Source organism: Phragmites australis, chromosome 23 (genome assembly GCF_958298935.1).
Source record: "Phragmites australis chromosome 23, lpPhrAust1.1, whole genome shotgun sequence".
NCBI classification, from domain to species: domain Eukaryota; kingdom Viridiplantae; phylum Streptophyta; class Magnoliopsida; order Poales; family Poaceae; genus Phragmites; species Phragmites australis.
In genome coordinates, this window is record NC_084943.1 from 16,289,926 (window position 1) to 16,361,586 (window position 71,661).

At 50.1% G+C, this 71,661-nt stretch overlaps 2 protein-coding genes across 2 annotated transcripts; both read right to left on the minus strand.

Moving 5' to 3' along the window:
- Positions 1 to 28,761: 28,761 nt before the first annotated feature.
- On the minus strand, positions 28,762 to 29,966 carry LOC133906367 (uncharacterized). The gene is made up of 2 exons (XM_062348245.1): positions 29,360 to 29,966; positions 28,762 to 29,260 (listed from the first exon to the last, which is right to left on the minus strand). Exons 1-2 carry the CDS (start codon positions 29,958 to 29,960, stop codon positions 28,878 to 28,880), a joined length of 984 nt encoding a protein of 327 aa, XP_062204229.1. The 5' UTR covers positions 29,961 to 29,966; the 3' UTR covers positions 28,762 to 28,877.
- A 4,829-nt stretch (positions 29,967 to 34,795) lies between these two features.
- LOC133906012 (uncharacterized) lies at positions 34,796 to 35,245 on the minus strand. The gene has a single exon (XM_062347818.1). It carries the CDS (start codon positions 35,243 to 35,245, stop codon positions 34,796 to 34,798), a length of 450 nt encoding a protein of 149 aa, XP_062203802.1.
- Positions 35,246 to 71,661: the final 36,416 nt, after the last annotated feature.

The window sequence follows — 71,661 nt, forward strand, 5'->3', positions numbered from 1 at the left end:
CGAAGTGACCGGGGAGGTGGAAAACGCGGCGCACGCCCGGTCACTTGTCACCATAAACGCCCTGGCAATGGGCGCGGTTGAGAGGGCCCACCGGGCAGCCACAGAGCTACCCGGCGTGCCCGCCCTGTCTTGTTCTTCTGCCACGGCAGGGCGGCAGGCAGAATGCCTTGATCCTGATGATGTTATCCCGAGACATACCGGATGACACAGGACAGGACCCGTGCAATTAATAGCCCCACGCCTCTCTGCCAAAACGTGGCAGGAACTGACACCGCGGCGGGAGCAGTTGGGAATGTCAGGCCGCGCACGCTCATTAAATGCGGGTTCAGGCCTCTGACTGATTGACACCTCATCGGCGGGCCCCTCGGGGGCCTTTCCGGGTCGTCGGGGCACCGAGCGCTCGGGGGTACTGTTCACCTCCCCGAGCACTCTCTCCCGAGAATGCTTATCCTTGTCCTCGAGGAACCGGGTGCTCGGGGGTACTGTTTACCTCCCCGAGCACTTTCTCCCGAGCACTCTTGTACGAACCTTCGGGGAACCGAGAGCCCAGGGGCTGCCACGCGCAACCCCGAGCACTCTCTCCCGAGCACTTTTGCACAGATCTTTTGGGGAATCGAGAGCCCGGGGGCTGCCACATGCAGCCCCGAACACTCTCTCCCGAGCACTTTCACACTGACCCTCGGGGAACCGTGCACTCGGGGGTTGCCGCACGCAGTCCCCAAGCACTCTCTCCCGGAACTTAGCTCTTCTGGTCGTCGGGGGACTAGGGTGCTCGGGGGTGACCGGGCACTTCCCCGAGCACTTTCTTCCCGGTACTTAGACTCTGCGGGTCATCGGGGAACTGGGGTGCTCGGGGACCAGGGACTGTGGCCCCAAGCACCTTCTCCCGGAACTTAGACTTTCCTCACCTCGCAGGAGGGACCTCGCGGGATGGTGACACGTGGCGGACAGCTGGCCTGGCCTCGGGACTCAGGGACCCCCGGTTCCTGATACACCGACAGTAGCCCCCGGGCCCATTGGCAAGCGAAGGCACAGAGACTGCGGATGGGCCCTTCGTCGCGAACGAGGCCGAGGCTGGCGTGGACGCCACATGGCAAGCTTTCAAGAAGTGGCCCTTTAGATCTGGGCCTCTGGTACAGCCCAACGGGGAGACGAGCGGACGCGCGTCCACACAACTCCTGAAGGGCGTGACAACGGGACGGGCGGCACGCGCGGCTGCCGCGTAGATCGAGGAAAATACGCCTGGCAGCCGCTGACACAGCACGACCAACGAGAGATTTGCCTGGCAGTTGCGTCGACCGAGGAAACCGTCCCGCCGAGTGCACCGTTGGCAGGAGATGTTTGAATTCTCTGAGATATATAAAAAGGGGGAGGGGATCGATCCGCTCCCCCTCTTTACGCTATCTTACGATCTTGCTCTCGTTTCCTTCGTGCTCCAGAGTCCTTAGAACCCCTTTAGGCGATCGGAGCGCTTCTCCTCCTTCCTCTCCACCACCAGACAACCTCCCCTCCCGACAAGATGCCGAGAGCTGAAGGAAGCCACCGCGACAGGACCCTGGACAGCGTGCTGCCGGAGTCTCACCTGAAGAATGAGGAGGCGGCGAAGAAAGTCAGGAAGCTGCTGGTCCCCGAGGGCCAGCAGGGAGCCTCGGTGGTGACACCGGCGAACTTCCCTCCTGCGACGACCATTCCTGGGCGTATTGTCTTGTTCACATCCTTCGTGGCGGCGGGACTGGTGCCGCCGTTCTCAACGTTCTTCCTCCAAGTCCTTGACACCTACGGCGTGCAGTTCGTGCTGGCGGTGTTCGCGCATCTATGCGAGATGTTCGTAGGAGTGGCGCCTTCGATGATGCTTCTTCAACATTTCTTCGTCCTGCGATCGGCCAGAAAGAAGATGGGGTACTCCACGGCGGACGTCGCGGGGTGCTGCAATCTTCAGCTGCGAGACGGCATGGGGGAGCGGTACATCCTCCAGGTGCTGCGAAGCAAATGGGAGGAGTGGCGGCGGGACTGGTTCTTCATCGACGTCGACCCCCATGACCGTCTCGCCCTACCAGAAGTGGCGGCAGAGCCCCGGAAGTTGACATGGGAGGCACCACCACCGGAGGACGCGAGGTTGGAGCCGGTGTTCGAGCGTATCAGATTCCTGCACGACGCCGGGCTGACCTCGGTGATGGTGGTGGCGGACTTCCTGCGCCGCCGCCTGGCGCCCCTGCGGGAGCGGGCCCGGCCATGCTGGCTCTACACCGGGCCCGAAGACATCACCAGGACCCAAATCGGCGCAAGCTGGGACCTAGGCCCGGCGGAGCTGAGGGGCATGATCCGGGTGGTGACCAGTGTGGAGGACACGAGCCAGGCAGAGCTCCCATGGCCGGAAATGGCACTCTGCGCCAAACCCGAGCGCGCGACAATCCTGGCGAAGCTGCCGGAGTTCGACGCCCAGGGGCTCGTCGACCGGCCGAGGAGCCAGAGTCCCGAGGCCCCCGAGCTCCCTGGGTTGGATGAGGTGGCCAGCGAGGGGGCCGCGAGCAGCCCAGTGTGGACCGGTGGCCCGGGCGCTACGGGCAGCGAGCCGCAGGCCAGCGCTGGAGCCGCTGCGGGCAGCAGCCGCCGCACCAGAGAAGAGGGCACCGTCGACAGCGCAGTGGCGGCGGCGCCGAGGGACCGGGGGAAGCGCCCCCGAGTCTACATTCCCGCGCCAGAGTCCCCGCCGTCGCCATCAGCAGCGGCGGCGTTCCCGGTCTTGGAGCCGCGCCTCGTAAGGATGGGGCCTGACCTGGCGCCCGGAGACCGCGCAGCGGCCCCGCAAAGCACCGGGCGGAAGAGGAGACGGGAGGATTCTGGGCCGGCGCTGTCAGGCCCGGAGTTCAGGCTCCCGGCAGCCAAATGGCAGTACCGGGGGACTACAAACGCGTAAGTTTCATTCTTCGTTCTTTCTTGGGCGCGCTCTGCCCGCACTAAGCTTCGGTTTTGACCTTCGTCTGTCTCCTGCAGGCCGCCCACAGGTGCCGCCGAGGTTGAAGGAGCACCGGCGCCGGCGCCAGCATCCGAGCCAAGCCGGCCGGCGGAGCCGAGGCAGGCAGACGCGGTGATGGAGGCGGGGACGGCTGGAGCAGCGACCGAGGCGGGGCCAGCGGACGCGGTGACCGAGGCGGGGACACAGCCGTCGCCTGAGCCCCCGGCGCCGGCCGAACCTACCCCAGGCGTGCCGAGCCTGGGGTGGATGATGGCGGAAGCAGTGGCCTTAACGGGGCCAGCGGACGCGGCGGCCGGGGCGGGGACGCAGCCGTCGCCAGAGCGCCCGGCGCCGGTCGAACCTACCCCGGGCGTGACGAGCCTGGGGTGGATGATGGCGGAAGCAGTGGCCTTGACGGGGCCAGCGAACGTGGCGGCTGGGGCGGGGACGCAGCCGTTGCCCGAGCGCCCGGCGCCGGTCGAACCTACCCCGGGCGTGCCGAGCCCAGGGCGGATGATGGTGTTGCAACCCTCGGGGACCCCGAACCCCCCGAAGGAGGGTCGCGGGGAAACCAGCGCCCAACCGGCGCCCGGCTGACCTGCCGACCCCTTCCTAGCTGCGATCGAGTGCGTCCAGGTGGCAGTCGAGTGGCTGGGTGCGGCGGTGGACGCGAAGGAGGATCAGCTTGCGGCGAAGCGCGCCAGGCTGGACTCAGAGAGGGCGCAGCTTGCGTCCACCCGGTGCACCTTCGAATCCCGCCTCGCCGCGCAGCGTGCTGCCAACGAGGAGGAATGAAGCGCCATGGAAGAGGCCCGCGCGGCGGCCGCGCGGGAGCAGAAGCTTTTGGAAGATACCCGCGTGGAGATCTTGCGGGAGCGGGAGGTTTTGGGAGCGCCCGCGCCGAAGCTGCGCGGGAGCGAGAAGACGCCGCCCGCCTGGCTGAGGCATCGCGGCAGCAGGCTGCCGAGGCCCTTGCCAGGGAGAGGCGGGCGCAGGAGCGGGAGGAGGCGGTCGCGAGCCGCGAGTGGGCGGCGGAGGCCCACGAAGCTGACCTGACCCTTCGGGAGAGCGAGGTCGACCGGGCGTATGCCGACTTCCAGCGCTGGGCAGCGGAGCTCCAGAACACCGAAGGGGACCTCTGACGCTGGGAGGAGGATGTCGCCATTCGGGAGTTCGACCCCGAAATCATGGTGGCGGACCTGGGTGCCTGGGAGGACTTGCTGTCCCACCGGGAGGGGGAGGCTGCCGAGGCGGCGGCGGCCATAGCTACTAGGGAGGAGGAGAACGCTAAGCACGAGGCAGAGCTAACCGCCCGCGAGCAGGCTCTATCCGAACTGGTGGCGCAGGCGAAGCAAGCCGCCGGCCCCGCACCCGGCGCCGGCGCTTCTGGTGCGACCGGGGGCTAGGGTCTCGAGGAGCAGCTACAGGCCGCAAAGGAGAAGCTCGAGGCTGCCTTTGTCTCGCGGGTCAACTTGCAGCAGATGCTGGAGGACGTACTCCGGTGGATGCGGCGGGTCGTGGAGAGGGCTGGCCTTGGGCGACTTGTCACGAACGAGAAGAGCGATGCCCCTGGACGACATGTCCTGGGACTTCAGCAAGTCTGCGAGCGCCTCGAGGCGCTGCCCTGGGCCGTCTAGGAACTTGCCACCCGGGAAGGACGCGGCTTGGCCCAAGCGGTGGCCGAGCACGTTCTGGCCTGCTACCGGAGCAGAGACTCGAACTTCCCGCTGGAACCAGCGCAGGAAGGAGTAGTCGAAGCTGAGGGAGAGGCCACTCGGGAAGTGGTTCGAAGCACCGCTGCCGAGGTGGCGGCCGGCTTCAGGCGGGAAGTGCCGCCGCCGCCATCCCCCGGGGATGGCCAAGACGCCTCTGACGCCGACTCTGCCTCCGATTAGGCTTTTGTAGTAGTTTCTTCTTCTTTTATTTTTGTCTTGATGTAAATACGGGAGTGATCCCTCAGAAATGCTCGTATTCCCCTTGTAAATATAATGGACGCTTTTCCTCGTGCTCGCAACTCCGGTATTCTCGAGTACTTAGCGTTTCTTCTGAGTGTTTGATGTTGTTTCTGATGTTCTGCCTTGATGCCCCGAGGAGTACTTAGTCGGTTTGATTCTGACCTTTCCATCCCCGAGAACGAAGTCATCCCGACCGTCCTTCTCGGTGCGTTGAGCCCCCGAGCCCTCGCGAGTCCGTATCGGCTAAGCCAAAAGACAAAGACATGAACTTCCTTGCTCGGGAGATAGGTCGATCCAGCACGGAACATGCCATGACCGGTGAACACTTTTCCACCTTGCGACCACTCAGTCGGCAGACCGGAGACACGCGCGGGCGGAAATGTGACCAAAGGTCCCCATGGTTCGGTGGTGCCCGGGCTTAAGACGGACCGGACCAAGCACCGACAGCCTGCCCCTGAGGCCTAGGCTCCGGACTACTCGAGTGGCTCGAGCGATAGGATTACCCAGAGCACCCAGGGACTCGGTAGTGCTCGGGGCCCTTAAAAGCGGACCGAACACCACGACCACCACGAAAGACTTTGATCAGACACTACCGCATGCACGGTGCACCTTTCTGCAGGCCGTTCTGTCGTTCTAGGAAAAAGTGGACACACGGTAGGGTTTTGTGCGCGAGGAGACCATCTCACCGGGCATATTAGAATGCGAGGGCCCCCGAGGACGACTCGGGAACAAAATACTATTGAATGTAAATTCGTCTGAATTTAACCACTCACTGGACAGCTGTCGACCTTTCAGCCAACCGATCCAGGAGGGGCGCGCGCTCCGAGCTCGGGGTGGCCGGGGACTTGGTTCCCGCAGCCGGGGCGCCCGAGCATCAAGGGGCACGCGAGGAGCCCGGGGTCGGGTGATCTCGACCACTCGTGCTTAAGCGGTAGGACCTGGGGACCCTTGGGGCCGAGCGGCAACCTAGGCATCAAGGCCCTCACGGTCGAGCCGCCTTTGCTTCGGTTGTCGATCTGCGATTTAATAGAGAGAGGAGAAAATTCTTGTTTGGTGTGCTTCGTGAGTGCGGTACTTGTTATAGACTGCTCTCGTTTTCGACCCGAGACCTCTCGAATACCCAGACCGGCGGACAAGAGCAGGCAGAGGCATAACCCAGAGGTCCTATGGTTCGGTGGCACCTGGGTATGACAAACCAGACCGGGCACCGATAGCTCGCCCCTGGGGCCTGAGCTCCGGACTACTCGAGCGGCTTGAGCGATAGGATTACCCAGGGCACCCAGGGGCTCGGTAGTGCCCGGAGATCCGCCACGACACCGAACACCACAGCCTACCACATCGGACGTAAGTCAGCGGTAGCTACCCGCGCGCATACCGATCGGGATTCTTTTATCAGCGGGGAAAATGAGAGAGCGAACTTTTCTCGCACAATCGAGCATCTCACCAGACAGATTAAACATATGGAATCCAGAAAAAAGAAATTGACACACAATTGTATTTCATATTCATACTGAATTGACATTTTTTTACAAGGTTGGGTGACTTACCCAGCTAGTGGTAGCCCCCAGTCAACTTGGGCGGGGGGGAAGCCCCCGGCCTGGTTGACCTGAGCCGCGAGCATGGCCATCTACGGGTAGAACCTGCGCAGGTGCTTGATGTTCCACGGGTTGGGGAGCGGTTGCCCGTCCTCTGCCGCCATCTTGAAAGAGCCTTCTCGCGGAACTCCGATCACGGTGAAGGGACCCTCCCACATAGGGGACAGCTTATTCTTTCCTTCGCGCGACTGGACGCGTCGGAGAACTAGGTCCCCCACCTCAAAGGATTATGCCCGGACGTGGCGCTGGTGATAGCGCCGCAAACTTTGCTGGTACCGAGCCGCCCGGACGGCGGCACGCCGCCGGCGCTCTTCCAAGTAGTCGACGTCGTTGCGTCTTTGCTGCTCTTTGCTCACCCTCAGAGTATGCATGCACCCGAGGGGAGCCTAGAGTGAGCTCGGAGGGGAGGACCACCTCAGCGCCGTACACGAGGAAGAATGGAGTCTCCCCGGTGGCACGGCTTGGCGTGGTCCGATTAGCCCATAGCACGGCGGGCAGCTCGTCGACCCATCCCTTCCCGTGCTTTGCGAGCACGTTATAGGTCCGGGTCTTGAGGCCCTTCAGTATCTCCGCGTTGGTGCGCTCAACTTGCTCGTTACTCCGAGGATGAGCGATGGAGGCGAAGCAGAGCTTGATGCCGAGGTCTTCGCAGTAGTCCCGGAACAGGGCACTTGTGAACTGGGTGCCGTTGTCGGTGATGATCCGGTTCGGGACACCAAAGCAACTGGTGATGCCGCGGATAAACTGGAGCACCGTGTTCTTGGTCACCTTGATGACTGGGACCGCCTCCGACCACTTGGTGAACTTGTCGATGGCGACGTAGAGGTACTCATAGCCCCCGATTGCTCGGGGGAATGGACCCAGAATGTCCAGCCCCCAGACCGCGAAAGGCCATGACAGGGGGATGGTGTGAAGAGCCTGAGCTGGCTGGTGAATCTGCTTTGCGTGGAACTGGCACATGTTGCAGCGCCGAACCAGCTCTGAAGCATCCTGGAGGGCTGTAGGCCAGTAGAAACCTTGCCGGAAGGCCTTCCCGACCAGCGTGCGGAACGATGAATGGCCACCGCACTTGCCCTCGTGGATCTCAGCGAGGAGCTCGCCGCCTTCTGCCTGGGAGATGCATTTCAGGAGGACACCTCCTTCGCTACGCTGGTAGAGATCCCCATCTACTATGGCATAGCGCTTGGACTGCCGAGCAACTCTTTCGGCAGACGCCTCATCCCCAGGAAGGAACTTTTCCTTCAAGTACCCTCGGATGTCGTCCATCCACGAGACATCTTGAGAACATTCAGCAAGTGCAGCGCACTCACCGGACGGCGGCACCCTGACGGGGCTTCCCACTGAGGGCACCGCCAGGGTCCCCTGAATTGAGTTCGAGGTTTCCCCTTCGTCCTGTTCGGCAGGCAGGACGGAAGGCCGTGTGAGTCTTTCTTCAAAGACTCCGGCAGGGATGCACGCACGGGAGGAGGTCAGGCAGGAGAGCTCGTCGGCCAGAGCGTTGTCACGGCGAGGGATGTACCGCAACTCCAGGCCATCGAACCGCCTCTCCAGCTTCCTGACTGCTACCACGTACGCCGCCATTTGAGGATCCGTGCACTGGTACTCTTTGGACACCTGGTTGATCACCAGCTGGGAGTCCTTTGACCAATAGGCGACGAATCCTGAGGCCCACCGCGGCTCGGAGGCCAGCGACGAGACCTTCATATTCCGCCATGTTGTTGGATGCGCGGAACTGCAGCTGCACGACGTACCGGAGTTCTTCACCCGTTGGGGAGGTGAGAACCACTCCGGCCCCCGCGCCTTTCAGCGAGAGGGAACCGTCGAAGTGCATGATCCAGTACCCAGGCGCATTGTGCCCGGGATATGCAGAAATCTCTTCGGGGACGACCTCGGGGACGGGTGTCCATTCTGCCACGAAGTTAGAGAGCGCCTGGCTTTTGATTGCCTGGCGACTGACAAAGTGTAGGTCGAATTCCGCCAGCTCCACTGCCCACTTGACGACGCTCCCAGTGCCCTCTCAGTTTTGGAGGATGGGTCCTAGTGGATACGTGGTAACCACCGAGACCTTGTGCGCTTGAAAGTAGTGGCGCAGTTTCCGGGATGCGATGAGCACGGCGTAGAGCAGCTTCTGAGCCTGGGGATACCTTGCTTTGGCCTCCCGGAGGACTTCATTGATGAAGTACACCGGTCGCTTGACCCGGCGGGCCCGGACCATAGCCCCACCCGAGGGCCTGTCACAGCCCCCAGGCTCGGCGGCGTGGTCGGGGCTGACCGGGTGCTCGGGCTCTACTCCCTGGTCGGGAGGAGCCGAGCGCTCGGGCTCGACCCCCTGCTCGGGGGGGGGGGCTAAGTGCTCGGGCTCGACCCCCCTGCTCGAGGGGAGCCGCGAGAACTGGGGAGTGCTCGGGGACAGCCGGGAGCTGGGACCCAGCACCTGGCCCCGCACACTCGTCGTGCTCCACCACCAACACCATGCTTACGACCTGAGGAGTGGCCGATACATAAAGTAGTAGTGGCTCACCTTCGGATGGAGCCACCAACACGGGCAGTGAGGTGAGGTACTTCTTCAAATCGCGGAAGGCTTGCTCGGCCTTCGGCGTCTAGTTGAAACGACCGGTCTTCTTCAAGAGCTTGAAAAGGGGGAGCCCCCGCTCTCCAAGTTTGAAGATGAAGCGCCCGAGGGCCGCCATGCAGCCGGCGAGACGCTGGACCTCCTTGAGTCAAGCCGGGGGTCGCATCTGCTCGATGGCCCGGATCTTCTCTGGATTGGCCTCGATTCCTCGGCTGGAAACCAAGAAACCGAGGAGCTTGCCCGCGGGTACCCCGAAGACACACTTCTCGGGGTTGAGCTTTAGGCGGGTAGTGCGGAGACTGTTGAAAGTCTCGGCAAGGTCGTCGAGCAGGGTGGCGCGGTCTCGGGACTTGACCACGAGATCGTCGATGTAGGCCTCGACGTTGCGGCCAACCTGCGAGTCAAGGGTAATGCGAATGGCGCGCTGGAAAGAAGACCCAGCATTGCGCAAACCAAAAGGCATAGACATATAACAATAAGTTCCCACCGGGGTGGTAAAAGAAGTTTTTTCTTCGTCCTCTACGGCCATGCGGATCTGGTGATACCCAGAGTTTGCATCTAAAAAACACAAAAGATCACACCCCGCGGTTGCATCTACAATTTGATCTATGCGGGGCAAGGGAAAAGGATCTTTAGGGCAAGCCTTATTTAGGTCGGTGTAATCCACACACATGCGGAGCTTGCCGTTGGCCTTCGGGACGATAACTGGATTTGCCAGCCAGTCGGGGTGGAGGACTTCTCGGATAAATCCGGCGTCGAGGAGCTTGCTGACCTGCTCCCGGATGAATTCCTGGCGCTCGGGCGCCTGCCGCCGGACTTTCTGCTTCACCGGGCTTGCGTCCGGTCGCACAGCCAAGTGGTGCTCGATCACCTCCCTAGGGATCCCAGGCATGTCAGACGGTTGCCATGCAAACACGTCTACGTTAGCCCGGAGGAAGGTGACGAGCGCGCTTTCCTATTTGCTGCCCAGGTCACCGCCGATTCGGATGACCTGGGAAGCGCCTTCGCCCACCATGACCTCCTTCGTAGGAACAGAGGGGTCGGTGGTGAGTCGGGGTTTGGATGAAGAGGGTCCCGGGCCCCCTGTGCAGCCTTCGGCCTCGGCCTGGGCTGAGACCAAGGCCATGTACGACTGCTCGGCGCAGGAGACGGCGCCGCCGGAGTCGGCAGTCACGGAGATGGGGCCTGTTGGGCCTGACATCTTAACCGTGAGATATGCATAGTACGCGGCCATCATGAATTTGGCGAGCGCCGGACGCCCGAGAATGGCGTTGTAGGGGAGAGGGAGCTCCGCGACGTCGAAGAGGACGTTTTCCGTGCGGAAGTTGTCCCGACTCCCGAAGGTCACGGGTAACTCGACCTGCCCGAGGGGCAGGGAGTGCCCGGACGTCACTCCGTAGAATAGGAGCGACGGCTTTAGGCGCCTGGAGGACACCTGCAGCTTTTCAAAGGCCTCTTTGGAGAGGAGGTTGAGACCTGCACCCCCATCGATCAGCACTCTACCGACCTTGACATTGCAGATGGTGGGGGACACTACCAAAGGCAGTCGCCCCACGCCTGCAGTACTGGAGGGGTGGTCGGCTATACTGAACAGATCGGAGCGTCCAACCACCTCAGGGGCCTGGCGGCCTCTTCGCTCGGGGTTGCCGTGCACACCTCGCGCCGCATGGTCTTGATGCCACGCCGTGAGGAAGGCGTGTAGGCGCCTCCGTCGATGAAGGCGACAGTATGCTCGGGTTCCTGGAAGCCGAGCTCGGCATTGCCGGGGGTGGCCTCGATATCGCCTCCCCCGCGGGACTCGTCGCGCTCCTGCTGGCGCTGCTCGACGAGGCCTTTGACCGTACGACACTCCGTGAGGTCGTGCCATCTGGTCTGGTGGATCGGACACCATTTGCCTGGCTCGGGCCCCGCGGGAGCGGGAGCCCTCGCTAGAGTGGGAGCCCGGGCGGGAGCCGGAGCCCTTGCTGGAGCTGGGGCCCTCGCGGGCGCCGGGGCCCTCGCAGGGGCCGGAGCCCTAGGAGGGGCCCTCGCGGGCGCGGGCCGTCTGTTGGTGGCCGCCCGGCGTTCTTGCCGACGGTCGGGCTCTTGGGCCGGCCTATGGGCGGGGCCCTGGGCCAGCTCGACAGGAGCGGCCTCGCGCTTTCTCTTCTTTTTCTTTTCCCGCCTGTCGGAGCAGGAAGAACTCGGCTGGTCGGTGGCGGGGCGCGGAGCATGCCACGCCCGGGCCTCCGCCGCCTTGGCGCACTTGTCGGCCAGTGCGAAGAGTTCCGCAATGGTCTCGATTTCGTGCGTACCTAGCTTTTCGAGCATCTGCTCGTCGCGGACGCCCTGCCGGAAGACGACGATGACAGCATGGGGGGCTATCCGCAGGATGGTGTTACGGACCTGGCTGAAACGCTAAATGAAGCGCCGCAGCGTCTCCCCCTCCTGTTGCTTGACGGCGTGGAGGTCGCACTCCAAGCTGGGGCGCGTGAACGTGCCCTGAAAATTAGCCACAAACTGGTGGTAGAGGTCGTCCCAGGAGCTAATAGATCCAGGGGGTAAGTTCATGAGCCAAGAGCGGCCAGAGCCCCTCACGGCAACATGGAAATAATTTGCCATCACCTTTTCACTGCCACCGGCCACTTGGATAGCCGTAGTGTAGATCTGGAGGAACTCGACGGGGTCGATGGCCCCGTCGTACTTCTCCGGCAGCTCAGGGTGGAACTTGGAGGGCCATTTGACCCGTCGGAGTTCACTAGAGAAGGCACGGCAGCCGGTGCCGTACCCCGTGACGCGGGCGGCGCCCCTCAGCGGAGAACGCCGACGAGCCGGAGAATCCTCGCGGTCGTGGGCCGGAAAAGAGGAAGCTTGGTCCTCAGCCTCGGCCTCCTGCTGGGTCTCCCGCTGGCGTTCGAGAGTGACGCGCGCATCTTCGTGGCCCCTCCGCTCGTTGAGACGCAAGCGGAGGTCCTGGGCTTCGGACGCGGCCAGGGGGGTGGCGCTCCGCCTGGAGGCCCCCCGGCTTGTGCGAACATTGCCCGTTGATGGGCCGGTTCGGGTGGCGCCACGGTGGGAGGTGGCGCGAGAACTCCCGGCCAGCACCTGGCGACGAGCAGTACCGACCAAGGTAGCGACTTCTTGGATCCAGCGACCCTCCGGGGTGTTCGGCGTCGCCTGGACAGGCGGATGCCTGAGGAGAGCGTGCGTCGCAAGCAGCGCGCTCCCCGGGCCGGCCTCACTGAAAGCGAGTCTACGCCGAAGTGGCACCCGGCGCTGTCCAGAGGCAGACCTGGCGGCCGGAGTTTCGACCACCTGATGGGGGTCGGAAGGTGCACCAACGGCGGCGACGGCTGCCCCGCTGGGCCCAGTGCCTTGGTCCCCTTGGGAGGGGAAAGCCGCACGTGCAGATTGCGGCTGCTGCTGGGACGCAGCAGCGGCTAGGACCTCCTGTGCGAGGGGCTGCATTTCCTCACTGGAAGTGGAGCCGGAACGCTGGAGGCGGTGTCCACCAGCCATTTTTTCCTGCGGAAGAAAACAAACAAACAGATTCAGGGATGTTCCCTCCTACCTGGCGCGCCAGCTGTCGGAGGATTAACTCCTGTCGCAGGGATCCCGAGAGACCCCTTTTTAGAGATTCGGCCGGGGGGATGATCCTGAATAAGTTCGTCGGAGAAATAAATGGAGTGAAAGTAAATGCGACGGCCGGTGGTTGGGGGATGATGATCTAGTGCAAAGAAAAGTAAATGCACCAGAAATTTAGACAGGTTCGGGCCGCGCAGAGGCGTAATACCCTACTCCTGTGTGAATGTAGTAACTGTCCTGAGGAAGTCCCTCAAGGATGTTGCTGGTTACAAGAATATTGTGTCTAACTAAGAGCTTGAGGCTCCTTGTTCTTGGGCAGGGACTACGATTTGATTCTTGGTGCTTCTGTGCTCGATGCTTGCGGTCTCTTGGACGTCTCGGATGTATCTTAGGACGGACTCTCTTTTGGTCTATTCTTCGTTGGTTGGCGGGTGGTTCATTGCCTGTTCTCTTCTGTGTGCCGACTCTTTTATGCATTCGCCGGCTGCGACATGCCCCGAACGGGAAGGAGGGGGCACAAGTTCCAAGGCGCCATGACTGGGAAAGGCGTCATCATTTTCTCTGGGCGAAGTGACCTGGGAGGTGGAGAACGCGGCGCACGCCCGGTCACTTGTCACCATAAACGCCCTGGCAACGGGCGCCGTTGAGAGGGCCCACCGGGCAGCCACAGAGCTACCCGGCGTGCCCACCCTGTCTTGTTCTTCTGCCACGGCAGGGCGGCAGGCGGAATGCCTTGATCCTGGCGATGTTATCCCGAGACATACCAGATGACACGGGACGGGACCCGTGCAATTAATAGCCCCACGCCTCTCTGCCAAAACGTGGCAGGAACTGCCACCGCGGCGGGAGCAGTTGGGAATGTCAGGCCGCGCACACTCATTAAATACGGCCTCAGGCCTCTGACTGATTGACACCTCATTGACGGGCCCCTCGGGGGCCTTTCCGGGTCGTCGGGGCACCGAGCGCTCGGGGGTACTGTTCACCTCCCCGAGCACTCTCTCCCGAGAATGCTTATCCTTGTCCTCGGGGAACCGGGTGCTCGGGGGTACTATTTACCTCCCCGAGCACTTTCTCCCGAGCACTCTTGTACGAACCTTCGGGGAACCGAGAGCCCGGGGGCTGCCACGCGCAACCCCGAGCACTCTCTCCCGAGCACTTTTGCACAGATCTTTCGGGGAACCGAGAGCCCGGGGGCTGCCACATGCAGCCCTGAACACTCTCTCCCGAGCACTTTCACACTGACCCTCGGGGAACCGTGCGCTCGGGGGTTGCCGCACGCAGTCCCCGAGCACTCTCTCCCGGAACTTAGCTCTTCTGGTCGTCGGGGGACTAGGGTGCTCGGGGGTGACCGGGCACTTCCTCGAGCACTTTCTTCCCGGTACTTAGACTCTGCGGGTCATCGGGGAACTGGGGTGCTCGGGGACCAGGGACTGTGGCCCCGAGCACCTTCTCCCGGAACTTAGACTTTTCTCACCTCGCAGGAGGGACCTCGCGGGATGGTGACACGTGGCAGACGGCTGGCCTGGCCTCGGGACTAAAGGACCTCCGGTTCCTGATACACCGACAGGCGTGGTCACTTTTGGTCTGTCCTTATAGGCAAGACCTTGAAACTCAAAAATCCAGTTGAGCCGCCGGCTGAGACCTTGCTCAGTGCATAGCTGGGCTTCGCCCTGGGTGAACTTCCCGAGCAGCATCATGGCCTTAGCCTCCACTTCGGCTACCGTTAGGTCTACCACAAACTCTTCTACGAGATCACGCATTGACAGATACATCGCACACCTGGCGAAGGCCTCAAGTGCCAGCCTATGAGAGGACTTCAGCTGCACATAAGGGGCACGATTCCCCTTCACTTCTTCGCACTTGGATACAAGAAACTCTTCTTGGTCCACTTTGTGGTAGAACCACCACTGCGTCCAGTCCTTCGGCCATTTATTTTTGTACACCATGACTGGCGTGGTCTGGCCAGTGTGATAAGTAAAGTTCAAGCATCCATAGTGGGCTTTGCCTGAACGCTCTGAGCGAAGACCGGCTTCGGCTGATGGTGAAGCCTGTGGGCTGCGGCGAAGACCCTGGCTGACACCTTCGCTCCTTCAGAACGGGCCGCCCAGGCGAACAGGCCAAGCTGAACATTGGCGTTTGGCGTGAGCTGATGCAGGTAGACTTCAAACAATTTCAAAACTTTCAAGACCATCTCATCGAAAGGAAAGCGGAGCTCCACTCGGAAGTAGTCAATGAAGACGATGGCTTCGTCATCTTCGGGCTCCGGGGTCTCGTGGCTCCCCGGGAACCTAACCTTCAAGACATCACTAATGAAGCCCTCCCTTACCAGCCCAACTAGGACCTCATCGTCCACCTTAGATTGTCCAATCTAGTAGGTCTTCAGACGGTTTGCCTTGCCCTTCGGAGCCATTCACGCTGAGCTTCAGAAACAAAAGAGACTACGAGGGACTTCGGAAAGAAAACCTTCATACGAGAGCTGCAGCTTCAGCGAGTTCAAGCGATAAAGATTGACCCACCGCTTGGAGCATATTTATAGCGGTAAAAATAGGGGGTAACGGCGATTAAAACAAGACGCGTCGGAAGTTGAACCGTAGTCGTAAAAGACGTTTCGGCATGAAGCAAAGACATTTAACGTCCTCGATCCGATGGTTGTGTAGGGGCACAATGGTCATACCAACACAAAAATACAAACAAAAAATAATAATAGTAATAGTCAAAATGAACAACATGAGAGGGCAATCTGCTTAAAAGTTAAACTAGCCCCCGGGGGCCTTCGATGGGCCGAAGGGGACAACATTGAGCTATATCATCCGATTTACAGGCTCGGCCCTTCAAAGATGAACCTTACCTATAGAGGGCTATTGTTCGGGGATGATCTCCAGTATCCCTTCGGATGGCGAGTCGAAGTCCGCCGGTGGTTGAGCACTGATGAATATTGCAGTTGTGTTTCAGGAAGTGCAGGCGAAGGCTATGGCGGGCCATCGGTCGGAGGCCGAAGATCGATCCGCGATATCAACTGTCAGCATAGGAGAAGGCTCTAGCGGACCTTCGGTCGGAGCCCAAAGGTCGATCCACAACACCGGGGATCAGAATAGGCGAAGATCCTGGCGAACCTTCGGGTGGAGACCGAAGGGTGAATCGGGGTGCAGCGCCGAGGCTGGCCGAAGGTGCCTGGTGGGCGTCGAAGCCCGTGTAGCCGCTCAGGATATAGTTGTAAATGTGCAGATGTACTTGATGGTACCATAATACCCCCGAATATGCCGGGAATGTGGCAGTTGGGGGTGAAACTGTAAATCCTAGCGTGGAGTGGTTGAGTACGGGCTATAAATAGGCTAGCACTGTAACTGAGGTGATAGAAGAATTAAGATTATTTCACCCTCTAATACGTGTCACACTTCGAAGCCTTCGGCTTCCCCTCTAGATCGAAGGCCTTCCTTATCTGGGGACTCAGGTTCCAACAACTATGAAAATATCTAAGGCTTTGCTGCACACATGCACGCCCCTGTTATTTTTTTCACAATCAAGCCCTAATTCGTAGACTATTGAGACCGGACCAAGAAGCAGTCCAATCTCAGCTATGCATTGAGCCAGGATTCAGTGTCAATACAGTGACTTCATTGATAATAACAAAATAATATCATTTATTAATTGAATGAAACATCTTACAAAAGAGACCTTCAAGGATCAAAGAAGCAAATAAAACTGCAGCGGCCTAAGTGTAGTATTTATCCGTCCTCCACAGGCAAATGACAAAGAACACCACCCTAGAAAGCATCGTTTTCCGCTAAGTCTTTCATATATTCTCCAACTAAGTAGCATTGTTTCGGTATGGCAAATGTAAGTACATGTCGTACTGCGCAAGTTATGGGGAAAATGTATATATAGGCATAAACAAGGATAAAACTGACATGGCTTATTTGCATAAAAGCATAATTTATTTTAAAACAGTTAAAAATAAGCAATTAATTAAGTGAATGACAGTAAATAAACAACCTCAAACTTTCCACATCTTGACTTGACTAAAGATCCAACCACCTCAACTATGATTCCCACCACCAAGATTGACCAAACCAACACCTCAATCATGGTTCCCACCACCAAGGTTGAACAAACCATCAAATTCTAATCATGTGTGACTTTCCTCACCACTCTTGACTGTGAGCCCAGATGATTAATCAGTTTTACACTCTGCAGAGGTTGTACACTTTACCCACAAGTTATGATTTCCTATTTTTCCCGTATCGATCAAACACTTACACACTTCCGGGATGTGCGGCAAGGAATCATTGTGAGGCCTTTACAAAAACCCTCCCAATATGTGTTTACCCGTTAAGGTTTCACCGTCATGTGAACTACACATCAACTACGGAAGCCCCCTCTTGCGCCATATAGATCCAGGGAATTACACAATTTTGTGCCCCGTGCCACCATCTGGTCCACACCATGCTGGGAGTAAAACTAGTTAATTGGCCAAGCTGCACCCATAACTTGGCTTGTTGTTGTACTATAAAGCTCGATCTGAACTTACCATGAACCGGTCCTTATGATTTGAGCAAGACTACCACAAACCGATCCATGCAACCTACACCAGTCTCCTCCAAACCACCTGCGCAAATCATAATTCCATGTTGCTAATAAAACATTATTCTATCATTTTTATCATGGTTGCATAAGACCATTATCAGATATAGTTTAACAATTATGATTATCACCATCCAAAAGCAAGGCTATGCATCATCTACCCTTCCATAAACCCATCAAAACCATGGCAATAAGGATGATAAGGGAAAACTACATTATAGCCTAATTTGTGATTCCCGACAGTATTACTAGCATGCAGGTTTGTAAAACAAAGTAGTATAAAATATGGGATCAATATGGTAAAGGACAACTTGCCTTCCCGATACTCAGTGGGTCTTGAACAAAGTCTTGGTCATGTAATCCTCCTAGCTCTTCTTCTGTAATGTTGGTGTCTACTGGCAAAAACAAGTGAAAAGACAAGCAAATAAACACCAAGAACATAAAAGAACCAAATAACACAAAACAATCAACTAACTTGACAGATTAAGATTTTCAAAGAATTTTAGCGAAGAAGTAGATCAAATTAGAACTACAGTTGACAAGATAGGATTTCTAGAAGATTAAAACATGGCTAAAAGATTAGAGGCCAAAGAAACTAGGTGGATATGAATTTTCAGGAATTTTTCCAAGCGATCTTGGATGTTCTAGGATTTTCCTAGAATTTAATGGAATTATTTTATTTAAGAAAAACCATAAATAAAGTATTAATAACTATGTACTTACTACTAACTATTCATTAGATTAACATAATTATTTTTAGACTAAAAAACATAATTATGACATAAGCATAACATCAACCGAGAGATTAAAACATTAAAACTAGAATTTGCTGACTGGGTTGACACGTGGCTACTGATTGGGTGACACCTCGATAGAACATGCTGACATGGCTCTGAGTAGGAAGGGTGATGTGGCAAGGCTGAATGGATTAGGTCATCGATGATCCGATGGCTAGAACTTAAAGGAGCGAAGGGGTATGCCTAGATCTAATCTCAACCGTGGATGGCTCACTGTCTTTGGCTTTGGCTGGATGACAAATGTTGGCAAGCTTCCCTGCGGTGGGACATCTTCGTCGGAAATGCGCATCGTGGCATGGTTCTCTTTGACGAGCAGTGAAACATGATTGGCGGACAATGGTGAGTCCTTTTGATGGGTATTCGGATGTCGAGGTGGCTCTAGTCAGCACGGCGACGAGAGCTTCAGATCTCCATGTGGGGGTCTTCCGGTGTTTGATTTGCGATGGTGAGTTGGAGGTTCAAGAGGTTTTTGGGATGGCCTAGGGGGGTCTCAGGGTAACTATTTGCAAGGTGGAGTTCGAGATCCACTTGACTAGGGTTTCCATGGCAGCAGTCCTTATCTCTTCCTTGATCCTGGGTTCAAATCCAGTTCAGTTGGAGATAAAGCTTGGAGTCGGCTCGAGGGATCTTCCTCCATCCATCTATAAGCCTCTAGATGCTTTTCTTCTCGTAACTAAGTCAGGTTATGCGTGGAAAAATTTGTTGCTGGCGGGTTTTCAGATGGAGAATAGTTGAGAGAGTCCGAGCGCATCAGGAGAAAGGAGATGATGTGTGGGCCTTGGTGGCCAGCGAGGGTAAGGGAGGAGGAAATGGGTGCAGCCGGTCGATTGGGCTACAACCTGCTCGGCCCAACAGAGAAGGCGAGAGCAGGGGGAAGGCATGGAATTTTTTATTATATTTTATATCATAAATAAATAAATAAACCTCGGATGAAAAGACTTACAGTATTAGACGCCTACCACCCTATCATGGAGCGATAAAGTGCCTACCAATCTCTCAGGTGCCACCGTGGTAGGCCCAGCCCTTACCGCGCTATGATGAGGCAGTTAGGCTCGGATGAACAGTGCCTATCCTTTTTCCCAATTTCTCTTCTTTCCTCTTTCTCTATTTGGTCAGTGGGGTTGTCGCGCTCCAAAATCCATGAAACTTTTTTTAGGGCCTATAATTCATGATGAATCCATTTTAAAAATATTCACCTCAATACCCCATGTAGGTTTCAAAATAAAAACTCCAAAGAGGGCTACTTTTAGAACTTCTAGCAATTTTTAAGGCCTCAAAACAATTCTCAAAAATCTAAGAAAATTCACTAATATTCCTCTCATGTGTTGTAATAATATCTATAATTATTTTCAACCCTAAGTTACTTAGTGAAAAAGTGAGTTCCTTTACAATGCTCCATTTATATGCATTTTTATCATTTCATGTGATATTCTCTTTTTAATTCAATTTGAATTCAAGCAAATTCAAACATGCACAAATTCATTCGAACTCTTATGGAATACATATACAAAGTACATGAGCCCACAAGGGTAACCCTACGATTATTTATTATAGGCTCGACCACTATCGGGAAGTGGTTTGGTTGTACCCCTGCAGTTATTTATCATAGGCTCAACCACTATCGAGAAGTGGTTTGGCCGTACAAAGTTATCCGGACAATATTCTTGGACGAATGATATTATGATGTATGACCACCTCACAGTCTGATGAATGTGCACAGAATTACATAAGAATTTGGATGATTTTGTGCAGGTACTTGTCCAGTTGCCGACATTTTTTTTTATTTGATGTCACACCCTAAATTGTGCACTTTCATATTTATATGTATTTCATAAGAGTTTGGTTGAATTTGTGCATGTTTAAATTTGTTTGAATTCAAATTTAATTAAAAAGAGAATATCACATGAAATGATAAAAATACATATAAATGAAGCATTGCAAACGAACTCACTATTTCACCAAGTAACCTAGGGTTGGAAATAATTTTAGATATTATTAAGACACATGACAGGAATATTAGTGAAATTTCTTAGATATTTGGGAATTTTTTTGAGGCCTTAAAAATTTCTAGAATTCTAAAAGTAGCCCTCTTTGGAGTTTTTTTATTCTGAAACCTACACTGAGTATTGAGGTGAATCCTTTTAAAATAAATTCATCATAAATTATAGGCTCTAGAAAAAGTTTTATATATTTTAGAGCATGACAACCCCACTGTCCAAATAGAGAAAGAGAAAGGGAGATAAATTGAAAAAAAGGTGGATACTATTCATCTAAGTCTAACCGCCTTATTAGAGGGCGGTAAGGGCTGGACCTATCTCGGTAGCACTTTGGCACCTTACCGCCCCATGAAAGTACGATAGACGTCTAATTCTGCAAATTTTTTCATCCAATGTATAGTTATTTAATTATTTATGATAGAAAATGTAAAACTAAAAACACTCAAAGGCATGGGCGCTTGGGCCGTAGTGAGGGGGAGGGGAAAATGGGTGGCGTGGAGTTGAATTGGGTGGAGGACTTCGGCCCAGGCGGAAAGGGGGCACCGAAGACGAGGAGGGAAACCTGGGTTTGAGGTGGGAAGGGAGAAAACTGGGCAAAGGGAAGCGGTTCGGGCGGTTGGGTGCTGGAGGTTCGGCCCGATATCCGAATGGAGGGGATGGGCTGCGGCCATGGAAGGGCAAGGAGTTTTTTTATTTTTATATTAAAATTTTAAATAAATAGATTTCTCGTGGAAAAAATTGTAAAACTAGACGCCTGAGGGGGCGGTAAGGAGGTCTAACCGCCCTCACAGAGGGCGGGTGGCCTAACCGCCCCCTCAAAGGGCAGCAAGCCTGCTAACCTCCCTCTGAGGGGGCGGGTAGGGCCTGGGAGGGCGGTTAGCAACCTTGCCGCCCTCCTAAGGGGCAGTTATGGCATATTATTTTATAAAAGTTGGAAAATTTAGTGTATTTTGTCAAAATTTAAAATAGGGATTTTGCAAATTTTGGAATTAAAAAGGTTGAAGAGTAGTGAAAATGGTATACTGAGGAAGCAGAATTTGGAGTAGATTACATAATATTCGGAGGATAAAAAATTAATATTTGTGAACAAATTGTATATGTGAAGCACTCGCAGCATATTACGCGGGTATGAGGTTGCGAACGGCGACAAACATAAGATTAAACATAGGGTGGAAAATATTACATGAGACTGTAACCACGACGACATGACGAGGAAAAGAAGGTGGCATGTACGGATCACACAAAGACCTACTTATTTGTGCGCCGCTCCTAAGCATAACATGCCTTAGGGAGTGGAAATATATCGGGTTATATTAGATACTCTCTACTGAGTGCATCTAGGATATTTTCTCTTTCGGAGGGCATCGGGACCTACCGCCTTAGCACGGCGGGCTCTCTCCCGCTTCCTTGCCCTCTCAGCCTCCCGAGCCTGAGCCACGATATGGTCATGCGTCTCCTTCCTCATGCGCTCTTCTTCCTACCACTTTAGGCGAAGTTCCTCTTGCTTTTGCTCGTACTCCCGACATGCGTAAGCTTCCCTTCTCCACCTCATGGTCATGTCGATCCACTGCTTCTGTTCCTTATTTTGCTCATTGTCGAGCCATTGAATAAAATCACAGAGCAGTGGATGGGACTGAACAAATAGAACAAGATGAGCGGTTAGTAAAACAGGGGCGAAATCGGCAAAGATGTGGCTGATATTTGTTGCTATACCGGTGGGTACTCATATGTTCCATGTTGAGGCTTGTCATATTGGTAGTTAGCACACATGAAGAAGCGCAGCCCATAGGTGTATGAGATGTCCTGCGACTCGCGAAGCCTGCAACGATCACAACAGAAGCACATCGGTGGTTCGATACCTTGAGGGATGAAAATCCCCCAATGTTTCTTTGGTGGGCTTGGTGGAGTTGAGGAAGACATTACACTTAAGAGATCTGAGAAATGAGTGGTGCATCAATGTATGGAGGTTGGGCTATTTATGGTGGGTGAGACAGGAGCATTGGATTCCCTCTTGAAGAAAGGAGTGAGTGGAAGGGCTTAGAGGGTGGCAGGAGCATTGAATTCCATCTTGAAGAATGGGAAAGTTGTGGCATTAATGGTGGACAGAGATTCCATGTGTATTGGTACATGTGTTGTCATTTATTTTGTGGTAAAAGCTGTCTCGTGTTGTCAGTTCTTATTTAAAGTCTGCGCAAGGAGACATGTGTTGTCATTTCATAGTTAAAGTTGAGCGGTCATATCGTTTCTACAGATTACGCCAGGAAAGAGGTGATGTCTTTTAATGGTTGAAGTTCAGTAGTGTGGTCACTTCGTGATTAAAGTTAGACTCCTGACAGAGTTATTGTGCGTTCATTTCATGTATAAGAAGCTTTGTAAGATATATTTTTCTAGGTCTGTCTTGAACGATTCATACATGGGTGAGGACGATAGAAAGTAGCGTGTAGTCATGTTGGATTAAGAAATGCAACTAACATGCCATCACATTGGAATAAGAAATGCAGTTACGACATGCTAAGTGGACCATAAAGATTAGACGCGTCCGAATACGTAAGAGTACATCGCGAATCAAATATGCATATGTAAGTTACAAAAACAAATGTACAATCCTACTGCTGTCTCCCCCACTGCTGTCGGCCGTTCCCCCCATCGTGGTCCCGCTACCGCTGCCGCTGGTTGACCCTCACGTGGCCGCTGGAGTCGGTGAGGGGGTCGGGTGGACAGACCTGCCTGGTAGACCTAGTAGGGAGCACCGGTGTCGAGGCCTCGTCCTGCTTGGGCTGTGTCCGAAGTGAAGCACTGGGTACCTGGGACCGCTGGAGGATTTCGTAGTCTGGTGTGCCCCCGAAGAAGTCCCGAACGAGGTTGTAAGCGAGGTCCGGGCCAGCCTCATCCTCCTGACTAGGGTACGAAGACTGTGAAGGATCCGCTGGCGTCCATGTGTACTGGCTGGAGGGGCTTACGAACAAATAATTGTATTACATATGGACAATGTGCAAATGGAAGTAGTTGTACAAAATGCACAATTGAACCTGCATGGTATGCCGGTGCAGCAGAAGATGGCCACACGGGCATGCCGTAGTAGGGTGCGAACGGTGCCGTTCTGCTCATGCACGCACAGGATATGGAGGAGATGAGACCATGGTTCAAAAATTCATCGGTAACCCACAAAAATTCGCGATAACTGGGTATCTCGGTCTGGCTCGGTTTCAGAAACCGAACGGTAACCGAATTTAAATTCAAAAAATTCGAAAAAAATAAAAAACAAATCCTTAAAAAAACTAGACACAATTCTAAGACCTTTTGTGAAAAAAATAAAAATAATGTCGTTTGCATCATATTCTATAGGGTGGAAGTTTGAAAAAAATGAAAAAAGTTGAAAAATGCGGCTCAGTTATTAACTCATGTTAAGAAAAAGCTTAACATGCAAACACATATTTTTCTTATATAAAACGTATCTTAAGAGGATCTTTAAAATTGATTTCACTTTATTTAGAGTTTTATTAATTTATCTATGATTTTTACAAAGTTCACAAGCATAAAGTGAATATGTTAAGAAACAGCACTGTAATTAACTTTTTCATGTCTACTATTATTTTTTCTACGTAAATCATAGTATAAATAAACTAATAAAAGTGGTTTCACTAATTTTTGAGGTGTGATGGTTCAGTTATGAATTAATCTAGTCGCAACACATTTACATAATCCTGTATGTTACAATAACTAATTCATGAGTTCATGTATTTTTAAAAGACATAGGATCATGTAAGAAGACTAACAAAATTAGTTTCATGATTTTTGGATTAGCAAAGAGTAAACTATACATTTAACTTAGTTCAAAAAATACATTTTCTCACAGAACATTTTTAAATTTTTTATGAGTACAAATACTTTTATCATATAGATCATGTTATAGGGAAACCAACAAAATTTGTTTCACTTGATTTGAAGCTCAGATGAATTAGTTATTGATTTGACAAGATTGAGATAATTTTTAGGTTTTTTATTAAACTTCACTGAAAATCGAGAAAACCGCTATATAAATCGAGAAAATTGAGCGGTTACCGATAAAATCGAGCGGTTATCAACAATGTAGAAAATTCAAGAAAATCGCTCGATAAATCGAGAAAATTGCTCGGTAACCGGTCCAATTTGACCGGTAACCGAGAGGCTAAATTCACGAATTTTTTTCCCAAAATTTAAAATTTTTCAAATGAATTTTGTCCAAAATTTATTCAAAATTCGAGCGGTTATCGTGGTTATCACGGTTTTTTGTTACCGCTGCAGCTCGGTTACCGAGTTTCGGTCAGTAACGTGAACCCTGGATGAGACAACAGAAGCTTTTTTTTAATAAGGGATGTATTTCATTAAGCATATGAAATGGTTCCAACCTCTATAGTTTGCAATGCATTTGGCAGGATATTATTACAAAGTTTATGCTATGTGGTAGACTTTGTCCACGCGATAGCACAACTTCATAAACATAAATATAAAGCAGAGGTTTAACAAATAGTATATTTCTATCTTAAACATTTAATCTACTGTAAAACCTCTATTAAAATTTAATGAAGATGTCCATTATCGATATCTCCAAAAGTCGGCATGCATTATATATTGTAGCTTGCATCTCTTTCTTCTAAAGCAGCGCCCAAAATCTGATCTAGTAAGCGACCTTGTATATAACATGTATGGCAGTATGAGCTGTTGTTCTATCAAAAATAATATTTCGAGTAAACTAAATAACCTAACATATAGCAACAGCTTCGACTAAAATTTGTCTCTTAATACTATTCCCTATTCCGTTTAGCCAAGCCCCAAATATATGTTGAACACTAGTAGGAGGTTATAGTTCAAAAGAAGTTTGAATAATTCGCCGAATAAACTTAGCATAATTGCAATCGAAAAAAAATGTTAGGTAAAACTACAAAAGCAACATTTTTTATTTCTTTATCAATTTATTTTAACTAAGTTATTTTTTATAAAAATCATATCTCTACATAAGTATTATAAGAAAATCTTAATCTTAAGTAGAATTTTTAGTTTCTATACTAAGTGGTTATTACTTATGTAGTTGGTATTAATACTACCCTATACATCGAATTAACTAAAAAAGACTAATATTTGATCTATACAAACATATCTCGGTCATTGCTAAATTGAATAGTCTGATATGGATAAAAAACGGAAAACAATGAGTCCAAGGTGACGCGGCTGGTAGCTCCGACGTCACTGTCGATGGATAACCGAGCTGCACGGCTGCACCGCTCACCGGTCATGGCGATGTCCGTCCGTGAGGATGAACGGAACGGAGCAGGCCAGGGGACATCCATGGCCGATGTGCTGTTGCTCTCCTATGCTCTATTGGCCCGTAGGATAGGTTACTCGTCGTAGGCGTCCCTGTGCTTGGTCGCCTGGTTACGGACTAAACCATTTATAATAATAAAGGAGATGATCCTCCCACTACAGTGTCTAAAAAAATACTCTAGAAATTTCTTTAAAAAAAATAAAACATCCAGCCCTTAATCTCGTACCTCCACGTGTACCGATCCCCACTAACAAATCTTACGCATAAACGGAACGAATTTAATTTGCACGGTCTGATGATTGTTAATAACCTGGGAGATGGGTTAGATTATAAAGATGTATGATGAGACTAGATTATAAAGATATATATTAATTACTTTCATACATGGATATTGTGCTTTTTATAATCATAGAATAAAAACCTATAAAATTCGGTTTTTTATCAAAGTATGTTTCATATAAAGTGTATGAACATTCTTATACGTTATAGCTGCAAAATAAGCACAAATAAAATTCAAGTTATTTAGCAAAGTATTTTCAGATAAAATACATAAACACATTTTTCAATCAGAAAATTAGATAATATATGTGACAAGACATATAAAATAGTTGGTAATTGTAAAATGGCCTATACAATGATTTTGTGCTTCTCACATACTCTTTTGGCGGAAATATGCATCAAAGGATAAAAGGGAACTCGGAAATTAATTACCATGTAAGTATCTGATGGCATAAGTGATACTTGATCACATCAAATTATGCCACTTCTGCTGGTTGTAAGCTCAAGTCTTGAATTGGTATTTCTTTCATTTGATTGCAAATCAAATTCAACCTTCGTCCACTCGGCAAAATCTTCCTTGTCAGCTCTACAATAAATATTGCACATGTTGTTATTTCACTGAAAAGGACACAACGGTAACAAATACACTGTATTCTTGATAATTTGAACCATGAGATGTTGCTTACGTGATGGTATGAGCAGCTAGATTTTGTAGACCATCTGAACTTGTCAAGGAAACTGCCAATTCCCCCGAGTCTGATGACCTAATGTACATGCTAACTCTATAAACCTTTGTTCTCTCAATATTCTGCAACAATTGTAGCAAAAATATTTCTTATTGTTATACCAGCGAGAAGTTCATCTTATGAATTTATCAAGTCTGAAAGGGAGAAGAAATGAACACGTTTTGTATTTGCGTTGATTCAGATATCCGTACTGAGAAGTGAATACAGAGGACCTTAAGTAATCTAACAAACACCTAAGTGGAAATTGCTGACAAAGATATACATCAGGCAGATGAAACATACCATGTTGAGTGTGCTGTTAAGGTCGAGTGTAATCGAGGGATGCCATCGAACTTGGACAATAAGACTGGTTTATTCAAAAATGAAACTTACAGTATTTCTTTTAATCAAACTTGAAAGAGTGAGTCCCATGCCAGGCTTACATTCAGGGAGTCACATGTTTTTTCTTTGCTGAACTACTTGTCATTTGTACAGTAGAGAAACAAAACATTGTCTGAGGAGAGGAAAGACGAAAGCAAAAATAAGGTTATGTTGCACCTCATGAGACCATATGACTTTAGCAGGGCCTACAAACAAAAGTATAGATGCCCCTACATTGAAATATAATAGTGACAATGTTAAATTACTGAAAGTATGCAGGTTGGTGTGCAGCTGTTTTGGTCTATTTTCATTACAAATGACAAGTGATACCCCTAGATCATATTTTCTAATTATATGCTTGTGCCCACGAGTGTACATTCTGGTATAGGTGGGACTTATACTAAAAGACTAGTATACTAAAAGACTGGTATATTAACAGCACTATAATATAGTGATCTTTTTTCCTTCTTTTTCTCGCTTTGGTATTGGTGGGGGATTGTTGGAATGTGGCCCATTTAAAGCCCATTCATGAGAATGCAAAGCAAGAAGGTTTAGTCCCGTATTGTCAAGCAAGGGGATGTAGACCAACTTAAATACTTGAGTTCTCTGACCTCTTTGAAATAGAGAAAATGAGAAAGAGATAGTATACTTTGCTATATTCGTGTATTTTCGTATTCGCGTATTTTTCGCGTGAATATCCGCGTGACTTGTGACTTGCGACACGCGGCCGTGGCGTGGCGTGGCAGCACAAAATTGCAAGCCCTTTTGCTGCTCTCCCTTTTTAATTGTGATCAATGCCATAATCAGCTGTTTTAATCGCGATCAATGCCTTAACTCTGAGGGTTATTGGTCAGTTATGGAGGCTGCAATTGTGAGAATTTTATGAGAGAAAACGGCTCCAAGAGGGCAGTCATTTCCCTATAAATCCTGGAGACGTCCAGGCTTTTGGGGACAGATTTCTCTGCTCCATATTTTCTTCTCCACTCATCCAGATCACTGTCCTGTGTGCTGTGCTGCCGGATCTCGCCGGCCCTTCTTCTTGCAGTGCACAAGGTTGGAGGGTGAGCGGTATCTCCGAGCCTCTGCCGTCGTGAAGCCCGCACGAGGGACGGCAATAAGGTTTCTGGGCAGCGCACCTGCGCGACCGCTCTGCACTGCTTCATCTTCGATCTGCACGGCAGCAAATCGACACATCGTCAACTTCATCCCTTCATCAACCCGACCGTGAGTTCTTGATGAAACTGATGGATTTTTGGTACTGTTGCTTGCTTCTAGGGTTAGAAGTATGTTCAAATATTATAGATCGTAAAATATGTCTTTGTATAAAATCTAGAATTAGATTTTTACGCATATTACCAACAGAAAGACACCGCCGTATTTTCTTACAGGTCATATAGCCATTCAAAAGCGCGCATTGGATACCATGCGATCGCCTGAAATTATAAGCGCGAGAGAACACGGATAGTATATTTTGTGAGGTTCCTGTCCTTATTTCTTAATTACATCATGTATCCATATACAAACTCTGCTTCGACGAGAAACAGAGAGAGCTAGCTAAAATATACACATCAAATACACAACTTGCATATTATTAGAGATCAGGTGGCTAGGGTTTTATTATTAGAGATTACAATAGCTATTCTTGTGGTGTACGAGCTGGGCATATTGACAACTTGCAGGATACGCTTTGTGCTGAAGCTGTGGCAAGCATTCAAACAATCAACTTTGCCTGTAATGTAGGTATAGGGGGAATTTATTGGAAACTTAGGCACAAAACATGAAAACTATTTTGCAAAGCAATATGTTTGATCTGGCGCCACGTGGAGTTCTGATTAGAGTAGCCAAATTCCTCCTTAAAACTAGCTTTATCGATTTCAAAGTTTGTCATAGGCCTACATGTTGTAATAAGGTTGCTCATGAACTTGCCAATCTAGATTCAATGATAGAACTAAGTGATGCTATGCAATGGCTCATGACTCGTTACCAACTGTTGTAATGTTATTGGTGTTAGTGATCTTACTGACTTATAGTTTTAATGAAATGCAATGATATTCCCATTTAAAAAAAATACATAAGTAAAATACCACCATCAACCATATAATATACACATCAAATAAACAAATCATCAACCAGAAACCAACAACGGGTGTCAACATCATCAGCACCAGCACCGTCACCGTGCCGTGTCAACCGCACAACGACGGTCCATCCCCATCAGCTCCGCCGCCGTCTCCTCCGTCAGCGCCTCCAGCACGGTGGCCACGATGTCGGCGCCGACGTCTCGCCGCTCCGGCCGCACGTCCCCTGGATGCAGCCAGGCCCCGGCCACCTCGGAGGCTATGAGGTCGGTCAACCTGGCGAGCTCTTCTTCCAACAGGTCCTCCCACTGCGCACGCGTGTTCCTCGGCGGCACCGGCTTCGGCGCCGTCGTTGAGGCGCTGTTGTTGCAGAGGCAGTCTTTGGGGTTACTGTTGATGTCTTTGGCGTCGGCGAGGAGGTCGAGCAGTGTTGGTGTGTAGGCTGCCTGCAGGAGCTCCCTGAAGATGATAAAGGCTTCTGCAATGAAGACAGCGGTTGCAAATAATGGCATGTGAGCTTTGTACATGGTCGACAATGGCGGATGCTAAAGAGATGGGGAGTGCATGTATTGCTCACTCTTCGCGTGACCCGGTGGCGACTGCTCGAACAGGCTCTGCTCCAGCACTGATACAGGGCTCAGCTGCTTCTCCTCTTCGCCGGCTCCCTCCTCCTCGTCTTCCTCCATGTCGGCCCCCACGGCACGGGGGGACGGAGACGACGGGAAGACGGCGTTCTTGACATGGCTCGGCAGCTTCTGCTTCTCGCCGTCGACGCGGCCCCAGTCAATGGCGTCCCGGTTGTGCTGCTTCTTCTTCTTGGCCGCGACAGTACCGCGGAGAATCTTGGAGAGGAGGAGCCTGAGAACGCCGCCCGTACGCGTCCTATTGCTCGCCGCCTGCCGCGACAGCGTCCTGCCGGTACCGCTGCTCCTTGGCCAGCACGTCGGGGTGGCGTAACTGCAGCCAGCGGCCGCGTCGAGGAGAGCAGGGGAGCAGCCCTTCTCGAGGAGGTAGAGGTCGAGCGAGAAGGGCTCCTGTTGCTGCTCCAGAAGCTCGGACAGGCGGCGGCGGCTGCTGGTGCTGGACGGCGATGGCGAGGAGCGGGCCATGGGTCGGAGTAAGCGTGGAGGACAACTCGAGATGGAAGAGGAAGAGACGTGTGGAACAGCTGCGGGCATATATTCGAGGTGGGAAGGAAGGGAGTCAAGGGACAAGCGTTGGGGAATAAATTTTATAAGGGTTCATTTTTTAACAAAAGTTTAAACATTAGTATAACAAATTACGTAAAAGACCTTAGATGAATAATACTCCATCCATTCAAGAATACAAGACGTATCCATCCATTTAAGAATACAAGACTTATTTTATTTTAAAAAATCAAACTTCCTCAATTTTGATCGATAATTAGTCGAATTATTTGCATATTTAGTATAAAAAATATTTCAATAAATTCAGATTTTAAAATACTTTTAGTATAATATTAATTTTATAGTAATTTACAATATATTATAATAGAAATTAACCATCAAAGTTTACCTGATGAATTTTTTAAAATAAAATACGTCTTGTATTTTTGGGTGGATGGAGTACGTTGTAACTAGGTGCTTGTAATCTTCCGGAATCCAGAAGATGGTGAGGTCAAAACTATAACGCATTGGCTTCGATGGAGCTCTATCATAGTAACCACCAGCGAGGCGCATCCCTTGATCTGGGCTACCGGCCCTGCGATGAAGGAAGCGATCTAGGCATAGAGTCGTGTTCCTTTCTTTTTGGAATTGGGATCGACTCATGTGCAACATGGTCTAGCATCGAGAAAGACATGAGGCCGTGATAGTTTTATTTGTTGTTGAGGGGAACTAATCGGAGACGTTTTGACCTTTATGGCGATTGATCATGAGCGGAGTAATGAAAATGTGAAAGGAATCGTAAGCTTCAAGGAGCAGGGGCGAGGAGGGCTCAAACTCTGCTACCCTCTAGTGCTCTATGGAGATTGAAAGTCTTTGGAGATTTTGGCTGTATGATTTTATTCATCAGGGTGTATTTAAATATACACAATGTACAAGATATATATGGAAGCAATCAGATATACATGGAAACCAGCTGATGTCAAGAGATGCTATCCAACTATGCATAACAAATAATCAGCCAGGCCGGGATCTTGCCAATGCAGAGAGAGGCAGGCTAACACCCCCCTCCCCCCGGCAGTCTCAACTCGGAGCTCGTTGAATGTTGAGACTGGAACAAAAGTCGAGGAACAACGAGGAAGGTAGACCTTTGGTGAAGATATTCGCGTATTGTGAAGTAGACGGCATGTGAAGAACACGGACATCGTCGAGGGCCACCCGTTCGCAAACGAAATGAAGATCATTCTCCGCATGCTTCGTACGCTGGTGCTGCACTGGATTGGAAGAGAGGTAGACCGCCGAAATGTTGTCGCAAAAGACAAGTGTGGCGGTCTTGAGGGGTCGGTGAATCTCGGCCAAGAGCTATCGCAACCAGCAAGATTTGGCCACCGCGTTTGCCACACCGTGGTACTCAGCTTTGGCTCTCAATCGGGACATTGTAGACTGTCGCTTGGAGGACCACGAGATGAGATTGTCACTGGGGAACACACAGTATTGCAAGGTGGATTTCCGAGTGTCCGGGCAGCCGGCCCAGTCGACGTCGGAATAAGCCACCAAGTCGTGACAGGAGGGGCGGGTTAGCTGAAGGCCATAGTCGGCGGTTCCCTTGACGTAGCCAAGAATATGCTTGCCAAGGTTGAGATGGGGCTCGCGAGGATCACGCATGTGAAAGAACACCTGTTGCACAGCGTGAGTGATGTCAAGGTGCGTGAAGGTGAGGTACTGAAGTGCCCCAATGAGACTCCTATAAAGGGTTGGGTCAGAGATAGGGGGCTGATACCAGACAGGAGCTTGGACCGAATCTCAAGCAGGTTGGCACAAGGGTTGCAAGAGAGCATGTTGGCACATTCTAGGATGTCATAGATGTATTGTTCCTACGAGAGAAAGATTCCATCGATGGTCCGACGAGCCGAAACACCAAGGAAATAGTGCAAGTCACCGAGATCGGTCATAGAAAACTCATGGCAGAGAGAGTGTATGACACGATCAAGAAGAGACACACAAGAAGCAGTGAGAATTATGTCATCAACATAGAGCAGTAGGTAGGTAGTGGAGGCTCCTTTGCTATAGATAAAAAGAGAGGGATCGGATTTGGAGGGAGTGAATCTGATGCTCGAAATAAAGCTAGCAAAGCGACTGAACCATGCTCGCGGTGCCTACTTTAGCCCGTAGAGAGATTTGTTGAGTTGTCAGCATTAATGAAACCGGATGGCTACTGACAGCAAACTATCTCCGCAAGAGTAAATGCATTTTTGATGTCTAACTGGTGGATTGACCAATTTTGCAAGAGGGCAAGGGTAAGAACAAGATGGATGGTGGATAGCTTGACAACCGGGCTAAAGGTTTCCTCAAAATCAATGTCTGATTGTTGTGAGAAGCCACGAAGAGCCCAGTAGGTTTTGTAGCGGGAGAGAGAACCATCTGGATTTAGTTTGTGACAGAAGACCCATGTACCCAAGACGATGTTGGCGTTGGAGGGATGTGGTACCAGCTCCCACGTGTGATATTCATCAAGCATGGCAGCACGCCAGTTCGCGTTGTTCATGGTGCTGCGGTATGTCTTGGGTAGAGGGGAGATGGTGGAGACAACAAGGTCGAGGACATCAGGTGGCAAAACGTGCAAGCCGCTCTTACCGCGTGTGACCATGCCATGAGTGTTGACAGTCAGAGGAACGGGCACCACCTGCGCGGAGGAAGAAGCACCGGAGGATGACGCCGAGGCTGTGACCTCGACAGGAGGGGCCACAGCTGGTGCTGATGGAGCCAGTGCCTGAATCGGGGCACCAGGGGCCACAGTAGGCACTGACGTTGGGGACGACGGTGCCTGGGTTATGGCGTCGGGAATCATGGCAAGCGCTAACGAGGTTGGTGCAGAAGCGATCACAAGGGTGGACGGTGCCTGGACCATGGCTGCGGGAGCCACGACAGGTGCCATCAAGTTCGTCGCAGGAGAACCAGAGGCATGCGCGGGTGACCCATCATCTGGGGGACCTACAAAGCATTCTACAGGAGTAGGCGGTAGAAGAACAATGCTAGGATGTTCATCAAGGAAGGAGTATGTGGAGGGAGAAGGCGATGTAGGCACAGCAAATAGAAACAAAGACTCATCGAACATAACGTGGCGTGAAATGATGAGACAATTCGTGAAGAGGTCAAGGTAGCATAAACCTTTGTGATTTGTTGGATAACCTAGAAAGACGCAGGTAGTGGACCATGGAGAGAGCTTGTTGGATGCGGTGGAGGATAGATTGGGGTAGCATAAACAACCGAACACACGAAGATGAGTGTATGATGGCAAGGAGCGGAACAAGACATGGTGTGGTGTTTGGTTGTTAAGAGTTTTAGTCGGATGGATGTTCAGAAGGTGGGTAGCAGTGTGCAACGCTTCAGCCCAATATGTAGGAGGCATGCTAGCATGGAAAATCAAGGAACAGATGATCTTGTTGATGGTGCACAAAATGTGTTCCGCTTTGCTGTTTTGCTATGAAGTATATGGGCATGAGAGGCGTAGGTGAATGCCATGAGAGAGAAGAAAGGACCGGGCCACGAGACGGTCGAACTCGTGACCGTTGTCACATTGCAAGTTTTTCACAGTAGTGTTAAATTTGGTGGAAACAAAGGAGAAGAAATGTTTGAGAGTGGAGAAAGTGTCGTACTTGGAACGAAGTGGAAAAGTATAGACATGGTGAGTAAAGTCATCTAAACAAACCTAATAGTATTTGCAGCCAGAAATGCTTAGAACGGGAGACGTCCAGAGATCATAGTGAACAATATCAAAAGGTTTATTTGTTTGGGAAACCGACGATGCAAAAGGGAGGCGCACATGGCGACCTAATTGACATGCATGACAAATGGAGTGATTGTGGTCTCGTTTATTACAGGAGATGCTTGAAGAGCTAATCAAATGTGAAAGGCCTTAACGCCCGAGGTGGCCAAGCCGGTGATGCCAAAGATCCTCGGAACATGTAGTGGTGGCAAAAGCTTGATGAAGGTTCGGCAAGTGAATGGAGTAGAGGGGACCGGGGCTATTGCACCTAACGATCTCGACGAGTCTGGAGATCCTTGATAGAAAGACCAAATGGATCAAACTCATTGGAAACATTATTATCCGTGGTGAAACGACGCATGGAGATAAGGTTCTTGATAAGATGAGGGGAAACAAGAATGTTGTTCAAGTGTTTGAGAGAGGGTGGGGATGGTGGCATAGCCGGTGCCAGTGACTAGGAGACGGGAACCATCACCGACAACGATGTGTTGGGAATGAGAAAGGGGGGTGGGAGGAGGAGAGAGTACCAGCCGCAGAGGAGAGGTGAGAGGATGCGCCTGAGTCGACAAGCCAGTCGGTGCCAGACTGGTTCAATGCCATGGCATTCAGAGCATTGGTGAGGGACGTCATGTCACACAATGTAGACTCGACAATGTTGCCCTAGGAGGAGGCCGTCGAGGCAACATGTGCTTGAGGAGTGCCAGGCCGTGCACCAAGAAGGCCAGGTCTACCCATGTACGGTAGGGCCGGACGCTGCTGCGGCACATTGGAGGGCCACATCTAGAACATCCATGTCCAGGGATTGAAGAACACTGGCGGCGTAGCAGGAGGTGCGCCGGAAGAGCTGGAGGCCTAGGAATGGCCCTTGTTTTCTTGTTGCCGCGGTTGCCGGAGTAGGACGATGGTCGGCCGGACTGAAACGGAGAGGAGGACTTGGCAGCGAAGTAGAGGGCAATGAGAGAGCGCCTGGCTTCGAGTGAGTGTTCTCCTAAAGAACCAAGCGAGATCAGCACTGGAGAAACGACGACAGTGGGTCGGTGGAGGTGATGATCTTGGTGATGGTGGCGAATGATTCATTGAGTCCTCGAAGGATGGTGAGGACGAGCGTGGAGTTGGTCACCTCCTAACCGAGATCAGAGAGAGAATCAACAATGGACTTCATGCGCTGACAGTAGGCCATGATAGCCATGTCACCTTGTGATGTGTTGTGAAGCTCGGTCTCCAGAGACAGGATGCGAGCTTGCTTGTTGTCACGGTACAATGACTCGATGGCGGACCATAGTGCCTGAGTCGAAGTGCCAGGGGTGAGGATGTGGCCGAGAACCTCATCTGAGATAGAGCTGTAGATCCAAGACACTATCATGGAATCGTTTTGATCCCAGTCAGCCTCCTGGGTCGAATTTGGCTTGCCGTCAACATGGTGCATGAGGTTGAAACGGCGGAGAGCAACAAAAAAGAGCTCGCGCCACTTTGAGTAGTTGGAGGGATGGAACTCGAGGTTGAAAGGGATGAGGGACTTGATGTTGATGAGTTGGAAGGAGAGAGAGGCAAGTTTGGGTGGAGCACCACCCATGGTGGTCTGGTGTGCAGCCGCAAGGAGGAAAGGGGGAGGGCGGCATAGGAGAGGTCACCTGAGCTATACTGATACCATGAAAGCCTTTGGAGGTTTTGGTTGTATGATTCTATTCATCATGGTGTGTTTAAATACACACAATGTACAAGATATAGATGGAAGCAATCTGCTATACATGGAAGCTATCTACTATATGTGGAAACCAGCTGAAGTCAAGAGATGCTATCCAACTATGCATAGCAAACAATCAGCCAGGCAATGGGGATCTTGCCAATGCAGAGAGAGGCAGGCTAACAGAGATGAAGGAGAGATAAGAGGGAGAAGAAGATGTAGAGGAATAAGGAGAGGGGGTTGGGGAGGAAGAAGAAGGAAATGAGCCTACCTAGCAGTCCAGCATACTGTCAATAAACCCCTAGTAGTCCATCCTACCTACTGTGAAGCATGGCGATGAAATGAGGAGGGCAAATTATCCAATGTTAGCCCCATACTTGTTCATAGGAGAGAATTGAATTTAGGGCAATATGTATGTAGCAAAGGAACCCCTCCACATACTAAGCCAAGGAACTTTGTTGCTTGGGTTGGTCGGTTATTATACGAGTTTGTTTGCTTTGGTAACTAGTATGTTTTTCTAAAGGCACTACTAAATTTTTTTGATAGAGAAGCCTTTTTTTTTTCTTTTCTTTGAAAAGTCCATTCATATAACTTGACAAGAGGCACCCAAAGTAGATCCAAGTTTGGCCTTATTCGTTTTAGTTTTCAGTTTTCCAAAAATTGATCCTCCAAAAAAATGATTTGAACTACTCTTCGAAAGCTGATTCTCCGAAAGTGTGTAGTGTTTGTGATGGACCAAGTGGCAACATCGTAATATTTTCCCTTGGAATCTACAGAAGCATCCCAAATAAAAAAAAATTGGATTCTGTTAGCAGAGATGATTTTCTATGCCGATCATCAGTTCATAAAATTAGATTGTTTATTTCAGATTCAGCTTTTGAAGATAGAATCGAAAATAAGAAGCTGAAACAAACTTCCCCTTACACTTTGCCCTCTTGGCTTGGCCTAATCCATCCCGAGTTTTAGGATGAATCTAAAACTGGCCTACCCTTATCTTGAAGAACTCAAGGTTCAACCTTGAACTAAATTGTTAAACCCATGTCATGTCTAGAGGGAGCAGACTGGAATTCCAATTGACGTGAAAAAAAAAACTAAAGGGCATGCAATCCCTTTAATCGGAGTGCTTGTCGATTGAACTGACCAAAGAGTTTCCAAACCTTAGTTCAAACGTTCACTAAATCTTTGTTCAAAGTTCAAACTCGGAGAAGAACATGTCTATCCAGAAGGCAAATTGTGAACCCAGAGAAGAACAGGTCATCTATCCAGAAGGCAATCCCGAACGTGTCACAAATTTGTAATACGGAATTTTCATATGCCCGTGTGTACACACGGTTTATAAAGACCGTTCAATTTGTATTGGGATTTATGCCGAAATAGTAGATAGAAAAATCATGGGATAGATGTGTGAATATGGATGGATATTATGATGGAGAAATGGATGGCTGAAATAAGTGCACGTGGACATGCAGAATTGTATTTCTCTACAAATTTGAAATACTCGGTGTCGGTGCACGCAATATCGCAGTGGCAATTTAGGGGCTGCCGGGGGGTTTTCAGGGGCGGACCGACGTTAAAGCTCGGGGGTGCACAGGATACCAGGTGATTTTTCGTTTTTTATAATCCATCGTATGTATCAGGTCTATAGGATAACTTCTAGCTTAACAAATGAGACATCCGAACCTCTAGATTAATAAATGGGGTGTTATTTTTGTTCTGAATCCGTCAAGGGGGGTTTCACAAATTGGAGTGTCCATTTGTTTCAGTCCCTGTATTTTCGATGGGACACGAAGCGTTCCCAATTCCTATTGAGCGTCCTTCGCTAGTCCGCACGCGCGCGTCCTCGCCCCTCCCCGACGAGCGATGAGTCGAGTCGACGGGGAATCGCCGTCGATGCGCTCCGGACGGGCCTTGACAGGGCATCGCCGGTCTGTGCGACGCGTGCTCGTGGCCAGCACTCAAGTCCAGTCCATCGTTTGAACCCTGCATCCGAACTGAACGTGCACATGCCACTTCACCATAACCGTCACACATGCTCTGGCCCAAGCATCTGAACAAACGGAAGCAGAGAGCGGAATGCACCACATGCTGCTGCATATGCCCCCACAATCTGGGCACATTTCGCGCACAATACTGCTGAAGTATAACTGAATTGTCCCATCCTTTTCTTACCGATTAGCTTTAGGCACGCTTTGAACCGGTGGTGCCTGCCAGTCTGCCGGTGCGCATGGCACCGGTACTGACCAACAGCGCGTTGAATTGCTCTCGTCTAAAGGAAGCCAGCAGTACGTTTGGAATCAGGATCTGCCGATGCGACCGCCTGCAGAACGCGATTTGGGGGTGGCGCGTCTCCGGACCTCCTCGCCGTTGTTCGCTTTCCTCTTGTTGCTTCTTGCATGCGTGCCTGGTAGACGACCTGTTGGCCGCCGTGCAGTCTGGGCAGTATGCTCGTGGATGAACAACGCATGCCTGCATGAATGGCCGCTGCCCTGCTCTCGCGTCCTGTCCCTGTCTGTGCCTCTCGATACGGCAGCAACAGAGGTGAAAAGAAGGTAGGACAGGAGGCAGGACAAAAAGGTCAGGTTGGGGTCGGCACCAGCTACAAGATTCTGTGAAGGGCACGAAGTGTACTAATGGGCTGATGATGGGCAGATGATTGTGTGTGGGGTTCCGCTGATTTTGGGTTTGCCGAAGGAAGCTCTGATTTGGTGGGGTAACATAACAAGAGGAAGCTCTTTGCTCCTCAATCGAATTTTTTAAAATAATATTATTTTCTTAGAAAATTACAAAAATATTGTCTAAAATCTGAAATTTGCAGAAATAAACTGCCTATGTGGACAGTAGGCCCGGTGCTTGTCTGTGGGACCGTCTATAATGAAATTTATCTTTTTTTTCTCATTGTACAAATTATATTTTTGTCTGAATTTTTTTGGAGAGATACATCATAGCATCCTTTAAAACATTTTTTTTCAGAATTTTTCATTATTATTTGACAGTCTTTTGAATTTTGAGAGCAATGGAACACAATGCTTTTTTAACATGTCCATTGGAATGACAATATCTTTATTTTTTAAACCTATCGTCTGTTGCAATAACCTATTTTTTTTAATTTTTTCAAACGAACATCTTGTTTTACAATTTTTTTATTTTTGAAACAGACGAACGGACGAGGTCGGTATGGGTGCATCCGTCCTAGCACAAGCGCCCGTGCCCTGTGGCCTGTACACTGCCCGTATGAGGCCTGAGCCCTTGCCCACTTGCCCAGTGGCATGTAGACCTGAGCATAAAAATTCTGGCCTAAAAAAAGCCCAAGCTTGGCCCGATTTTGGCCCACCCAGATAGGCCCATTGGATTCAATGGGGGCTTGGCCGGGCTCGATTTTGGCCCACCCAGATAGGCCTGTTGGATTTAATGGGGGCTTGGGTAGCACGTTTTGGCCAGGAAAAATTTGGGCTCAGCCCGAGCCTAACTCAAAACATTAAAATGAATAATTTCTTCACATATGAATCGCAGGCAGCCTGACCCAACTACGGCTTATTTTTGGTGCCCAATGGGATTTTTGGGCTAGGCTTGGGTAGCCATTTTAGGCCCAAAACAAATCAGGCTTTTCTTAGGTCCAATCCGACCCTAGCCTGGCCCATGCTTAGGTCTAGTGGCACGCAATCATGTGTGCCCACACACCTACCCCTGCCCTTACCAGTGCCCATGCGTCAAGGCCAACGGTCCAAAAGTTTTGTCTAATATCTTGTAACAGATCACATATTAACAAGAGTTAATTAGATATATGCCATTATAAATTCGCTCTTTTCAAAATATTCCATTACAATTCGCAAAATTCTATTGGTGCCATTACCATTTCGTTGATATTGGAAGCAAACCATTTTGTATGCATGGAGCCCGTATGAATGTCATCCCCGAGTATTGTATTTCGGTATGGACCAAATAGCCCCCATGAACGGCACACTCATATCCGGATGCGGTCCGACTGGACCACGCCGTCCTCATTCTCTCGAACCCTACCCTTAATCCCTTTCCTCTCAACGGCGGTGGAGGTGACTGGAGTGAGAGCCCGTCAGGGCACCATGTCCCAGAGTCCGACGCTAGGAAAGAGGTCGAGCGCGAACAACAGCGACATGAATCAGCTCCCCCTGATTGAATGCCCGGGTTGTCGGATTCCTATGGTGAGGCTATGGAGCAAGCAACATGACACTTATGGGAAGGTGTTCTTCAAATGCGAGAACAATATCCTAGTGAGTTGGTCAAAATGTGTGTTTTTGATTGGTTGAAATGATGTTTCTGACACCAATCGTTTGGATTTTGTTCGCTATTCTTTGAATTTTGTTGGCGTCGTAGAATGACAAGACTTGTGGATTCTACAAGTAGGCGGAGGACTATGTTTGATATCTGCGGTGATTGGAGCAATGGTGGTTGGAGGAGTGGCGACTGGAGGACCTGGAGCAAGCTATGACCACTAACAATGAGAAGAGAGTGTCATAGCTAAAGATGAATGTCCCTGCTGAAACTAAAGCTCAGAAGCAGCTGAGCTATGAGCTACATCAAGTGGTATGGGAGCTGAAATAAGTGACATGTGAACTAAAGCATGTGATAGTAAAATTGAAGTATCAGATGTCATTAAAGAAGGTCTTGTACTGGATAGTGCGTGTGTTGTTGTTACATGTGTGGGTTGTTTGGTTGGTGTCATTGTTGCAGTTGTGTGCAAGATGTGAAATTCCAGTGTAATATGGTACTCTATGAATGGAAGCAGGTCCTTGTAGTTTCAATGATTCTGTAGTTTCAAACTCACAAGATTGTCAAAGCATGGTTTCCTACATCAAACGACTCAAAATGACCAAATCCTATCTTGTGCTAGATTATCAAAGCATTTCCATTAGCATCAGTTCAAAATGTGCAAGCACCTGATGTAGATTCAAAATGAGCAAGCATCTAGATTCTAGGGTTAATTAGATATATGCTTTGGCATCAGTTCAAAATGAGCAAACACCTGATGGGGAAAAATGATTCTGATGCTTTGACAATCTAGTAGGTTCAAAATGTTTAGGACATCACAAGTTCACAGGATTGTCAACATTTCAAAATGTTCACATGTTCACAGGACATCACAGGTTCACAGGACACAAACTCACAAGATTGTCAATATGTTCAAAATGATCACATGTTCACAGGACATCACAAGTTCGCATGCCACAAACTCACAAGATTGTCAACAGGTTCAAAACCACACATAACATAAGTTCACAGGTTCAGGACATCATAAGTTCACACATGCCAATATAGAATGGTGGCCATCACATGCCAAGCATTGTGACATGCTACTCACTACTCTAGCAAGCGGTACACTTTAGCTGGCTTGAGCCCTCGTTTTCTTGGAGGTCTTTTTCTTCTTCGGAGTCATTTTTTCTTGGACGTCCTCTTGTTCTTCTTGCTTGTGAGTGCTCCTTCTTCTTGTCTCTTCCTGCAAACAGGTTTCTCATTCATCAAGGCAAAGAACAAAAGTTGATTAGTTAAATAGTAGACAACATACAAGTACCTCTTCTTTGGTGTCGACTGAGTAGCAACATCTGTAGCATCTAGACCCTTAGGTAAGTAGTAAGTGTTTCAGTGATTAATGACAAATGTATCATGACTAACGCGTATGTTTTGGATGGAATCAAAAACTTAGTTCACAATGATTGTATGGGTTTTCTTGGTCCCTCATGAGATTCTATTGGACGATCAAAGGATATTTGCGTCAAAATTATGGATCCTCTAGTTCTAAGTGTCACAAGGTGATGAAGGACACTTAAAGTAGATATAGGTTCATTTCTAGTCTTTTGACCGTACTATAAAGGGGGGCTAAGTGTTGTAGCTTGACCTAGTTGAGTCTAGATTTAGTTGGATACACACTTGCGAAAAATGTAGCACTAGGTATCTCAAAGAAGCCCATGGGTGAGAAGTCAAGAAGTTAGTGTTCAAAGTGGATTGAATTGGATAAGCCTCAGAGCTTTTGTTCTTACTGGATTGTCCGGTGCTGAAGGACTTGTACTCACCGGACCTCATTTCTTTTCTGAGCAGAAGCTAAATGACCTCACCAGATTGTCTGGTGATGGTAAATATGTGCACCAAAGTATTTAACAGAAGGGACATTTTCTGAGGAAAATTTAAGTTAAGTACACAAGATTGTCCGGTGTTCAGAAAAGATAACCACCGGAGCATTTTACAGAAAGTTGAAATTTTCAGAGGAATTGGAATTCAAGGCACCAGATGGTTCGGTGTTGAGATGTGTATCACACTAGAGTATTTTTAGACTTTGTGTCTCGGTGCATGGGAAATGAACTCATCGGATTGTCCGATGATGTGGTATGAAGAACACCAGAGCTTTTTAGGCAACAGCTACTGACAACTAGTAGGCCAGCTTTTGGAAATGGTTAATCACTGGATTGTCTGGTGTGTGCACCGGACCATCCAGTATTCACAGAAAGTGTGGGTGGTTGGGAAACAGCTATATTTGGACCTCTAGCCTATATATACCCCATCACTCGATTTCATTCGTCTCTCTTACAACCCAGAGGAGTTCATACACTATGCGTGTCATCAAGAAGTAAGGGAGAACACTTGAGTTGATTTTCAAGTCCCTAATTGAAGGTTAAGGACTTCATTAGTTCTTCAAAAATAGTGAGTGTGCATCTAGCTATTATTTAGGCTTGATAGGGATCAAGTGAACTAGTTAGCTTGTTACTCTTGGTGGTTGGTAACACCTAGCCGATCGTGGTGATTGGAGGCGTTCTCGGTGAGCTCTTGGAGTTCTTGTGGGAGCCCCGGGAAGAGCTTGTACTTGGTTTGATGCCTGCCAATTCGAAGATAGAGAAGTGATGATTACTAGTGAGCACTTGAGTCTTGGTGACTCAAGATGGAGCAATATCCTTATGTGGATGCTCCAACAAGGATTAGGGGAGAGTGTCAACTCTTTGATACCTCAGGAAAAAATTGGTGTCCTCTTTCTCTACTCCTTTTCTATTCTGCAATTTACTTCTAGCATCTACTTTATGCAAGTTTCAATTCTGCTATTTACTCTTAAGTTATATTCTTGCATGTTTGTTCTCCATGTTCTAGCTTTTTTGTTCGAGTAGTTGTATTTTCTTCTTCTAGGCTAAGGTTGCTTCTTGTTCTAGAAATCGATAGTTGTTTTAAGGCTTGATTAGAGCCCTATTCACCCCCCCTCTAGTGTCATTAGATCCTTTCAATTGGTATCAGAGTCTCATGCTCTTGATAGGTTTAAAATCCTAGAGCAATAGCTCTCGGGAATAGAAGTAGTATGTCAAGATTTGAGGGAAAGAACTTCTCCTATTGGAAAGTTCGCATAGCGAGCTATCTTGAGGCTATTTTCTCCGAAGTTTGGCTAGATGTTTCCATTGTGTTTGATCAACCATTTACCAAACAACAAATTAAATGGGATGCTAAGGCTAAAAATACTATTTTTGAGGGAATTAGTGAAGTGGTCTTTTCGAGAGTAAGGAGTAAGGAATTAGCTCATGATATTTGGACTGGACTTTGTGAAATTTATGAAGGGTCTAAGAAAATCCAGGCAGAGAGATATCATGTACTAATGAACTCTCTCAATCAATTCGAGATGTTTCCTAATGAGCTATGCAATGAATATGCTTGTGAAAGAAATTAATTCTCTTGAACTAACTCAATTATCTCAAGGAGACATTATTCATAGGATATTGATGGTGCTTCCTAAGCCATAATACAATATTGTCATATCTCTTCTTCATGAGCAGGATAATATGACTGTCACCGATGCCATTGGAAAGATAAGAGCTCATAAGATGTTCTTATTTGGTGATCAATAAGAATCCTCAACCAAGAAGAATCTTGCTCTTAAGGAAAAAAATGACAAGAAGAAGAAGAACATCAAGCTTCTATCATCAAGTGAAAGTGATGAAGAAGATGATGATGATAACTCTGACACCGAGCTTGCTCTTCTCATGAGAAGAAATACAAGGATGATCTCCAAGTTCAACAAGAATGGATACAACTATGATCCAAAGAAGAAAAAATTTCTTCCAAAGAAACTTAACAAGTTCAGTAGCAGAGAAAAGAAGATGTGCTATAATTGTGGTGAACTTGGCCACGTGTCATATGATTTCCCTCATCTCAATAAGAAGAGCAAGAATAAGGGAAAGAAGATTGAAGTGAGTGAGGATGAGGACAAGCACAAGAAGAAGAGCCAAGACAAGCACTCAAAGAAGAAGTTCATCAACAAAAAGGGTGGAGGCCACAAGACATATATTGTTGATGAATGGGTCTTCGACAAAAGCTCAAGCGATGATTTAAGTGATGATGAAGATAATGATTTTGCTGGCCTCGCCATCACCAATGAAGAATCACCGCTTCCACCACCACTGTCGAAGGGTGAACTCCTCAAGCGGGGATCTGGAGGGACCCCCTTTGAGATTCGGCCGAGGGGATGATTCTGAGTCCGCCTCGTACGTGAAATAAATGGGAGTAAATGAGATGCAGGTAGAGTAGATGATTGGGTGCAGGAGGATGTAAATGCTCAGGGGATTTTTAGACAGGTTCGGGCCGCACTGAGCATAATACCCTACTCCTGTGTGTATGCTATAAATGCTCTGAGAATGTCTCTCTAAGGATCTGCTATGTTAAAGAATGTTTGTCTAAGTCTAGAGCTTCGTGCTTCTTCCGTCGTCGTCGTCCGGAGCTCGTCGGATGTGCCCTGACCAATCTCCGTCCGATGTGTTCTGCAGGCTCTGTCTCTCCCTTCTTCTCCGGGGAGCCCGCCCCTCTTTTATACCCGGCGGGGCGGGTGGCGTGCCCAGAAAGGATTGGCGCAAGTTCCAAGGCACCATAAATAGAAAGCAACCATCATGGGCTGCAGCTTGAGGTGACGGGGAGAGTTGAAAACGCGCCCCCGTTCGGTCTTCATCGTCATCATTCCGCTTTTCAGCAGATGCAGCGGGGAGGGCCCGCCGAGCAGCCCCGCGTGCCCACCCGGTCAGAGCGAGTTTGACACAGCGGAGCGGCAGGCGTCGCGCCTCGAGCCCTGTGACGTTATCCCGAGGCGCGCCAGATGACGTGCGATGGGACCCGCGCATTAAATGTCTCCACGTCTCCCTGCTAAACCGTGGCAAGGACTGACAACAAGCGTGGGAGGAGTGGTTGGAAGTGACAAGCCACGCGCCCTCTTAAATGCAGCATCGGGCCTCTCACCAATTGACACCTCACTGCTGAGCCCCTATGGGGACCACCAGCGAAGGACTTCTCAAGCCCTCGGGGAACTGTGAGTGCTCAGGGACTAGTGTTCACAGCCCCGAGCACTCTCTCCCGGATATGCCCTCTCTTGGTCCTCGGGGCACTCGGGTGCTCGGGGGCCACTGTTCACCGCCCCGAGCACTCTCTCCCAGAACTTGACTGCTCGGGTCCTCGAGGAACTTGGGTGCTCGGGGGCTACTGTTCACGGCCCCGAGCACTCTCTCCCGGAACTGACTTCTCTTGTCATCGGGGAACTCAGGTGCTCAGGGACCACTGTTCATGACCCCGAGCACCCTTTCCCGGAACTCGGCCTTCTCGGGTCATCGGGGAACTCGGGTACTCGGGGACCACTGTGCATGGCCCCGAGCACCCTCTCCCGGGACTTGGTCTTCTCGGACCTCGGGGAGGTAACCCCCGAGGGAGGGCGCCATGTGGCACTCTACTGTCCTGGTCTCGGGACTCGGGGACCCCTGGTTCCCATGTCACCGACAACCACCTATGTGCCTTATAGCAAAAGGTAACAAGGTGAGTAGTGATGATGATAGTAGTAGTGATGATGATAGTAGTAGCGATGATGATGTTCTATCTCCTAGTGATTTATCTAAACTAATGAATGACTATGCTACTATCATCAAGAAGCAAAAGGCTAAGATTAAGTCTCTTGAGAATGTCAATGCCAAGCTTAGTTCTAATCATGATGAATTGCTTACTAAGTACAATGATTTGCATAAGAAACATGATGAAATAGTTACTTCTAGCAAATCACTTGAGGCTAGTAACAATAAGCTAAAACTTGAGCATATGGACTTAAAATGCAAATATTAAGAACTTGAACTTGCTTATGATGCTATTGATCCTAGCTTAAATGAATTGCCTACTATTGAAGTAGTTAGGTCAATGCATCTACTTCTTGTGATGATCTCCTTAAAATATCATGCTTGTCTTCATGTAATAATCTATAATCTATTAAGACTAATCATGCAAAGGAGAAAGAACTTAGGGATGAGATTACGAGTCTCAACTCATGTGTGGTTCGGTTGACTAAGGGAAAGTACAAGTACAAGAAAATTCTCATGAAGAATGCTATATACTACAATAAGAGAGATCTTGGTTGCTTCCCAAACCCGATAGAAAACATCATCAAGTCACCAATGATCAACAAGTGCTTCATCAAGGAAGTTGGCTCCTATTGTCAACATTGTGAAGTCACCGGTCACCGCACAAGGGAGTGTCCAATTCCTTCCAAACCTCTCAGTACTCTGCCTTCTAAATATAAATCCACTTTCAATAATAGCCATTTCTTATTGCATAAACTTAAAAGTGAAAAAGTAATGGCAAAATTCATTGGAATTCAAGCTAAGCGAAGGCTTCTAGGGAAACTATGGGTGCCAAAAGCTCTTGTGACTCACGTCAAAGGTACCAAACTTGTTTGAGTACCTAAAAAAAAGCTTGATTTCTTGTGGCTTCACATATCTTTTTAGTGATGTTGATATTGTCATTACTAGTAAGAAGCATAATGATCTAATTTTTAAAGGCTTTAGACATGGATATATATATCTTGTGGATTTTTCATCTAATGAAACTAGCATGACAATGTGCCTCTTCACCAAGACATCTTTGGGTTACCTTTGGCATCATCCACTTGCACATATTAGAATGAGCCAACTCAAGAAGTCATTCAAGAACGGATTGGTGGTTAGTATGAAGGATGTGATCTTCGAGAAGGACAAGTTGTGTAGCGCATGCCAAGCAGAAAAGCAAGATGCAAACCCACATTCTTACAAGACGATGGAGTCTACATCAAGACCCTTGGAGCTACTACACGTGGACCTCTTCGAACTAACCACCTACAAAAGTCTTGGTGGTAATCTTTATTGCTTTATTATTATTGATGATTATACAAGATACACTTGAACTTTCTTTCTATATGACAAGAGCAAGACCTTTAGGATCTTCAAGAAATTTGCAAAGAGAGCTCAAAATGAGTTTGAAGCCACACTAGTGAAAATCGGAAGCGACAACGGGACGAAGTTCAAAAATACTCAAGTTGAAGAATATTGTGAACAAAGATGCATTAAGCATGAGTTTTCATCAACTTATACTCTCAACAAAATAGCGTGGTGGAGAGGAAGAATAAGATAGATCACGCATGCAAAAGCTATATTGGATGAGTATGGTATGCTGGTGAAGTTTTAGGCCAAAGCAATCAACACGACGTGCCATGCTTCAAATAGAGTATACCTCCACCGACTATTGTAGAAGACGCCATACGAGCTTCTGATTCAGAGAAAACCCAATATCTCCTACTTCTGAGTGTTTGGTTATAAGTGCTTCAACTTCAAAAAGAGTGAACGTCTAGGAAAGTTTGAGCGTTGTTGTGATATTGGATTTCTTGTTGGTTATGTATCTAATTCTAAAGCATATAGAGTATTCAATAATACCACTGGTTTTGTTCAAGAAATATGTGATGTGGAGTTTGATGAATCTAATGGCTCCTAAGGAGAAGGTATTGCTTATGATGATGTATGTGATGAACACTTAAGAGAAGCAATGAAGAAGGTGTCCATTGGGAATATCAAGCCTAAGGAGGATGGCGAAGACATACCTTCTATTTTCACTCCACACACCTCCTTGGCGTCCCAAGTGGATCAAGATGAAGCAAAATATGAACAACCTCTTCCATCACATGATGTACACATCTTTCAAGAGGAAGCTCAAGCTCAAGATGTTGGGCCACTACAATACACGCAACAAGAACCGCAAGTAAAGCAAACACATATCTCAAAGGCTCACCTAATTGATTTGATCATTAGGAGTCCATCGAGGGGAGTAAGAACTCGTTCTCGTCAATACGCTTATTTTATGAACATTACTCGTTTATTTCTTGTGTGGAACCCATTCATGTAGATGAAGTCCTCAAGGATCTGGATTGGATGATAGCAATGCAAGAAGAAATCAATAACTTCACCCTTAATGAAGTTTGGATTCTCGAAGAGAGGCCTCAAGACAAGAATGTCATTGGAACCAAGTGGGTCTTTCGCAATAAACAAGATGAAAATAGTGTGGTGGTTCGTAACAAGGCCAAATTAGTCGCTCAAGGTTTCGCACCAGTGGAAGGCTTGGATTTCGGTGAAACATTCGCTCTCGTGGCAAGGCTTGAAGCCATATGTATCCTTCTTGCATTCGCTTCACATCATAATATAAAGCTTTATCAAATGGATGTGAAGAGTGTATTTTTAAATGACTTTATAAATGAAATTGTATATGTTGAACAACCACCCAGTTTTGAAGACCATAGATATCCTAATCATGTCTACATGTTGCACGGGACACTCTACGAACTCAAGCAAGCCCTAAGAGCTTGGTATGAGCGCCTATGCGACTTCCTCATCAATCAAGGATTCAAGATCAGGAGGGTGGATACCACATTATTCACAAAGATCATTGACAATGAGCTTTTCCTTTATCAAATTTATGTTGATGATATAATATTTGGTTCAACTAACAAGGAATTTTGCAAGAAATTCAGAGACTTGATGTCAAGAGAGTTCGAGATGTTGATGATTGATGAGCTCAACTACTTCATTGGATTTCAAATCAAGCAATTGAAGGAAGGGACTTTCATCCATTAAGAGAAGTACACGAATGATATTATCAAGAAATTCAAGATGGATGATTACAGGCCAATCAAAACTCTAATGCCAACCAATGGACATCTTAACTTGGATGAATCGGGTAAATTGATTGACCAAAAACTTTGCCGTTATATTATTGGGTCTTTTCTTTACCTTACCGCATCTAAGCCTAATATAATGTTTAGTGTATGCATGTGCGCTCGCTTTCAAGCTAATCCTGAAGAATCTTATCTTAGTGCCATAAAAAGAATCTTAAGATATCTTAAACATACACCTAGCGTAGGCTTGTGGTATCCCAAAGGTGCTAGTTTCCTACTCTTGGGTTACTCAGATTCAGACTTTGCTGGATGTTGTGTGGATCGTAAGAGTACTTTAGGTGGGTGCCACTTGCTAGGGCATTCCCTTGTTTCTTAGTCTTCTAAGAAGCAAAATTTCGTAGCCTTGTCAACCGCGGAAGCCGAATATATAGCCGCCAGAGCATGTTGTGCTCAAATCCTTTATATGAAGCAAACCTTGTTATACTTTGATGTAAATCTAGAGAAGGTTCCACTTCTTTCTGACAACAAGAGTGCCATAAAACTTGCTAATAATCTGGTTCAACACTCTCACACAAAGCACATAGATATCCATCATCACTTTCTTAGTGACCATGTGGCTAAAAATGATATATCTCTTAGTGATGTAAGGTCGAAAGATCAATTGGCAGATATCTTCATTAAACCTCTAGATGAAGCCACATTTAGTAGTTTGCGAAGTGAGCTAAATGTTTTAGATACTTCTAATGTCATGTGATGCTTTTGTCATAGAGATGCACATCATGATAGGCGCTTGTCTAACCTTCTCAAGATAGTGGTGAATATGGGTCTTGCTTGAGTCAGTGGCCACTTTGTTTTGCTCAAGACATGTAGTTGGGTTCATCATGAAGAAGCTCGAGAAGGAAAGTAATATGACAAGATAGTTTATTTTATTGCTATGCATTCAGATGCCATATAATTTGCACTCATGTTTAAATTCATGCACTTGTTATGCATTTCATGTGCATTGGTGGTAGTGATCACAAAGGAGAGTATCACTCTTTGAGATTGTTGTTTGCTTTCCATGTGAACATACAACTCTATCAGTGTGGTTACATAAATATAAGTGCTTAATGCCTATTAAGTCATGTCCTAGCGAATTTAAAGCCTTAATCTTTGAATTCATAGGAAATATGGCTCAAATATTTCGTTAGAGTTTTCTTCCTCCTCTCTTTGTTGTTTTATTGCCTATTTTGAAATTATTATAAGATAGTCATTTGGAAAATAATTGAAAATAAGTGTTTGAGAGGGTAAGATTTTACTCAAACGGGTCCAAACGTGTTTTTATTGAGTGGTTATTTGAAATTTGGACTCAGCGGAGATTTTAGTTTAGCTGAATTCTTTCCTTCTCACCGGATGGTCTGGTGGTCATTAGTTTCCTCTCAACGGACCATCCGACACTCTGGTTCTCGGCGTTGCTATGGTCTCTGGAAATTTGTTCGGTGCTTCCTCAGATTGCCTCACCAGACCTTCTAGTGACTGTATCAGTGGCACAGAAATTCAATTGGTCTAAAATAGTATCGGTGCATGAAAAATAAATGCACCGGATTATTTGGAGATGTGGTATGAAGAACACCAGAGCTTTTCAGGCAACAGCTACTGACAACTGGCAGGCTAGTTTTTGGAAAAGGTTACTCACCGAATTGTAAAATGTGTACAATTATGTATGCACCGGAACATCCGGTATTCACATAAAGTGTGGGTGGTTGGGCAACGGCTAGATTTGGACCTCTAGCCTATATATACCCCATCACTCAATTCATCTCTCTTGCAACCTAGAGGAGTTCATACACTGTGTGTGTCATCAAGCAAGGGAGAGCACTTGAGTTGATTTTCAAGTCTTTAATTGAAGGTTAAGGACATCATTAGTGCTTCAAGAGTAGCGAGTGTGCATCTAGCTGTTGTTTAGGCTTGATAGGGATCAAGTGAACTAGTTAGCTTGTTACTCTTGGTGGTTGGCAACACCTAGCCAGTTGTGGTGATTGGAGGTGTTCTCGGTGAGCTCTTGGAGTTCTTGTAAGAGTTTCAGGAAGAGCTTGTAATTGGTCTGATGCCCGCTAACCTGGAGATGGAGAAGTGACGATCACTTGTGAGCACTTAAGTCTTGGTGACTTAAGGGAGAGCGATATCCTTGTGTGGATGCTCCAACGAGGATTAGGTGAGAGTGCCAACTCTTCGATACCTCTAGAAAAAATTGGTATCCTCTTTTCCTACTTTTTTCTATTCCACAATTTACTTCTAGCATCTACTTTATGCAAATTTCAATTCTGTAATTTACTCTTAAGTTATATGCTTGCATGTTTGTTCTCCATGTTCTAGCTTGCTTGCTGGAGTAGTTGCATTTCCTTCTTCAAGGCTAAGAATGCTCCTTGTTCTAGAAATCGATAGTTGTTTTAAGGTTTGATTAGAGCCCTATTCACTCCCCTCTAGGGCCATTAGATCCTTTCAGCATCTTCCTCATCAGGTGCTTCTGCCCTCTTGCAAGTCTTCTCAAAGTGACAAAATCCTCCACATCTCTTGCATTTCACTTTTTTTGTTGGCTCTAGGTTCAAGAACTCCTCTAATTCTCTGCACTCTAGGTCTGCCTGGAGCTCTTCTAAGCTTAGGTGGAAATACCTTTGAAGCCAAGATCTACAACAGGCCACATAGATCTATTTGTCATTGGTGCAATTCTTCCAGCATATGTAGCCCTAAACTTATGGACATAGTAGTATTCATGTACATAGTCAGAGATCTTAATACCTTTGTTGGAACAGATCCAAACCAAGGCATGATTGCATGATTTCTCTGTAATCTGCCACTGTCTGCATGAGCATCTATGGTTTTAGAGGTCTACTGTGTGCCTTCTGGTAATGTTGTCAGCTTCAACTAGGTGATTTCAGCAAAGTCATTATCACTCCTAGCAACCTTCATAACTCTGAGGTTGTTGCTTGCTTTATTCGGTTCCTTCTCCACACTTGGCAATATGCCATCTTGCATCTATCTTCCTATTTCCCTTATAGCTCATATTTTCTCCATGATCAGTTTCCTAATACTATCAAACAGCTCATGAAGAAGTAGGCCCCTGTATTGCTTTATTTGGTTGTTGAAACTCTTAGAAACATTATTTGTAAGGTAATCACACTTGCTTAATTTAGTAAATCCACACCTGTACCAAATCCTTGAGTGATAAGTCTCCATTGGATGGCATCTGGAGCATGGTCATAAATCTGGTACAAATGCCACATAAATCTTTCTTCTATGTAACTTTTTGCAGCTAGATATAAGTGTTGAGTGAATATGGGCCCCTAATACCTTTTCATGAAATTCTAGTAAAGATGCATCATCACTCTCTATGCTCTGCTTGAGGGAAAACAACACTAACAACCTTCTCCAATCCTTTACAAGCATCAATTGATATCACCAATCATGTAGGACTACCTACAGCTCTATTCAACTCAGCATGAACCATACCTAGTTGACATCTGTCTCAACATAAAAAATAACAAATGCTACATAAAATAGCCAGTTATGTCCATCTACAAAAGTGGCTGAGGATAACTATCCAGTGTATCTACCATTCAAAGCAGTGGAATCCACCCCTATATATGGTCTACATCCAGCTATGAAGCCTACACAAGGCTTCAAAGCAATAAAAAGTCTCTTGAAACCATTTTTCGTACCTATCTTCTCCAACTCAATTTCAACAATTAAACCTCGTGACTTCATCTCAATCTCTGCTTTCCAGTTGAATAACAATTGAAAGCTCTCTTCATATTTGCCATGCATCTGGTCAAGTGCTAGCCTCATACCTGCCCAGGCTTTGGAGTACTTCAGCTTGATCTTATATTGTTCTTCCAACTTATCTTTTGCATCCTTTGCCCCCTTGTGTGGATTCTTCTTTATCCAGTCTCCCAACTTATCTGCAATCCATTCCCGGCTAGCCATCTTGCCTTCCTTTAGCTTGGTAGTTGGAGAATTATGTTCAAAAGGAAAACCTTTATCTGCATTGTACAAGCACAAGTAAATTAGAACATGTATTCATAGATGCTCAAAGAAATTAGACTACTAAACTGAAATCACCTGTATTGTGTGCCCATCCTGCAGCCTAGATGCATGAATACGCCATGGACATTATCACGTCCCAACCATCCCAAATTTCCCTAATCATGTCATTGAGCATACATATGTCATTAGTATCATAAGCATTATGTTTATGTGTTAAGCACTGTGATTTTATTGAATTTCATATGGTGGTTTGTTACTTGTTTCGTATTTAAAAAAATACCTGATGTTAGCGTGTTCGTTTAGTTAAGTCTTGTTTTGACACGGTGGGTGGATCCATTTAAAAGGGAATTGCAGCGCATATGTCCTTAGGATTTTTTCTTGCAACTGAAAAGTCCCCTCTCTTGCGAGTGGGACCCACTTAGCCGGCCCCACCACCCTCACCCTCCCTCTCTCACTTGGCCGGCCACCACAGCAACAGCAGCCCCACTCCCTCTCACACCTCACTCTCTCTCTCTCTCTCTCTCTCTCTCTCTCTCTCTCTCTCTCTCTCTCTCTCTCTCTCTCTCTCTCTCTCTCAGCCAAGAGCAGGAACTCTTTCTCCCCATTACTCTCTCAAACACTCTCTCATTTCCACCCAAATCTGCCCTCAAGAGTAAGAATCAAGGTGTGCATGTTATCCTTTTGCATTCCCCACCTCTCTAGCTTCACATCCATCCAAGAAATTCTCACATGCATAAGGATTTGAAGGTTTTCCAATTCAAATTCGTCACCTCTCATTTTCTGAAAATTTCAGCAACTTGTTCATCTCTTCTCCGAGCCTTTCCCATCGATTCTTCCCCCACCCGACGACCACAAACCTTGGCAAATCACCTTGGGTAAGTCTCCTGGGTTTTCTTGCTGAAAATGCATGTTTTGGAATGGTGGATTTCGAATTTGGAGCTGCAGTCGAAGAAAGGTGACGCAACCATGTGTTCTTGAGGCATTAAAGTTAGAAGAAATGATTAGATGGAATTGAAGCATTAAAGTGTGTAGAGTGAGTAAATTAGATGTAGAACCAATTCTTTAGTGGCTTTACATGTTTAGGTGGCTTAGATTTCGACATGCAAGTTGAATCGGCCGAAGAATCGTTGAAAAACTGGTGTTCTGCTGTCAGAACACGGACTATTCGGGTAAACCCAGAGGTTTCGGGTGATTTTAACCAAAAATACTTGAGGACCTCCACCCGGAGGTTCACGTGGAGACTCCGGAACCCAGAGAGTCCGAGTTCACCCGGAGACTCTGGATTTTACTGTTTATCTGGCCTTTTCTTCTTGTCGTGATAGCTTGTATATTTCATAGTTAATTCATACGAAGTCCAAAAATCATGAAACTAGTTGCGTTAGCTTCATATGAGTATAAAATACATGTTAAAAATGTTGGATCTCATTAAGTACTTTCTGATATTAATTAATTATTTAAATGCATTTTAGCTTAATTAAATCACATGTAACTAATGCCATGTCCTAAAATTATGGAACCACTTGGAAAATTCATATTACGATCAGTGCTATCTAAGAAAATATATTTTGGTATGAAAGTTCTGTTTAAATTGTTGAATCTCATTTAGTCTTGATAGCTAAGTTAATTAAGATCCTTTTTGGACAGACCTTAAATAAATCATTTTTACTATGAGCTTACGTATTTAAATTTGAGTGTTTCTTACTGCATTATGTTCATTACTCAGTACCACATCCTCATTAAAATTTTGTAGCATTTTATTTATATCTCTTTCATGCTCATCATTGCATGTGATCTTCGTTAGTGAACGAAAGACCGGAGGGTGACGCGGGCTTGATCGAGGGCGATCCGAAAGTTGTTTCCCTTGCTTGTGAAGCTGATCAACAAGGCAAGCATCTAAGAATTTTCATCCCATTACTTTGGATCATATATTATGTCAATTGATAAGATATGCTTTATGTATATTTGCATGTCAATGAGTCTTATGTCGGGTTTTGGGTTAGATCCTATTTGTTGCATTACCCTCCCTTGACATTGTTTATCACTTAATCCTTTGTAACCTAGGTTGTTCATGTCACATAATGATCTAACTTAAAAGAATGTGTTATGCTTAGCATGGCTTATGTCCTCGGTAGAAGTCGAGCGGTGGTTCGGCTATCGTTCGCGAGCTTAGGGCTTTCCTTATATCACAAAGATAATAATGATAGAGGATGGTGTAAGTTAGTGAGGATGAGTCGAGATTCGGGCGGGCAAGAGGGATGGCTCGAGAAGGGAGTCTTGGATGCTATAAGCCCGTTTGAATCGATTAAGCACCGTCCGTTGTTGCAGTTGATTTTAGCACTTGTTCGTACTTACCATGTATCGATATATGGGACGGATGAGCCGAATACCTTATGTAGTTGTGATCTTTTGGCGTGCTAGTCTCGAGTGTTGTCGGCATAATAGGCTTGTAAGGGGTATCTAGTTTGCTCTGGGAGTAGTTCTAGATGATCCCCGCATGCCGAGGTGCATATTCAAATGATTGAGGCTTGTTTGGAAAAGGTTGACATGAGTACCCCCTTGTGTGGTCCTGTGTGGTCACGTAAGCCGTATGATCCTCAAGTCGTATGGGTAATGGAGTACTCCCTGCAGGGTGTAAAACAATTCGAATTGCCACACTCTCGGTTATGAACATATTTCTATCCATTTGCATCAATCGTAGAGTTCCGGTTGTAGTTGTGATCGTATGTTGGGAAATGTATGGTGATGTTGTTCAAGTTTTGATACAGCTCAAGTTAAAATTACGGTATCGTAATGATCTCAGGATAGAAGGTTGTTTATGGTTAGATGTAGATGCTTACACTTTAGTCAAAATTTGCTCTTGCATATAAAATTCACTTGACTTTGTGGTTGAGTCCTTGCTAATTATCCAAATTGCATTCTCCTTGGAGTCAGGCTAATTATAAGTGCTTATTATGGATTAAGTCTTGCGAGTACCTTCGTACTCATATACTTGGTTTGCCTTTCAGGTGAGGAAGGTTTAGTATTTGGCTACTTTACGCCCGCCGATGTTGGCGACGAGCATGAGTAGTGCTATCTACTCGGTTGATGTTATTTTGGAGTAGCGCCTTAGGGCAAATGACACTACTCATTTTTTGTTGTCATGTATTTTATTCCGCTGCGTAGCTACTCTAACAATGTTCGGTTTATACTTTTGTTGTAAAGTTAATCTACTTAAAGACTCGTAACTTAATTTAATTACTCACTCTTTATTATGTCTTGTGATGATGTGCTTATTGTAAAGGCACGTGTTTCGATCCTGGAGGAAACACATGTTAGGACTACCAGGGTGATATTCTAGTTAATCGTTGTAGTCGTGGTTATTCAAATGACTGCCTTGATGATTAATTAGAATATTATCTGGACGGTTCCTTACAGACATCCCTCATGTGAACAACTTGTAATAAATCTTGTCTTATCTCTCTTCGAATTAGCAAATTCAAAACCTCTAGTAATAGCATATTGCCTCATGGCTTTTCTGAATGTTACAATGTCAGAAAATAAGGCCAACTTCTCAATGGCTAGGTTCTCAGGATCATGCAACACATTAATCTCATCTTGGTCAACATCATTTATCTGTGCCCTACGAAAATTCACTCCTTTGGCAGCAAGCTCAGAAGTATGTGCACTGACAGCAGGTGCAGGTGGCTCAGCTAGTTGTGCATTGCCAGTAGGTGCAGTTGGCTCAGCTGGTGGTGCATTGCCAGCAGGTGCAGCTGTTGCCTGACCATAGATATGCTTATCATTGACACCAACATACTCATCTGCTTCATGGGTCAAAGGGCATGTTTAAGTAGAGTCAACTTCTAGTGGCACAATCTCAATCGGTTCTAGGCAAGCAAGATCAAATTCCTCACCCATATTCTTGTCTACAACACCTACAAGAAGCTGGACATACATCTCTACCTTGTACATTTCAAACACATCTACCAGTCGTGTGTCATCAACTAGTCTAATATCCTCACATATCCTTTTGCCAAAGAACCAAACCATAGCTGTCTGGCTCGAGTCCCATTCCACAGCAATGCATAAGCTCTTCATAAGCAAGTCTATGGAGAAACTTCGAAACTCCACAACCCATTTCAAAGTCTTCCCCTTAGTATAGGATTTCCTACCTTCAGAGTCTATGCGGAAAAAACCTTGGACCTGAAGCTCTATCGCAAACAGGTGTCTAACAGGAAATGGAATACATGAAGTCACTCCTAACGAAATCCTAAACACCATATGGTAAAGCTTACTAGAGTAACCTAATTCTTACACCTATAGCAATGCAATGCGCTGAACTTAGATGGATCTAAGAGTGAGGTTACTCACGATTTTGGAGATCCCACTGCAGATGCACTAGATCCACCATGATCCATTGTGCCCACCGGTGCTGATGGGGTCGAGGATGAGCGCCTCCACGGATCTTAGATCACCTCCATCGTTGGTTGCCTCTGCCACCACCGAGAGAAAGGGGATTGAGGCTAGGGTTTCATTGTGTTCAAGAGAAAGAGGACGGCGTGTTCTAGTCGGACCGCATCACGGGGGCTATTTGGTCCATATCGAAATACATACTCGGGGATGGCATTCATACGGGTTCCAGACGTACAAAATGGTTTGCTTCCAATATCCACAAAATAGTAATGGCACCAGTACAATTTCGCGAGTTGTAATGGCATATTTTGAGAAGGACAGATTTATAATGGCATATATTTAATTAACCCTATTAACAAAGACCAAAAGCACAAACCACATATTAACAAAGACCAATATTTATTTCCAATTATATGTGTAATATATTTCTCTATTTTCTCTAATTTTGTAACTTTTTATATATTTTATTTCCCCTGATTTTTTAATTATTTCATGTCTCTAATGGGCCTAAACGTGCTACAAGGCCCCACGTGCCAAATGAACCTTGTGGTAGCTTAGCCCGGCATGAATGCTTGCTGGGTCGTGCCTAGGCTGGATGTTCAGCATGCTGGTCGGTACGGCACAGCCTGCCAAGGCAATCATATCTACATGGGTCATGCCTGGGCCAAATTAGAGACTTTTTTTATTTTAGCATTTTTAAAACTAATATTTTAATAACAGCCCGTCGGCATCTAAATTTTCAGGAACTAGCCTCTTTTGTCACGCCAAAATGTCTGCCGTGACTCCCCAACGTAGTCACGCCATATTCATCGGTGTGATCAAAGTGGCTACGCTGTTGGAAACCCCGACGCCTTTACACGTGGGTTTGACGTGGCAGCCTGAGTCACGCCGAATTGGTTGGCGTGACTCGGATGAACAGTATTTTTGCGGAAACCGAAAACACAGTTCATCCACGAAAAATACTGTTCATCCACGGAAACTGAAAACACTGATGACGTACAAGACCGGACGGGGGCACATTTTCAACCCTCCCCGTCACCTCGCGCAGCAGCCCATGATGGTTGCTTTCCATTTATGGCGCCTTAGAACTCGCGCCATCCTTTCTGGGCACGCTACTGCCCCAGCGGGTATATAAGCGGGGCGGGCTCCCCGGAGAAAGACAGTTCAGTTCGACCGGAGTGGAAGTCGGGACCGGCTCAGATCGAGATGTCTGAGATCAAGTCCTGCACACAACCAAGAACCGACGACCAATCCCTAAGAACAAGGAGCACGAAGCTCTAGACTTAGAGAAATATTCTTGTAACCCAGCAGATACTGAGAGAGACATTCTCAGAGTATTTATAGCATATACACAGGAGTAGAGTGTTACGCTCAGTACGGCCCGAACCTGTCTAAAAATCCCCTGAGCATTTACTACTTCCTATATCCGATCATTCCACCTCCACCTGCATCCCATTTACTCCCATTTATTTCACCTACGAAGTGGATTCAGAATTATCCCCCCAGCCTAATCTCAAAGGGGGTCCCTCCGGATCCCCGCTTGAGGAGTTCACCCTCCGACAGCTGGTGCGCCAAGTCGGGGGGTTGCATCCCTGAATCTGTTTTGTTTTCCTGTAGAAAATGGCAGGTGGACATCGTCTCCAACGTACCAGCTCCAGCTCCAGTGAAGAAGTGGAGCCCATCGCTCAGGATGCCCCAGTATCTGCTGCTCCTCAACAACAGCAGCCACGGTCCGCCCGTACGGCGCTCCCCTCTCATGGGGACAATGGCGCTGGGCCCAGCAGGGCCGCCACCGCCGTTGCAGGCGCGCCGCCTAACCCTCAGCAAGTGGCAGAAACTCCTACCGCGAGATCCATGTCCGGATAGCGTCGGGCGCCGTTACGGCGCAGGCTCGTCTTCGGCGATGCCAGTCCTGGGAGCGCGTTGCTTGCTGCGCAAGAACTCCTCAGGCACCTGCCTGTCCAGGCTGTGGGGGAAACCCCAGAAGGTCACTGGCTTCAGGAGGTGGCCGCTCTGGTGGGCACAGCTCACCGGCAGGTGCTGGCTGAAAGCTCTCATGCCACCTCCCACCGCGGTGCAACCAAGGCCGGTCCATCATCAGGTGGCGGCCAAACCGGCCGGGGGGCCTCCAGGCGGAGTGCTGCCCCCCTGGCCACAACTGGAGCTCAGGACCTCCCCTTGCACCTAAACGAGCTGAGGGCTGCCAAAGATGCACGTGTCACCCTCGAGCGCCATCGGGAGTCCCGGCACGAGACCGAGGTAGAGGACCAGGCTTCCTCTATGCCGGCCCATGACCGCCGTAGTTCCCCAGCGCGTCAGTGTTTGCCTCCCAAGGGTGCTGCCCGTGCTACAGGGTACGGCACAGGCTGCTGCACCTTCACCAGCGAGCTCCGTCGGGTCAACTAGCCCACGAAGTTCAGGCCAGAACTGCCGGAGAAGTACGACGGATCCATCGACCCCATCGTGTTCCTCCAGATCTACACCACCGCCGTCCAAGCGGCGGGCGGCAGTGAAAAGGTGATGGCCAATTATTTCCATGTAGCCTTGAGGGGCTCTGCCCGTTCTTGGCTTATTAAGTTACATCCAGGATCTATTAGTTCCTAGGATGATCTTTGCCACCAGTTTGTGGCTAACTTTCAGGGCACATTCACGCGCCCCGGCTTGGAGTGTGACCTCCACGTCGTAAAACAACAGGAGGGGGAGATGCTGCGGCACTTCATACAGCGCTTCAGCCAGGTCCACAACACCATCCCACGGATAACCCCCCACGCCATCATCGTCGCATTCCGGCAGGACGTCCGCGACGAGCGGATGCTCGAGAAGTTAGATACACACGAGGTCGAAACCACCGCGGAGCTATTCGCGTTGGCCGACAAGTGCGCAAAGGCGGCGGAGGCTCGGGCGTGGCATGTCCCGTGCCCTGAGCAACCTGTTGCCGACCAACCAGGTTCTTCCCGCTTTGACAGGTGGGAAAAGAAAAAGAGAAGAAGGCGTGATGCTGCCCCTGTCGTGCCGGCTGAGGCCCCTGCCCGTAGGCCGGCAGAGGGCCCTAACCGCAGGCCGGCGCGCCAGGCGGCTGCCGAGAGAAGGCCCGCGCCCGCGAGGGCTCTAGCTCCCGCGAGGGCTCCCACTCCCGCGAGGGCGCCTACTCCCGCAAGGCCCGAACCAGGAAGTGGTGCGAGATCCACCAGACTGAGTGGCATGACCTCACAGAGTGCCGCTCGGTCAAAGGCCTGGTCGAGCGGCGCCAGAAGGAGCGCGAGGATTGCCGCAGGGGCGGCGACGATAGAGCCGCCCCCAAGAACTAAGAGCTTGGGTTCCAGGAGCCCGAGCGCACCGTCGCCTTCATCGACAGAGGCGTGTACACGCCCTCCTCCCGCCGCTGCGTCATGACCATGCGGCGCGAGGTGTGCTCGGCGACCCCGAGCACTAAGGCCGTGAGGCCCCTGAAGTGGTCGGACACCCCAATCATGTTCAGTCTGGCGGACCACCCCGCAAGTACTGCAGGTGTGGGGCGACTACCCCTGAAAGTGTCCCCCACCATCTGCAATGTAAAGGTCAGCAGAGTGCTGATCGACAGGGTTGCAGGACTAAACCGCCTCTTCCAGGAGGCCTTCGAGAAGCTGCAGGTGCCTTCCAGGCGCCTAAAGCCGTCGCTCCCCTTCTACGGGGTGACACCAGGGCATACCTTGCCCCTCGGGCAGGTCGAGCTGCCCGTGACATTCGAGAGCCGTGACAATTTCTGGACAGAGAACGTCATCTTCGATGTCGCGGAAGTCCCTCTCCCCTACAACGCCATCCTCAGGCGCCCGGCGCTCGCTCGGTTCATGATGGTCACGCACGATGCCTACCTCACGGTTAAGATGTCGGGCCCTGCAGGCCCCATCTCTGTGCCCGCCGAGACCGGCAGCGCCGTCTCCTGCACCGAGCAGCTCTACTCAACCTTGTTCTCTGCTCGGGCCGAGGTCGAAGGACACCAGGGGGCCCGGGACCCTCTTCATCCAAACCCCGACTCACCGCCGACACCTCCGTTCCTACGAAGGAGGTCGTGGTGGGCGAAGACGCTTCCCAGGTCGTCCGAATCGGCGGTGACCTGGGCGGCAAATAGGAAAGCACGCTCGTTGCCTTCCTCCGGGCTAACGTCGATGTGTTTGCATGGCAGCCGTTTGATATGCCCGGGATCCCTAGGGAGGTGATCGAGCACCACCTTATCGTGCGCCCCGACGCACGGCCGGTGTGGCAGAAGGTCTGGTGGCAGGCGCCTGAGCGCCAGGAATTCATCCGGGAGCAAGTCAGCAAGCTCCTTGACGCCGGCTTCATCCGAGAGGTCCTCCACCCAAAGTGGTTGGCAAACCCAGTCATCGTCCCGAAGGCCAACGGCAAGCTCTGCATGTGTGTCGACTATACCGACTTAAATAAGGCTTGTCCGAAAGATCCTTTTCCTTTACCCCGCATAGATCAAATTGAAGATGCCACTGCAGGGTGCGATCTTTTGTGTTTTTAGATGCAAATTCGGGTTATCACCAAATCCGCATGGCCAGACAGGACGAGGAAAAAACTTATTTTACCACTCTGGTGGGGACTTATTGTTATGTGTCAATGCCATTTGGTTCGCGCAATGCTAGGTCGTCTTTCGAGCGCGCCGTGTGCATTACCCTTAATTCACAGGTTGGCCGCAACGTCGAGGCTTACATCAACGATCTCGTGGTCAAGTCCCGAGACCGCGCCACCTTGCTGGAAGATTTGGCCGAGACTTTCAACAGTCTCCGCACTACCCGCTTGAAACTCAACCCCGAGAAGTGCGTCTTTGGGGTGCCCGCGGGTAATCTCCTCGGTTTCTTGGTCTCTAGCCGAGGAATTGAGGCCAACCCAAAGAAGATCCGGGCCATCGAGCAGATGCGACCCCCGGCTCGACTCAAGGAAGTTCAGCATCTCGCTAGCTGCATGGCGGCCCTGGGGTGCTTCATCTCCAAGCTCGGGGAGCGAGGGCTCCCTCTCTTCAAACTCCTGAAGAAGACCGGTCACTTTGACTGGACACCGGAGACCGAACAGCCCTTCCAGGACTTAAAGAAGTATCTCACCTCACCACCCGTACTTGTGGCCCCCTCCGAGGGCGAACCTTTATTGCTCTACATCTCGGCCACTCCTCAGGTCGTGAGTATGATGCTGGTGGTGGAGCGTGATGAGTGCTCGGGGCCAGGTGCTGGTTCCCAGCTCCCGGCCGCCCCCGAGCAACCTTCAGTTCTCGGGGCTCCTCCCGAGCAGGGAGTCGAGCCCAAGACCATGGCTCCTCCCGACCAGGGAGTCGAGCCCGAGCACTCGGCCGGCCCCGACCACTGCGCCGAGCTCGGGGGCTGTGACAAGCCCTCTGGTGAAGCCACAGTCTGGGCCCACCGTGTACAGTGACCGGTGTACTTCGTCAGTGAAGTTCTTCGAGACACCAAGACAAGGTACCCCCAAGCCCAGAAGCTGCTCTATGCCATGCTCGTCGCTTCCCGGAAGCTGCGCCACTACTTCTAGGCGCACAAGGTCTCGGTGGTTACTACGTATCCACTGGGGCCGATCCTCCGGAACCGAGAGGGCACTGGACGCATCATCAAGTGGGCAGTGGAGTTGGCAGAGTTCGATCTACACTTTGTCAGCCACCAGGCGATCAAGAGCCAGACCCTATCTGACTTTGTGGCAGAGTGGACGCCCGTCCCCGAGATCGACCATGAAGAAATTTTCGCATATCCTGGGCACGATGCGCCCGGGTACTGGGTTATGCACTTCGACGGCTCCCTCACGCTGAAGGGCACAGGGGCTGGAGTGGTTCTCACCTCCCCAACCGGTGAAGTACTCTGGTACATCGTGCAGCTGCATTTCCAAGCAACCAACAACATAGCGGAGTATGAGGGCCTCATCGCTGGCCTCCGAGCCGCAGTGGGCCTCAGGATTCATCGTCGGTTGGTCAAGGGAGACTCCCAGCAGGTGGTCAACCAGGTGTCCAAAGAATACCAGTGCACGGATCCTCAGATGGCGGCGTACATGGCGGAAGTCACGAGGCTGGAGAGGCACTTCGACGGCCTAGAGCTGTGGTACATATCTCGCCGCGACAACGCTCTGGCCGATAACCTCTCTCGCTTGGCCTCTTCTCGGGCGCTCGTCCCTGCCGGAGCCTTTGAAAAAAGACTCACACGGCCCTCCATCCTCCCTGCCGACCAGGACGAAGGGGAAACCTCGAGCCTAGTTGAGGCAACCCAGGCGGCACCCTCAGTGGGAAATCCCGTCAGGGTGCTGCCGCCCGGTGAGTGCGCTGCCCTTGCCGGCGGTTCTCAAGATGCCTCGTGGATCGACGAGATTCGAGGGTACTTGAAAGAAAATATCCTTCCCGGGGATGATGCCTCTGCCGAGAGGATTGCACAGCAGTCCAAACGCTATGCTATAGTAGATGGGGATCTCTATCGGCGCGGCACGGACGGTGTCCTCCTGAAATGCATCACCCGGGCAGAAGGCGGTGAGCTTGTCACTGAGATCCACAAGGGCGAGTGCGGTGGCCATGCATCGTCCCGCACGCTGGTCGGGAAGGCCTTTCGGCAAGGTTTCTACTGGCCTACAGCTCTCCAGGACGCTTCCGAGTTGGTTCGGCGCTGCAGGGCGTGCCAGTTCCACACAAAGCAGATTCACCAGCCAGCTCAGGCTCTCCATACCATCCCCCTGTCATGGCCCTTCGCAGTCTGGGGGCTGGACATCCTGGGTCCATTCCCCCGAGCAATCGGGGGCTATGAGTACCTCTACGTCGCCATTGACAAGTTCGCTAAGTGGCCAGAGGCAGTCCCAGTTATCAAGGTTACCAAGAACACGACGCGTCAATTCATCCGCGGTATCACAAGTCGCTTCGGCGTCCCGAACAGAATCATCACCGATAATGGCACCCAGTTCACAAGTGCCCTGTTAGAGGACTACTGCGAGGACCTCGGCATCAAGCTCTGCTTCGCCTCTGTCGCTCATCCTCGGAGCAATGGGCAGGTCGAGCGTGCAAATGCTGAGATACTGAAGGGGCTCAAAACCTGGACCTACGACGTGCTCGTAAAGCACGGGAAAGGGTGGACCGACGAGCTGCCTGCTGTGTTATGGGCCAACCGGACCACGCCAAGCCGCGCCATCGGGGAGACTCCATTCTTCCTCGTCTACGGCGCCGAGGCGGTCCTCCCCTCCGAGCTCACTCTTGGCTCCCCTCGGGTGAATGCCTACTCCGAAGGTGAACAGGAACAGCGAAGGCGCGACGACATCGACTACTTGGAGGAGCGCCGGCGACGCGCCGCCGTCCGAGCAGCCAGGTACCAGCAGAGCCTGCAGCGTTATCATCAGCGTCACATCCGGGCCCGGTCACTCGAGGATGGGGATCTAGTTCTACGACGCGCTCAATCGCGCGAAGGAAAGAATAAACGGTCTCCTATGTGGGAAGGCCCCTTTATCGTGATCGGTGTCCCGCGAGAAGGCTCGTTCTGGCTGACTGCGGAGGATGGACAACCACTCCCAAACGCATGGAACATCGAGCATCTGCGCAAGTTCTATCCCTAGGCAGACATGTTTGTGCTCGGGCCAACCAGGCCAGGGGTCCCCCCACCCAAGTTGGCCGGGGGCTGCCACCAACCATGTAAGTTATCACTTATGTACAAAATTGTCAATATACTCTCTTATTTCGAGATCTTTCTCTGGAATCCATATGTTTAATCTGTTTGGTGAGATGCTCGATTGTGCGAGAAAAACACGCTCTCTCATTTTTCCCGTTGATAAAAACGAATCCCGATCGGTATGCGCGCAGGCAGCTGCTGCTGATTTAAGTCTGTTGTGGTAGGCTGTGGTGTCCGGTTGCATGGCAGTGCCCCGAGCATCACCGAGCCTCTGGGATTCTCGGGTAATCCTACCGCTTGAGCAAAGAGTAGTCGGGACCGCCTAGACTCCAGGGGCGGGCTGTCGGTGCTTGGTCTGGCCAATCCTACCCCGGGCGCCACCGAACCATTGGACCTCTGGGCTATGCCTCTGTCTGTACACTTCGCCGGTCCGGATATTCGAGAGGTCTCGGGTCAAAAACGAGAGCAGTCTATAATGAGTACCGCACTAGCAGAGCGCACCAAACAAAGAGTCTTTTCCTATTTTTTCTTAAGCTTACAGATCAACAATCAAGAATAAAGTAGCCCGACCGCAAGAGCCTCGGTGCCCAGGGCGCTACTTGAGCCTGCGGGGTCTTCGGGTAATCCTACCACTCGGGCATGAGTGGTCGGGACCGCCTAGCCCCTGACTCTTTTGCCTGCTTTCCAGTGCTCGGACATTCCGTACGAGGGAACCAAGTTCCCGGGTACTCCGAGCTCGGGGCGCGTACCCCTCCTGGATCAGTCGGCCAAAAGACTGATAGCTGTCCGGTGAGTGACTAAAGTCATATGAATTTCCATTTTTACATACGCAGTAAACTATTGTTCCCGAGTTATCCTCGGGACCCTCGCATTCTAATTTGTTCGGCGAGATGGTCTCCTCGCACACAAAACCCTGCCCACGTGCTCGCTTTTTCCGGAATGACAGAAACAGACAGTAGTTAGGTGTACCGTACGGACGGCGATGGCTGACCAAAGTCCTTTATGGTGGCCGTGGGGTTCAGCCAGCTTGGCAGTACCCCGGGCACTACCGAGTCTCTGGGGTTCTCGGGTAATCCTACCACTCGAGCAAAGAGTGGTCGGGACCGCCTAGACCCTAGGGGCGGGCTGTCGGTGCTACCCCGGGCACCACCAAGCCGTGGGGACTCTTGGTCGCATTTCCGCCCGCACGTATCTCCGGCCTGCTTGTTTGAGAGGTCGTAGAGTGGAAAAGTGTTCACTGGTCATGGCGTGCTCCACGCTGGATTGACTTATCTCTCGAGCAAAGGAAGTTCATGCCTTTGTCTCTTGACTTAGCAGCTGAGGACTCGCGAGGGCTCGGGGGCTGAACGCTCAGTTGGTCCCACTACTCAGACGATGAGTGGTCGGGGCGACTTCACTCTCGGGGAAGGAAGGTCGGGCTTGGTCTGGCTAAGTACTTCTCGGGGCATCAGGTGAAAAGCAAAAATCAAGACAAGCACAGTGGAGTTTCGATCCCAAAAGAAACGCTTCTATTATATTTCAAAAAGAACCATTCTGGAGGGGATCACTCCCATATTTACAACAGTCAAAAACAAAAAATCTAATATAATCGGCAGGATCTGAAGGGGGCGAGGACGCTTCGCTGCTGCTGCCGTTGCTCGGTTCTGACGGCGGCTCCCGCGTGAAGCACGCCGCCACCTCGGCGGCGACATCCCGGACAGCTTCCCGGGCGGTCGCTTCCTCGGCCTCGACCACTCCCTCCCGGACCGGTTCCAACGAGAAGGCAGGGTCTCGGCTGCGGTAGCAGGCGAGGACGTGCTCGGCCACTACCTAGGCCAGAGCGTGCCCCTGCTGGGACGCCAACTCTTGCTCAGCACTTGGGAGAGCCTTGAGGCACCGGGCGAACTCTTCGAAGCCGAGGGCAAAGTGGCTGATAGTCTCTTGGTCCAACCCCTTCTCGCCCACGTTGACGCGCCTGAGCCCGGCTACCCTCACGGACCTCCGCCCTGACGAAGGATGTCTCGCATCATCAGCTTCACGTTGGCCCGCTCGGCCACGACGGTCTCGAGCTCGTCCCTCGAGATCTACAGCCGTTCCTCAAGGCTGATACCCTCTGCTGCGCTGGTCAGGACGCCAATGGTGGCCGGGGCCTCGGCTTGCCCCCGCTTCACCTACTCGGCAAAGGCTGCGAGGGCCCGCTCCCGGGCGGCCAGCTCAGCCTCCCACTTGGTGGCCTGCTCCTCCCACGCTGTGAGGGCCAACGACGCCGAGGCGACCGGCTTCGCGCCGTGCAATCTGTTCCTCCCGGGCATCCTGAGCCGTCTCCGTGATCTCGACGTCGATCTCGTGGATCGCGACCTCCTCCTCCCAACGAAGGACTTCGGTGCGGCTTCGCTCGAACTCGTCATTCCGGCGGGCTAGGTCTGCCTGGGCGGACTGCACGGACTTCTCGCGCTTGCCAACCGCCTCCTCTCGAGCAAGGAGCAGCTCCATGTGAGTGGCCTTCTCCTGTGCAGCGACAGCCTCGTCGCGCAGCTCCTCCAACGCCTCCCGCTCCTCGGCCACCGCAAGCATCGACCTCTCGTGGGTTGCGCGGGCCGAGGCGATACGGGCCTCCAGGAGCCTGCCGACCTCTTCCAGCCGCCCCCTCTCTTCAACGAGGGCAGTGCGGTCCCTATCGAGCTCAGCTCGCTCTGCCGCCACGGCCGTTTCTAGCCGCTCGATAACCTCCCGGGCGCTTTCGAGCACATCCGGGAGGGGTTTCGGGGCCTGGCGTGACGGCGGCCGAGTGTTGGGTCCCCTGCGAGCCCTCTTTGCAGAGGCGCTCAGGGTCCCCGACGACTGCCACGCCAACGCCGCCCTCGCCGTGACCACCTCCACCGCGGCCGCTTGCTCCACCCTCGGAGCGCTCGGGGCGTGCTCAGACGGCGTTGGTTGCAAGGGTGCGGCCGCTGCCCTCGGCTCAGGGCAGAACGGCGCCTGTGGCTCCGGTTCCGCTGGCGCGCTCGGCTCTGGCACAGGCGCGCACGGCCCGGGAGCTGGAGCTGGCCTCGGCACCTCTGGCTGCCTCTGGCCTCCGGCGGGGTCCTTGGGCGGCCTGAAAATGAAAAAGGTCAGTACCCCAAACTAATATCCGGGCAAGCACGCTCAGGACAAGGAAAGAACTTACGTGGACTTCGGTCCGTGGTACTGCCACCAGGACTCTGGGATTCTAAAGTCCGGGCCCTGCCTGCGGCTTCGGCCCGGGATCCGCCTTCCTCCACTTCGATGGGGGGCTCTGGCCCCCAGGTCGTTGAGGGGCCGCCGTGGAGCCCGCCTCCGGCGGTGGGTCAGCTTGGGCGCCCGCTGTTGCGCCACCAGCCCAGCCCTGGTCCTCGGGCCCCCGCACCTTGGACCTGGCCTCCGTCCCGGACTTCGCACGCGATGACGGGCCACCCCAGACTCCCTCCTTCACGTCGCCCGCCGCCGGCCGTTGTCGTGGAGGCGACAGCGATGACGAGGATGACGGCTAGGGCACGAACGACCGAGGGCGCTTCCCTTTGTCCCCCGGGGCCTCCGCTCCGTTGTCGATGGCGCCCCTGCTGCCGGCCTGATGGCCGCTGCCTGCAGCATCTCTACGGCTGGCCTGCGGCCTGCCGCCCGCGGCATCCCTACCGCCGACCTGAGGCCTACCGCCCGCGGCATCCCTGTCGCCAATCCGCCGCCTGCCTCTTTATCCACCCCGGGGATTTGAATAGTCCCAGGGTTCCGGCGCCCTGGACGGTCTACTAAACCCTGAGCCTCAAATTCCGGCAGCGTCGCTTGCAGAGCCACCCGGCCTGGGTCCGCGTAGAGCGCCAGCTGCTCTTGGGGCAGGACCGCCCGGGTGAGGTCTTCGACGCCGGTCACCACCCTTAGCAGGGTTGCCAGTGCTCCCTCCTCCAGGTCCCCCTCGGCGCCGATGTGGGTCTTCGTGATGTCGTTCGGGCCTGTGTACATCCAGGCGAACCGGGCCTGTTTCCGCAAGGGCGCCAGGTGGCGGCGCAAGTAGTCGACCACCACCATCACCGAGGTTAGCCTCGCCTGGCGCAGATCGTCGATGCGGTTTAGCACTGGGCGCATGCACTCATCCTCAACCGGGGCCACCTCCCAGGTCGGCCTCTGGGGCTCCATCGCCGTCTCCGGTAGCATGAGGCGATCATGGGGGCTGAGGTCGACGTAGACCCAGTCGCGGCGCCAGTCCTCCCACTTGCTCCGCAACACTTGCGGAATGCACAACTCGGCGAGCCCATCCCGCAGTCGGAAGTTGCAGCAGCTGGCGACATCCACGCCGGAGGATCCTCTCTTCTTCCCGGCCGCTCACAGGACGAAGAAATGTCGGAATAAGGCCACCAACGGCGGCACTCCCACGAATATTTCGCAGAAGTGCGCGAAGATGGCCAAGATGACCACTGAGTTCGGACTCAGGTGAACGAGCTAGATGCCGAAGGTGTCCAGCACTTGGAGGAAGAAGGTGGAGAACGGCGGCACCAGCCCGGCGGCGACGAAGGAGACGAAGATCACGATGCGCTCCGGCCGGTCCGTGGTTGGCGGAAAGCTCGCCGACGACACTACAGACGCCTCCCGCTGACCATCAGGCACCATGAGTTTGCGGACCTTCTCCGCCCCCTCCTCATTGATGATCTGCGACTCCGGTAGCACACTGTCGGGGCTCTTATCACGGCGGCTGCTTCCTGTCCTCGGCATTTTTTCAGGGGTGGGGAGTGTGTTGGAAAGGGTGGAGGAGAGAGTGCGCTGCGGGCCGAAGGAAGGGCGAGAGCTCTCGAGCGCAAGGAAGAAGAGAGCAGAAGCGACGATCGCGAAAATGGCGTAAAGGGGCAACGGTTCACTCCCCTCTCCTTTTTATATCCTGGGGATTTCAAACGGCGCTTTTCGCAGTGCATTCGGCGAGGCGCATTTCCTCGTTCGGCGCGGGTGCCAAGCAAATCTCCCTCGATTCGTGCGGTTGCCAGGCGCACTATCCTCGATCTGTGCGGTTGCCACACGCACCGCCCGCCTCGTTATCACGTGCCTCAGGAGTCGGATGGACACGTGCCCATTCGGTTCCCCGCTGGGCCGTACCAAAAGCCTGGGCTAGAGAGACCAGCGTTTGAGAACAGGCCACGTGGCATCGGTGTTGGGATCGTCCTCGATGAAGACGAGGGCCCCATTCGCAGTCTCTGGGCCATCACCTACCAATGGACCTGGGGGTTGCTGTCGGTGACACAGGAACCGGGGGTCCTCGAGTCTTGAGGCCAGAACAGGAGAGTGCCATGTGGCGCCCTCCCTCGGGGGTTATCTCCCCGAGGTCCGAGAAGACCAAGTTCCGGGAGAGAGTGCTCGGAGCCATGAACAGTGATCCCCAAGTACCCGAGTTCCCCGATGACCCGAGAAGACCAAGTACCGGGAAGGAAAAGCTCGGGGCTGGGAACAGTGGCCCCCAAGCACCCAAGTTCCCCGATAATAAGAAAAGCTAAGTTCCGGGAGAGAGTGCTCGGGGCCGTGAACGGTGGCCCCCGAGCACTCGGTTCCTCGAGGACCCAAACAGTCAGTTTCGGGAGAGAGTGCTCGGGCCGTGAACAGTGGCCCCCGAGCACTCGGTTCCCCGAGGACCAAGAAAGAGCATATCCGGGAGAGAGTGTTCGGGGCTGCGAACAGTGGCCCCTAAGCACTCGGTTCCCCGAGGGCCTGAGAAGTCCTTCGCCGGTGATCTCCACAGAGGCCCAGCGGTGAGGTGTCAACTGGTGAGAGGCCCGATGCTGCATTTAAGAGGGCGCGTGGCCTGTCACTTCCAACTGCTCCCTCCACGCTTGCTGTCAGTCCCTGTCACGGCTTGGCAGGGAGGCGTGGGGACATTTAATGCACAGGTCCCATCGCGCGTCATCCGGTGCGCCTCGGGATAGCGTCGCAGAGCTTGAGGCACCCCGCCTGCCGCCCTGCTGTGTCAGACCTGCTCTGACTGGGCGGGCACGCCGGGCTGCTCGGTGGCTGCTCGGTGGGCCCTCCCCGCGGCGCCCGTTGAAAAGCGGCATGATGACGTACAAGACCGGACGGGGGCGTATTTTCAACCCTCCCTGTCACCTCGCGCAGCAGCCCATGATGGTTGCTTTACATTTATAGCGCCTTGGAACTCGCGCCATCCTTTCTGGGCACGCTACAGCCCCGACAGGTATATAAGCGGGGCGGGCTCCCCGGAGAAAGATAGTTCAGTTCGATCGGAGTGGAAGTTAGGACCGGTTCAGATCGAGACGTCCGAGATCAAGTCCTGCACACAACCAAGAACCGACGACCAATCCCGAAGAACAAGGAGCATGAAGCTCTAGACTTAGACAAATATTCTTGTAACCCAGTAGAGACTAAGAAAGACATTCTCAGAGCATTATAGCATACACACAGGAGTATGGTGTTACGCTCAGTGCGGCCCGAACCTGTCTAAAAATCCCCTGAGCATTTACTACTTCCTGTATCCGATCATTCTACCTCCACATGTATCTCATTTACTCTCATTTATTTCACCTACGAAGCGGATTCAGAATCATCCCGGCCGAATCTCAAAAGGGTCCCTCTGGATCCCGTTTGAGGAGTTCACCCTCCGACAGGACTAGTTCCTGAAAATTCAGATGCCGACGGGCTATTATTAAAATATTAGTTTTAAAAAGACTAAAATAAAAAAAGTTCAAATTAGACCATGCCACCCATTTGGACAGGCCTGGTGTATATGAGGACGTGACGGTGTCAAGAGGGGATCTCCAAACATTGACGGGAGTGAAGTCCATCGTCATGGTCGATGGAAACGCATCAGTGGTGGCGGTGGTTTGTCGAGGCCGTTAGAGGACTGTAAGACAGTCTGTGTCTGCAACGGTGGTCAATGAGTCTAGCCAAATAGTGGATGTCAGATCTTTGGTATTATTTATTATCCATCTTATGTCGGGCGCTATATCATTTGATTTATATTCCTTTGCAAAAACTATAAAACTTGTTTACCAATGTTTTAAAAGCTTAATAAATTTTGAAATAATAGATGATAATAATACCACGCGCTTGCTCGATTGGTAGAAGGTGACGTTGAGCATCATGCACGTGCGGGTTAGAACCTGGATGTGAATGCACATTTATCTTAAAAAAAAGATGATGATGGCTCCGATCATTTTTCTTTTCTAAATAATCCACATCGTAGTTGGTCAGGGGAAGGCCTAGAGGTTGTTGGTTAGATTGATCCAATCATGCAATCCGGTTCTAAATTACAAAGGCCTAAGCTCTATTTAGAGCCCGTTCTTCCTGGACCGGCAACTATGATGATGGAGCTGGAAACGCAATTCGAATTTCACAATTCC

What these genes read in the sequence shown, in the direction of transcription:
- LOC133906012 (XM_062347818.1), bottom strand. Translation starts at nt 35,245, where the DNA reads ATGGGTGGTGCTCCACCCAAACTTGCCTCTCTCTCCTTCCAACTCATC.
- LOC133906367 (XM_062348245.1), bottom strand. Translation starts at nt 29,960, where the DNA reads ATGCCCGCAGCTGTTCCACACGTCTCTTCCTCTTCCATCTCGAGTTGT. An exon ending in GCCACCGGGTCACGCGAAGA is followed by an intron (nt 29,261 to 29,359) that starts GTGAGCAATACA and finishes TCTTCATTGCAG; the next exon opens with AAGCCTTTATCATCTTCAGG.